This window comes from Aethalodelphis obliquidens, unplaced genomic scaffold (assembly GCF_003676395.1).
Source record: "Aethalodelphis obliquidens isolate GAN/ISIS:26980383/991018 unplaced genomic scaffold, ASM367639v1 scaffold8, whole genome shotgun sequence".
Lineage (NCBI taxonomy): Eukaryota > Metazoa > Chordata > Mammalia > Artiodactyla > Delphinidae > Aethalodelphis > Aethalodelphis obliquidens.
Genome location: NW_020837952.1, coordinates 54,488,389 through 54,555,172, shown reverse-complemented (window position 1 = coordinate 54,555,172; position 66,784 = coordinate 54,488,389). Strand labels below are relative to the sequence as shown.

The 66,784-nt window shown below is 56.8% G+C and overlaps 5 protein-coding genes and 1 long non-coding RNA gene across 19 annotated transcripts in view; 1 reads left to right on the top strand and 5 right to left on the bottom strand.

The window, feature by feature from the left end:
- The window catches only part of TRIOBP (TRIO and F-actin binding protein), a 58,303-nt gene extending 50,667 nt beyond the window's left edge, over positions 1-7,636 (bottom strand). For all 3 annotated transcript variants that reach the window (XM_027107593.1, XM_027107590.1, XM_027107591.1), the window contains exons 1-4: positions 7,488-7,636; positions 6,861-6,990; positions 5,751-5,911; positions 331-470 (exon numbers count right to left, since the gene is read on the bottom strand). In XM_027107593.1, the coding sequence (XP_026963394.1) occupies positions 331-470; positions 5,751-5,864 (254 nt within the window). In that variant the 5' untranslated portion in view covers positions 5,865-5,911; positions 6,861-6,990; positions 7,488-7,636. The remainder of the gene's footprint in view (positions 1-330; positions 471-5,750; positions 5,912-6,860; positions 6,991-7,487) is intronic.
- Positions 7,637-12,087: 4,451 nt separating this feature from the next.
- NOL12 (nucleolar protein 12) lies at positions 12,088-20,275 on the bottom strand. 2 transcript variants are annotated; one of them, XM_027107595.1, is made up of 7 exons: positions 20,133-20,275; positions 18,487-18,592; positions 18,156-18,204; positions 17,475-17,617; positions 16,420-16,517; positions 15,908-16,020; positions 12,088-14,144 (listed from the first exon to the last, which is right to left on the bottom strand). In XM_027107595.1, the coding sequence occupies exons 1-7, from the start codon at positions 20,213-20,215 to the stop codon at positions 14,128-14,130; spliced, it is 609 nt and encodes a 202-aa protein (XP_026963396.1). In that variant the 5' UTR covers positions 20,216-20,275; the 3' UTR covers positions 12,088-14,127. The 2 variants fall into 2 exon arrangements, with proteins under 2 accessions (XP_026963396.1, XP_026963395.1); XM_027107594.1 differs by lacking the exon at positions 12,088-14,144 and having other exon boundaries at positions 15,637-16,020; positions 20,133-20,273.
- A 4,670-nt stretch (positions 20,276-24,945) lies between these two features.
- On the bottom strand, positions 24,946-28,208 carry LGALS1 (galectin 1). The gene is made up of 4 exons (XM_027107588.1): positions 28,064-28,208; positions 26,756-26,835; positions 25,450-25,621; positions 24,946-25,145 (listed from the first exon to the last, which is right to left on the bottom strand). The coding sequence occupies exons 1-4, from the start codon at positions 28,070-28,072 to the stop codon at positions 24,999-25,001; spliced, it is 408 nt and encodes a 135-aa protein (XP_026963389.1). The 5' UTR covers positions 28,073-28,208; the 3' UTR covers positions 24,946-24,998.
- LOC113621006 (uncharacterized) lies at positions 28,081-32,076 on the top strand. The gene is made up of 2 exons (XR_003432999.1): positions 28,081-28,179; positions 29,626-32,076. It is a non-coding gene; the product is annotated as an uncharacterized LOC113621006 (long non-coding RNA).
- LOC113621003 (pyridoxal phosphate phosphatase) lies at positions 29,901-57,342 on the bottom strand. 9 transcript variants are annotated; one of them, XM_027107583.1, is made up of 18 exons: positions 56,940-57,342; positions 55,749-55,791; positions 55,412-55,516; positions 54,196-54,272; positions 53,757-53,868; positions 53,589-53,665; positions 52,949-53,087; positions 52,321-52,389; positions 52,079-52,169; positions 51,505-51,650; positions 50,417-50,528; positions 49,980-50,061; positions 49,809-49,889; positions 49,163-49,279; positions 48,514-48,611; positions 48,014-48,179; positions 46,895-46,989; positions 35,614-36,956 (listed from the first exon to the last, which is right to left on the bottom strand). In XM_027107583.1, exons 1-18 carry the CDS (start codon positions 56,996-56,998, stop codon positions 36,640-36,642), a joined length of 1,986 nt encoding a protein of 661 aa, XP_026963384.1. In that variant the 5' UTR covers positions 56,999-57,342; the 3' UTR covers positions 35,614-36,639. The 9 variants fall into 9 exon arrangements, 7 of the variants coding, with proteins under 7 accessions (XP_026963384.1, XP_026963382.1, XP_026963383.1 ...); XM_027107582.1 differs by lacking the exon at positions 35,614-36,956 and adding an exon at positions 44,612-44,807 and having other exon boundaries at positions 46,884-46,989; positions 56,940-57,340; XM_027107584.1 differs by lacking the exon at positions 35,614-36,956 and adding an exon at positions 44,612-44,807 and having other exon boundaries at positions 56,940-57,339.
- A 5,027-nt stretch (positions 57,343-62,369) lies between these two features.
- GGA1 (golgi associated, gamma adaptin ear containing, ARF binding protein 1) overlaps positions 62,370-66,784 on the bottom strand; it is a 21,459-nt gene continuing 17,044 nt past the window's right edge. For 2 of the 3 annotated variants that reach the window (XM_027107585.1, XM_027107587.1), the window contains 5 exons: positions 66,593-66,759; positions 65,933-66,126; positions 64,837-65,006; positions 64,511-64,621; positions 63,496-64,419 (listed from right to left, as the gene is read on the bottom strand). In XM_027107585.1, coding sequence (XP_026963386.1) covers positions 64,309-64,419; positions 64,511-64,621; positions 64,837-65,006; positions 65,933-66,126; positions 66,593-66,759 — 753 coding nt within the window. In that variant the 3' untranslated portion in view covers positions 63,496-64,308. Of the gene's footprint in view, positions 62,751-63,495; positions 64,420-64,510; positions 64,622-64,836; positions 65,007-65,932; positions 66,127-66,592; positions 66,760-66,784 lie in introns of those variants that run through there. The other variant, XM_027107586.1, reaches the window with a different exon arrangement.

The window sequence follows — 66,784 nt, the reverse complement described above, 5'->3', positions numbered from 1 at the left end:
GGGCAGTGCATGGTCAGGTAGGTGGGTGATAAAAAGCGCCCCTGGGTGCTGAGACTGTTTAATCTTTTAAAGCAGTGCAAAGGGAACCAGGAAATGTGAGTGGGCTGTGGGCCATGCCCACTTCAGGGTGGGTGCATGCGCTCCATCCCCTGAGCTAGGGCCCATGGAACATGCCCACTGCTGCCTGTACCCAGGCCGAGTGGACTGACCATGTGACCCACGACAGCAGCCATCACAGACGGAGGCTGCCAGCATGAAGGGGTGTGGGGTGGGATGGGTGAGGGCATCCAACCCCGGGAACCCCTCCTCAGGCCCCAGGGTTCTACCCACCTTTCAGGCCCTGGCCCAAGGCCCGAACCCACCACAGACTGGCAGTTGGAGGTCGAGGCACCGAGCGGGTCCTCAGGGGCGGCTGGGCGGCGCGGCAGGTCGCAGTAGGGCGCCTCAGCACTTGGAGGGCTCCCGGGCTCCTGAGACAGAGTCGGAGAGGAGGCAGCTCGTCGCCCACGTGGGGGCTCCCCTCCCCCTGTGCAGCCCCTCCCCCCACCAGGCGGTGTGGAAGAGTCTCCAGACAGCTCCTCCTGGGATCTCCACTTCTCAGGGTGAGCTGTCCATCAGACTGGAAGTGCTCCTTGGGACCCAAGCTGGGGGCTGGCAGAGGTACAGGTTATGTGCATGCGCACATGTCTACAGGTATGTGTTCGTATAAATTCCTGCGTGTGTGCAAGTATGCGCATGTGCACGCATGTGTATGCATGTCTGGTGGGTACACTGATGTGTCTGTTTGCGTAAGTGCATGGACGTTTGTTTATATGTGTTTATAAACACGCGCATTAGCATACCCACCTGACTTGTGTACACGAGCAAGCACGTGTGTGACGGCACATAGGTATGAGTCTGTGCCTGAGGATGTGAAGGGCACTAAAGGATCCAAAAGGGTCTTCTGTTGCCAGAACTCAAGGATGAGGAGGGAGAGGGAGGATTAAGCTAGTCCGGAGAATGAAGGAAAATGTCTGAGGCAGGAAGAGGTAGTCTGAGGGAGGAGGAGATGGGAAGGAAGACCTTGGAGAAAAGGAGAGATGTGCGCTCCTAAAGGAGGGCCAGGGGCCTCCAGGGCTGGAAGGTCAAGGCTCCAGGGGTTGGGGTCAGGGCCCCCGAGCTGGCTGAGGGTTTCTCTCTCCCTCCTGCCCTGAGCAGGGCCACACTTGCGAAGGCTGGTGCTGGGCTCACCCGGGGGAACGGCTGCTCGCCTCCGGGAAGGCCCCCCCATTCCTCCCCACCTCCCAGGGTGGCAGGGCCCTCCCCCCGGTGAGGGGGACAGCGGCCACGGCACCCTGCACCCCGCCTCCTCTCGGATTACCTGGGCGGCGGGCTCCGGCAGTGGCGGCTGGCGGCTGTCAGCACCCTCGTACCCGGGGGGCTCCAACTCAGGCCCCCACGCTGCTGCCCTCCCAGGCCCCGACTCTGGGCCGAGGTGGCGGCAGCCGAGGCAGTGGAAACCTTAGAGGGGCCGGCTGCGGGAGCAGGGGCCCCTCATTACTGTTTCATAAGCCGGGGCCCAGCCAAGAACAATGCAGGACATGAAACCGCAGGAACCCGATCCTCGCGGCTCACCTGAGAGCGGGGCCGGGCGGGGGCCTGGGCCCGGGCTCCCTGGGGACCTTGGAGCCCAGAACCGGGGCGGAGGCCACAGCCTGGCCGCAGCCCTGGGGTGGGCACAGAGTCTCCGGGTTCCAAGAAGGCCGCCACTCTGGGACCTGGGCAGTGCCAAGGAGTGGGGCTGGGGTGTCTGCCGCGCCATCCAAGCCAGAGAAGGAAGGCCCTTCTGGATTCAGTTTCGCCCCCTGCCCGGGAGCCAGATTCTGATCAGCGCTCCATAGCGGGAGGTGTCAGATCTGCAGCCCGGCCTGGCGCCTTGGCTACCCTGGGGACCTTGCCGCGTGAATAAGGAGGGAGCGGCACTCTGGGCATCACTGAGGGGTCCCAGCCCAGCTGGGCCCGGCAGGAGCCCCAGCCTGTCGTGGTACCTCCTCCCTGCCTTCACCTCCAGCCCCCGTCACTACCCACCATCCACATGAGTAGGCCTAGCAACTAATCCCCAGCTCTGATTTCCTGTCTGGCGGGTCAGCACGGGCTCTGGCCTCAGACAGTCATCAGGCCCAATCCTGGCGCCTCCACTTCCCAGCTGGGTGACCTCAGCCCAGTGACTTCCCTCTCTGAGCCTGGTTTCCTCATCTACAAAACAGAGGTGATTAATGGACCCACTCCCTAGGGGTGTTATGAGAATTAAATGAGTTAATATGAGTAAAAGGGCTTAGAACACCGCCAGGTCTGTACATCTTAAATATAATAAATAATGTAAAAACATTCAATAGAATTTTATTAGTGTTAAGTCAATAAAATGTTAAAGACACTTAAGAATAGATGCATTGAAAAGGAATGTGTGGGGCCTGGCATACAGCAAGACCCTCCCCTCTCCATCCAGAACCTGGCCATGACCTGGTCTAGGCTGTGTGATTTCCAGGGATAAGCCCTCCTCACACCTCCCAGCCTGGGAGACTCAGCTGACAGCAGAGCAGAGATGCATCCAGAGCCCAGGATCATGGGGAACTGGAGCAAGCTTCTGGGAAAGGTTTGCTCTGTGACCTGGGGCCCTTTCTGCATTTTCTTTTTCTTTCCTTTTTTTTCAAGTAAATTTATTTATTTTTGGCTGCATTGGGTCTTCGTTGCTGCGCGCGGGCTTTCTCTAGTTTCGGTGAGCAGGGGCTACTCTTCAATGCGGTGCGCAGGCTTCTCATTGCAGTGGCTTCTCTTGTGGAGCGTGGGCTCTAGGCGCGCAGGCTTCAGTAGTTGTGGCACATGGGCCCAGTAGTTGTGGCTCACGGGCTTAGTTGCTCCCCGGCATGTGGGATCTTCCCGGACCAGGGCTCGAACCCATGTCCCCTGCATTGGCAGGCAGATTCTTAACCACTGCGCCACCAGGGAAGTCCCTGCATTTTCTAACATAGGTGAAGATGTCAGAACTGGCTCTAGCCCCAGGTGATACCTTTATCAGGCCCCTCAGGGATGAGTGTGTGCTGGAGTGTAATTAAGGATCGGGCTGGGGGATGCTTTCTTAACACACAGATTTTGGGACTCTACGTGTTTGAAACTGTTCATCCATGAGCAGGACTTTCATCAGCGCCAGATCCTGATGACTTGAAAGCCTCTACCTCCTGCAGAGGTCTGGCTCCTGAGCTCCTCATATTAAGTAAACTCCTCTCATCTCCAGTGTGTCCCCCAGGCACCTCCCACTCACCACTCCAAACAACTCCAAACGGGCCTCCCATTCCAAGAACTCTGCCTCAGAAAATAACACAGCAGTCAGCCATGTTCCAGCCTCTCCACGTTACTCATTTACCAAATCCTTTAGATTCTCCTATTCAGTTAGTTCTGAAATGTGTCCATTCGTCTCCATCTCAAAACCTCCAGCATCAGGGACTTCCCTGGTACTCCAGTGGTTAAGACTCCATGCTCCCAATGCAGGGGGCCTGGGTTCAATCCCTGGCTGGGGAACTAAAATCCCACATACCGCAGCTAAGCCTGCGCGCCACAACTAGAGAAGCCCACGTGCCGCAATGAAGACCCAGTGCAGCCAAAATAAAATTAGTTAATTAAAAAAAAAAAAGTCTCTGGGCTTCCCTGGTGGCACAGTGGTTGAGAGTCTGCCTGCCGATGCAGGGGACACGGGTTTGTGCCCCGGTCCAGGAAGATCCCACATGCGGCGGAGCGGCTGGGCCCGTGAGCCATGGCCGCTGAGCCTGCGCGTCTGGAGCCTGTGCTCCGCAACGGGAGAGGCCACAACAGTGAGAGGCCCGCATACAGCAAAAAAAAAAAAAAAAAAAAAAAAAAAAAAGTCTCTGTCTCACCTCAGATGAGTAATTGCACTTTTTCCTCATTGGTCGCCTTGTTCACTCTCACTCCCTGCTGTCCATTCTCTGTCCTGCAGTCAGAGTGACTTCTGAAAATGCAAATCTGATCACATCACTCGTCTGTTTAAAATCTTTAGTGGCTGCCCATGCGTCTCAGGAAAAAGTCCAAGGTTCTCAGCATGTCCACAAGTCCCCACAGGCGGTGAGACCCAGCCCCCACCCCATTCTCCATCCTTGGCTTCTCTCCACCCTCCAGTGTGCCTCCTCCTTGCTGCCTCAGGGGCTTTGCACTTATTGTTCCTTTCCACTCCTCTTACCCCAGCTTCACTGGCGATGCCTTCCCAGCCCTTACCAAGCAGTTAAAGTATCATTTCCTTCGAGAAACATTCCCCGAATGCCCTATCATTTACCCTCATGCCACTTGCTGCTCCTTTCCAACATTTATCACAACCATGATTAAAAAATTATTTGCATGATTACTTTCTTAGTCTCCATTTCTCTTGCTAGACTACAAGCCCATGAACCAGGAACTGTGTCTGTTCTATTTGTCACTGTTTCCCCAATATCTAGCATAATGCCTGGCACATTTTAAGCACCGATTCAATATATGTGAACACATGAGCTGGCCCAACTGGTCTCAACTGGGAAGTGGTGGGACTGAGACTAGAACTCAGACCTGTCTGAATCCAAGCTTCTCCTCCTGTTCCAGGCTTGCCATTGGGAGAAGGTCATTTGCATGGGAGATGGACTCAAAGGGATTTCAGGCAACTGCTCCCTGAACTTGGGGGTGAGGGTAGGGGAGCTGTTTTTGGACGTATCAGGACAGGTAGAAAAGAATCTCCCAGGTTGACTCTTCTGGTCGGGAAGGAGGAAGAAAGGAAACGAATGTGTATCGAATTAGCCACATGTGACTTGGGCTAAGCAGGGCCGGATGCCCTGGGTGAGAAGACTTGTTGCCCCACTTTACCCATTAGGAGAGTGAAACCAGAGCAGTCAATGACCCAAGGTCACACAGCGGGTAAATGGCAAACCTAGGACTGGAACTCTGGTCTGCTTGGCTCCAAAGCTGAACAGCAACTCCCTTATAATGGCCACCTCTTAGAGGCTAATGCCTGCACGGAGATGGCGGCCAGGCTCAAGGGGAGCCTCGAGTCTCACTGAGAATGACACAGAGGCATGAGGGGGTCAAGGCTGTAGCGCCCTTGGAGATTCAGTCCCGTGCTTCTCATAGCTCTGGGTTTACTCGGACCAGGGCTTAGCCTGAAACCTCATCCTTCACAAAGTGAGAAAATGCCTCCCCTTTCACTCCTTCAGTACCTTCAAGGAGAAAGTCTCCAGTGGATGTGTGTATCTTTAATGGCTAACACCTACCCATCTCCCTTTTCAACAGAGAGACAGCAGGGCTCAGGCTCAGAACCCTTAGCTGACAACACTCTCTAGTTAGAATTTAGTGACATTTCTGGGTTGGTTTTTTTCCCTCTTTTATTCTTTCCTTTGAACCTTCTACATAAAGAATATGATTCTAGTTTTCTATTTGTGGTGGTGATGTAAAGTTTTATTTTAATATAAGTGAAAAAATGCGTATTGATTTAATGGACAGTACGGTAAGTAATAGGTTATATGAGGCTTGGCAGAAAAATCATAAGAGCAGGAGGAGAATAACTGGCATTTGAGAAGCATTAACATGGTCCCACCACCTCATTGTACAGACTGGGAAAACTGAGGCTCTGACCACAAGGAAGGTCAGCGTCTGAGTTCAGCTGCAAGTTAGTGGCCCAGCCAGGCACCCCCATCACAGACACCCCTGTCCCAAACCACCACTCAGGAAAGCCTGCCTACCTGATGCCTTGCTCTGTGGGCCTCCTCAGGGTGGAAGCAGTTTTGACAGCATCTCTGGGCAAGCACATTAGCTTCAAAGTGGTCACAGGGGGCATTCCCTGCCACCCCCTCCATATCAGTTGAATCAGGCCAGGGCAGCTCCTGCAATCCGATGGTGGGGCCTGGGAAGAATTAGGGGTCGGGGGGAGGCAAAGACCAGCTGACTGGCTGGCAGCCCACCCGGACTCCAGCCCCAGCTTGCCCCCAGACCGCCAAGGACCGAGGAAATGAGGTTATCCATCAATTCTTTCACCTGTTCACTTATTCACTCAACAAACACTCATTAAGCACCTCCTGAGCACCAGGCACTCTGCCAAACATTTGACACGTGATTTCTAGTCGTTACTGCAGTGTTGCTCAAAGTGTATTTTGAGGACCCTGCACTAGACTCAGCTGAGCTGCTCATAACATGCATATCCCCAGTTCCTTCCCTGATCCACCCAGCCAGAACCTCTGGAGGTGAGGCACTCATACAAGGCATTTATACAATGCATTTTATACATGTCTCCTAGGCGATTCCAATGCACCCCAAAGTTGGAGTACCCTTGCCTTACAGTTATCCTGCACTGTAGATAAAATTAATGCTAATTTCAGATGAGGCAACTAAGTCTCACAGAGATTCCATAAGTTGTTCAAAGGCCCAGTGGCTGAACTGGATTCAAACCCAGTCTTTGTGCCTCCCCATCCTCTCAGAGGTGGGCGTGAGGGACACTGGATCACACTGCCAACTCACACAGGTCCCTTGGGAAACCCTGAGAGTGAGGCAAGTGGCCAGCCAGGTATTTTCAGAACTGAGGACAAAATCATGGATGAAAGTGAACAACATAAGGTCACTCTGCAAGTCTGGCAGAGCTCAGCCAAAGAGAACCCCTGGTGTTGTGCTGAGCACAGGGCTCTTCCTCTGGGCGCCACTGAGGGCTCCAACCCCATGCCCTGGCGGGGCGGGGGAGCCCCGTCAGAAGAGTGACTTGAAGATGCTCTCCTCACCCCAGCAAGCGGGGTGGGGTGAGAGGAATCCATATCCTCAAACACACATGCACCTTACTGTGACCCCAGGTCGTCTGCTCATACCTGTCGAGTTTCCTCCAAAGCGTCGCAGGGGATCTGGCCTTAGTTGCCAATCTTGGCGGAGAGCTGGGGAATTTCACATCCTCCCCTGGGGCAACCAGGGAGAAGATTCCTGGCTCCTTCACCATCAAACCTGAGGAAGTGGCAGGGCACGGTGGAGGTTGGGGGCACCACTGGCACTTCAGTGGCCCCGGGGTCTCCAATTCTCCCCGAGCTGTTATCTCCCTGCGTCGTTCCCTGTTCCCAGTAGTGCAGAGAGTAGGCATCCGTCCTGCCCAGCCTGGGCGGTTCCTTCCCAATCCCGCCACATAAAGGAGCAACGCCTCGGACTGAGAAAGCAGCTTAATCCCCTGTGGGCGGGTGTGGGGTGCTCTTATACACATGCCCCTTACTGCTCCTGCTTCCCCCTCCCACCCCCAACCAATTGGCAGAATCCTTCTCTAAAATGCACTTTAGGTGTGGATATAACAATGAAAAACCTTCAGCGGACATGCATGCCCCACCCGGGGAATGGACCCCTGGACCTCCCTCCATCCAGCTAGTCAGACAGTCCCTCCTCGTGTCCCTCAGCCCTCTACCTTTTCCCACTAGCCTTTCCTCCCTCTCAACCTTTCCGCTCGCGGTACTAACCTCGGCTCGGGTTTCCACACACAAGGGGGTGCTGGGGTGAGGTGCCAGGGGTCACAGCCTTTCTATTTTAACAATGAATCAGAACGTTGCCTTGAAGGTGGACGAAGACCACGCCCCTGCCGCTCGCATAGGCTCTTTCTAGGTGCTTCATTTACATGAAGACCTTGAGATTGGACAAGCCGAGGGCAAGGGGCGGGGCGGAGGCGGGCGGCGCCCAGATGCCTCGGAGTGCCAGACCCGCTGCACGCTCAGCCCGAGCAGCAGTGGCAGGGTTCCCAGGGGGTTCTTGAGAGGGCTGGCACTGGCGGTTCTGGCTCTTTTTAATCTCTTTCCCTTCGGTTCGTTCCCGCCACAGTCTCCTAGGCTGGCTTTGGCTCTGCGTCTCAATTTTCTTATCTGTAAAATGGAGGTGGCAGTAGTACCTGTGAGGTTGAAATGAAATGCCCAGGGGTTTTCGACCATTGCACATCCATTTGCACACTTCCACTGATGTGGAGCTCACTCACAAAATGCAAAGCTCCTCCTTTTTAAAAAATATGCCTTCTTTTCTAACATTCTGCACTATGCCAGCTTCTATTCCAAAATCTTTACATCTATGAGGACGTAGTAACCTGAAGGATTAAGTACCAAGATCCTCATTTCACAGCAACTAGGATCAGAGAAATGAACTAATTCGCCAGTGTCACCCAGCTAGTAAGTGGCAGAGCCAAGACTAAAACCCTGGTGTGTCTGGACTCCACTGGCCAATACAGAGCATCTTCATTCACTAGTTCACTCAGACATTCACAGGTACCTGGAACATGCCAGGCCTATGCTGGGCACCAGGGATATGGTAACATGAATAAAACGTGGCTTCTTCTGAGAGGGGGAGCCCACTGACCAGGGGGAGAGACAGACCCCTGAACAGGTCATCCTGGCACAGGACGGAGTGGGTGAAAGCACACCTTCATAACAAGGACAATGATCTTTCTGCTTAGTCCCAATGACTGTAAGCAAAACAGGGAGCAGCGAGACTCTAGCTCTTGTAGTGAGGCCATGGGATCCTGAGAGTTACTTGACCTGACTCAGGGGGTGGGTGGGTGCTTGGTTTGAGTTTGAAACTCTGGGTATGGCCCCAGCTCTCTAGCCCCCACCAACCAGTAAAATCTGGGGCCAACTCAGCGTGGCACTCCTGACACTTCAATTCATTCAATACTTACAGAGCCCCTCCTTTGTCTGTTGTGCGTGCTGAGGACACATCAGTGAACAAAAGAGCGAAACTCCTATTTTTGTGGCACTTACATTCTAGTGGAGACAAACAGATCAGATCCCAAACAAGATAAAGAAGCAATACATGGAGTATGTCGGCTGGTGATAGGTGCTAAGGAGAAAAATGAAGGGGTCGGGGGGTTGGAAGTGGCTGGTGTGGGGAGAGCATTTTTTTTTTTTTTTTGCGGTACGTGGGCCTCTCACCATTGTGGCCTCTCCCCTTGCGGAGCACAGGCTCCGGACTCTCAGGCTCAGCGGCCATGGCTCACGGACCCAGCCGCTCCGCGGCATGCGGGATCTTCCCGGACTGGGGCACAAACCCATGTGCCCTACATCGGCAGGCGGACTCTCAACCACTGCACCACCAGGGAAGCCCAAGAGCATTACTTTTTAAATAAGGTGGTCAGGAAGTATTTACAGCTGGATCTCATATATATACACATATATTTAGTCAATAAAACAATTCCAATGGCTCTATTTCTTAACATTACAAAAAGCCAAAAATAAATTATTTAGAAAATGTTAAACATTAAAAAATAAATAAGGTGGTCGGCGATGGCCTCTCTGAGATGGCGACCTTTGAGTAAAGACCTGGAGAAGACGTGGCAGTGAGCCTGCAGGTCCTGGGAAAAGCATTTCAGGCTGAGGGGAAGGAAGCAGTGAGGCTGGAGGGGAAAGAATAAGGAGGTGAGGGGGAGAGTCAGTGGGTGGGACTGGTGGGCTGTCCTGAGTGCTCTCCGCAGCTCTGGAGCTACCTGGTTGCATTCCTCCAGGGCAGGGAAAACAGTTGTGGTGGGGGGATCGGGGTTGGGCAGCAGCCAGGGTCCTGAAGGGGGCCGGTGAGCCAAGGGTGTGTTGGGATGAGTGAAGGGGTCTGTTGGAGGGAGCCCCTTCCTGTGGGGGACAGTGGTACTTTCATCCCTGTGATGGGAAGGGCAGCTACAACCCCATTGTACAGATGGGAAACTCAAGACTCAAGCAAGTTGCCCAAAGCCACCCAGACCCTCGATGACAGTGCCTGGTCTGAAAACACACTCAAGTTCTGTGGGATGGCTCAGGGCATAATGGTGGCAGCCAGGGCAGCGTCCCACTTGTCACCATTTAGCCCCAGCCTCCCATTCCCCTTTCTGCTCCCTGAAGAGTCTGTGCCTGCTCACCTCCACCCCTTGGCTCACATCCTTCCCCTCGGCGCAGACATACCTCTTCAGAGATTTGGGGAAGCAGAACAGTAAGTGACAGTTCTAATCCCACTCTACCCTCCTGAGCCTCAGTTTCCTCACTGATCAAGCGGGAAGGGTCATCCCAGGCCTCCGGGCTCACAGGCCTATTGGAGTGTCACATGGTCTGGGCAGACAAGGTAGCAATGCAGGGGGCTGTGACCCAGTGGAGCAGGGGCTGGAAGGTATGAGTCTCTAAAACGGTCATCAGGGCTGGCTCCAGCCCAAAGCTACCTACCCTGTAAAGTGGTGATCCAAAGCCTGCAGAAGCTGAAGCTGGAAATCTGAACTTTTATATAAAGCCTCAAAAAATTTTAAATATGGCTAAATCAAATTGTTTTCAAACATTATGTGAGTCAAATCAAACTAACCCTCAGGACTTCTCTTTTATGCAGTGTCTCTGAAATGGTAAATCACAGATTTTCATCCTTTAGTTATGGCTTAAATGCCCACCCCCTCCAGGAAGCCCTCCCTGGCTTCCCCAGCCTTAAGTGTGGGCTCACTCTGCCGGGCTACTGTGCAAGACTCCCGTTGTTCCTGGGGTGTCTTTCACATTGTCGACCATGTGAGTGGCGCCCCCTGGAGGTAAGATCCTGGATCTCCGCCTCCCGTTTCTTTGGGTTTGTTCAGCTAGTCCGGCAGTGTTAACCAGTGTTAACGTAGGTATCTAGGGTGTGACTTATTTCTTTGCGGAAGGACCCATGGCTTGGGTATATCTACCTTCTTGATCCTTCCCTGGAGATGTACATGTGCCCAGCCAGAGATGACCCTCAGCTTAAATCCCAGCTCCAACTGAGAGACAGTGAGCAGTTAGAACTCAGCTGAAACAGTGTCCTGGAGGACATCAGGGTAGGGTTGGGGGGCATCTCAATGTGCCTCACCTGCAAAATGGGCTTAATGGAATTCCCTACCCTGTGGGGTTATGGTGAGAACTCAGTGAGTTGAACCAGGTAAAGAGTGACTGGTATACAGTGAGTGCTCAATAAGTGTTATCATCTCTCTTCCTCTCTGTCCCTATAGAAACAGCTCAGGCAATCTAAGTCCCTGGAGGGCACGGACCACCCTGTCTTGCTCACCAGTGTATCCCCAGTGCTAACCACCCAATACTGGTGCTTTACTAAGCACTTCCCTACCGGTGCTCAGTAAACACTTGCTGAGAGAGCAAGTGGTACCTGCATGAGAGGAGGGTCTACCCACCCCTCCCCCGGATTATTGCTGGAGGGTCTTGGAGCTTCCAGTCCCCCTGGTGCACCCTGACGCTGCCACCAAGGAGATTTCTCTCAAATGAATCCCTGACTGACTCTCCCCAGGCTCAACCCCCACTCCCAGATCGGAGGCTCCCGCTGCCCCAAGATAAGGGTCCAGATCCTTAGCTCAGTATCTGAGGCCCTTAAGGGTCTGGTCCCCGCCGGCCTCTGCAGCTTTCTCCTCTCCTCTGACCACCCCTCCCCCACCTTTGCTCACCAAGGGCTCTCGGCCTGCCCATCCCCTCTCCCATCCACCTGGCCAAGCCATCTTCCAAGACTCCTTTCAATGTCGCCTCCTCTCTGTTCTGTGCCCCCCGGGCCTATACTTTATTGAACCGACCTCCAGGGTGATCTCTATGTGTCTGTCTCCCTCATGAGACGTGAGGATCATGTCTTATTATCTATAACGGGGTAACTTTTGATATAACTTAACCTGAGACTCAGTTTTCTCAACTGTCGAATGGAGCTAGTACCCACTTCACAGTGCTGCTGTTGAGTTAATGTCATCACTGGCACATTGGAGGTGCTTGGTAAATTTGTTTTCCGTCCTCCTTCTTTTGGTTATTTGCCAATCATGATGGCTAAGGGGGAAGGGAGAGGGCAAAGCTCACTGGACAGGGAAGGTTTCAGCAAGGGCCCACGGGAGATGGTTGTGGCGATGAGGAGAAAAAACTAGATTCGGGGAAGGGTGAGCTGTGACAGGGCGAGAGAGTCATGGACATATACACACTAACAAACGTAGTAAGGTAGATAGCTAGTGGGAAGCAGCCGCATGGCACAGGGATATTGGCTCGGTGCTTTGTGACTGCCTGGAGGGGTGGGATAGGGAGGGTGGGAGGGAGGGAGACGCAAGAGGGAAGACATATGGGAACATATGCATATGTATAACTGATTCACTTTGTTATAAAGCAGAAACTAACACACCATTGTAAAGCAATTATACCCCAATAAAGATGTTAAAAAAAAAAAAAAAAACTAGATTCGGAAACTTGCAGACAGGAAAGAATGGCACTAGGGCCAAGAAAATCTCAAAAAGATTATTTCAAGAGTTACGTGGGAACACCTGTGAGGAGGGGGAATGGGTCCAGTGTAATCCAGCCAGAACTGGCCAAAAACCTACAGCGATTCAGGTCTTGTTTCAACAGCAGAAACACAGAAATGACCGACACAACTTCCCATTCAGAAAGCTCAGGGCCTGGCTGGGGGGAAAGAGGTAACCAGGTTATAATACGTTCAGTGTTTAAAAGAAAGAAACGCAAAGTATCCCGGGAGCCCAGATGGAGAAATGACTGATTGCCAGGTGTCAGGGAAGGCTTCCCGGAGGAGGCAGCTCAGAGCCGAGGTGAGAAAGGTGGAGGGCAGGGTGCAAACACCTAAAGGGCTTCTCTGGCATCTGGAGGAGGCAGATGTTTGCTCGGAACAGGACGGCTTTTCTTTTTTCTTTTTCTTTAATAACTATTTATTTGGCTGCGCCGGGTCTTAGTTGCAGCAAGTGGGATCTGTTAGTTTTGTTGCAGCGTTCAGGATCTATTTCCCCGACCAGGGATCGAACCGGGCCTCCTGCATTGGGAGCACGGAGTCCTAACCACCACTGGACCACCAACGAAGTCCCAGGAGGGCTTTTCTAAGATGGACCTGCTCACAAAAGAGCAGGCAGTAAGCCCTCCAAGCTCAGGATGAATTGGGAACCCCTCCCCAGAGTCCTCCACACAGCTAAAGGGAGGGCAACAGCTCAAGTCCAGGGAACATCAAGGTCAAGGGGTTTTTGGAGAGGAAGGAAGCTGAGGCTTAACATCAGATCCCTCCCCTCCTCAGTTTCAGGCGCTGGCGGGCAGCTCCACCCAGCCTGCTCACCTCAGCCCCCAGGGGAGAATCAGGCCACCCCAAAACGGATCCTACTAGGAGAGTTCTTTCCTCTACTGAGCTGAGGCCTGGCTCCCAGTAACCATGGCCATTGCTCCTTGTTTTACTAGCACAGGCCTGACCCATCTGGGAAGTTCACTGCGGTAACAGGAACATCTGGATGAGCGTCTGCTATGGCTTTAGTTCCACAGTTGGATCCCCTCTGGACAGCCCTTTACATATTTGGCTCCTGTGTGAGAATCTGCTGCTTGCACCCCAACACCAATTCTCCCATTAGTAACGCAATCCCCAATTCTTAGTGGGTACATGGTTTTCCAGAACAGACCACGGACCCCAGCCTTCCCTGCAACTGGGAGCTCCCTCTTCCTCCTGCCCTAAGCCTTTGCCGCCTACCTAATAGCACAAGCATCAAGTGTTCCTAAAAGGAGGGCCCCGACCTTCGTCCCTTTCTCCTTCCTGCAGCTGAGGGGCAGATATGATGGCTGAAGCTCAGGCAGCCATCTTGGACCACCACGAGGTGGAACCCATATGTTGAAAATGGCACAAAACAAAAAGCTAAAAGCCTGCCATCTCCACTCCAGGCTAGCTACCTTCCATCTTTGTTAACCTGAGAATTCCTCTCTTACATAAGCCAGTTATTTTAAAATCTTGTTTCATATTATATGTAGCTAAATCTAATGTTTCCTGATTAACCTCCTAGAGGTCCCAAACCACAGGGCCCACAGGATGGGGAGCGACAGGAAGAATCCAGGTAGAACATGGAGAGAAAAGACAAGTTCTCCAGAGAGTTCTGACTCTATCACTTTCAATCTTAGGATTGGCAAAAATTACCATGATTCAATTTCCTTGGTCTGCTGGTTTCCGAGGGCACACGTGGGAGAAAGTGGATGAGAACTTAATACTAGTAAACATTACAAATATAGGTTTAAGTTGTAAAACATCCTATGTCATTGGGGGTGGAGAATAGAGCCCGGCATGGTGTCTCAGCAGCAGCCACGCACACACGGAAGACACACCTGGGAAAGTCAGGAGCCGTGGGAAGAGGTTCATGCACGTGGTCTCCCTTCAGCCTCCAGGCAGGCCTGCGAGATAGGTGTCTTATGACATCTCACACGTGGGGAAACAGTCCCAGTGAAGTCAGCAGTGAGGAGCTCACACAGTGGGCCAGCGGCTGAGCCAGGACTCAAACCCCAGCCCGGCTGTGTGTGCGAATTCCCCAGGCTCATCTCTGCTCCTGATCACAAGGGGCTGTGAGGGAGAGACTCACTGCCCCGGGCCAAGTACCAGAACCACCTAGACAGCTTGTACAAGCTCTGCCCTCTGCCCTGGATAGAGGCAGCCGAACGGAGCAAGTCGCCCCACCCCAAGCACGGGCAGGACAACAGGAAGGCAGCAGGGAGAGCAGGTGGAAGGAGCCAAGAAGCCAGGTGACCGGGCCTCCCAGCCACAAGCCCTGAGCTTCACACTCGCACGGCCAGGTGTGGCCTTCAGCCCCGCAGCAGCCAGCACCAGACGGCGGGCTGATGGTGACAGGGGAGAACGCCTGCCCAGTGCAGGGCCACGGCTGCTCCTGGCAGCCCTGCCACGGGGTGAGTGGAGGGGAAGGCCGGCTCTGCGGACCCCCGATCCCTGCTCCCCTCCTCCAGGAGCCCCCGCGCCCCACGGCTGAGCAGAACCTGCACTCCCCTCACACACACTCACTAGTGCATCAGCTGCACAGGGGCCTAGAGCTCATGTGTCTCGCCTTTGCAGTCCTAGTGTCAGGGCCCGACACAGCTCCACTAATCAGGGTGCAACCTGAAATTCCTGTGCCCTGGCCCAGAGTCACAGGAACCAGTCAGTGCAAGTGGGGTCTGACAGTCTCCAGAACAGATGCTCCGGCTGTCCTCACCGGCACCACATCCACCTGAGGCAGCTGGACCTGGATTCTGCCACCAGCCCAGCTCGGTCCAGAGAAGAGCAGGGAGTGTGAGTGACGTGGGTCACTAACAGGCTGGCTTCCATCAGCTCTGAAGCCGCACCTGAAGGTCTCCCTGGAAGAAGTGTGAGAAAGCAGCAGGCCTCACTGAGCACCAGCTGGCCTCACGAGGGGCTGCTCTGAAAGGGCCAGGCCTTCAGGCGAGTGGAGGTGGATTTTCTTTACAAGGGACTAATCGCTCCTTCTTTGTGGGGCTTTGTCTGGGAGCTGCTGGAAGCCTGGGGCAGCTGCCCAAGTTTGCAGGGGTGAGGAATACTCCGGGACTTCCCCGTCTCCACCCCTTCAACGTCAGCTAAGGAGGCCAACAAGGCCAAGGAGAAGGAAGAGGCAAAAGGTCCCAGCCAGGAAAAGGCAGAGCCCAGCTCTGCTCAGCCACCGGCCCAGGTCCCAGAGCTGCAGGGAGGCCCTGGCCTCTACCAGTGGTGGCGCCGGCCTTCACCCGGGTTGGGGGCCCGGGCCTAGCGCTAGCGTTTCGTGCCCACAGGGAGGACTGCTGGACAGTGAGGATGACCCACACTCCAGCAGCTCCCTCCACCCCAAACGCCTACCCTCGGCATGCGGCACGGGGGCCAGGGACAAACCGTCCACACGTGCGCTTACTTTCACAAATGTAATCAAGGTTCGGTGGGGTATACATTTGGGAAGATGCCCCAAACGTGGCCCTGGAGGCTCCCCCTGGCGGATGCCAGCTCTCAGCCGCCTGCGTCGGCTGGAGTCTAAGCCCCAGGCCGGAGAGGTGCTGGCCTCCCAAGTTTGGGCTGGGACAGGACAGGTCCTTGCAGCCGAGGCTGGGGCGCGGCCTGGGTCTCAGGGCTCACTCCCCGCTGTGCCGGGCTTGGCCTGTTAGCCGGCGGCGCTGGGTCTTACTGGTACGAGTGGCGCTTGGGGGCTTCTTGGTGGAGTCCTGGGCCCGGCTGGGATGTTTCCTCCTGACCTTCTTGCGCCTGTGCGCGTGCAGTGAGGCCGTGAGAGAGGAGATCCTGTGGGAGGGCGGAAGGCTGGTGAGGCTCGGGCCTCAGTCTACCCTGGGGAACAAGGTGCGGGTGGAAGTTTGGGCAGGGGGGTGACTGATGGCCCAGCTCATGGAGGGGAAATCAGGACGGGCCATGGACGCCATTCCAAAGGCAGCACGCTCTGTCCCCCGAGGGCCTGCCAGCTCCTCAGCTCACAGCAAGAAAGGCCCTTACCCCAGGCACTAGGGGTACCCAGGGTCAGACATTCTCAGGGGGTGGAGATGGGGGGCAGTGAGGGAGACCACTTGACAAGCAGAGCAGAGGGCTGCCCAGGGCCCCACACGTGCCCCACACCACCCACCACAGGCGCCCTCACAACGCCAGCCATAGCAGCAGGCTCACAGGGGAGGACAGGCCAGGGCTCACCGCTGGGACAGCAGAGGGTCTCTGGACTTCCTGCGTAAGGCTCTGGTCGGCTTCTCCGCGGATGATGCCCCCTCCTCAGACCTGTGCCCGGCCCCTTGCTAAAGAAGCACAGGAGAAGGACTGTCAGGGAGCGGTGGATCGAGGGGCCTGGGCACCCTGAGTAGTTGCGGCTCTGTCGCGTGGGGGCATGACCTGCCGCCTCCCTCACCTGGGTCGGGGCTCAGAGAAGGCCGTGGGCAGAAAGGCCACGTGTGCCCCAAAGCAGGGATGACACGGGCAGAGCTGGATTCCAAAGTTCTGCACCACCACAGCCTACAGCGGACACACTCAAACACTCACAAAGGAACGAACTCTAAGACGGAGACGAGCCTGGTCTTTGCATCAGAACTTACAGAAGAATGAGCACCAAATACAAGGTGAGTGTGAGCTCAGAAAGGATGTAATAAAGGGGTGGCCCTCGAACTTAAGGACACCGTAACCCATGCTCGGGGCTGTGGTTTACCTGGTGACTGTACGTGCACACGCATATAAACCCCTACGCGACCCAAACACAACTTTAACTGAAACAAACGTTTCATAAGACAGCACTTGCTGTGATGCTTTCTGATATTTTCAATGGTATTGTGTTCCTTTTCTTTAAAAAAAAAATGCTGGTTGGAACTTGCTATGACTCCCACCCCACAGATCAGGGCACAGAGACATACCGTGCAGTGAGTGATCACAATCAACGGCTCTCTCGCTTGCTTCTAGTGGATCCACCACTTTTATCCTCCACAGCGACCCCACGAGGCAGCTGCTATCATCAGCAACCCCAAGGTAGTGGTGAAGAGAAGCAGACAAGGCAGAGAGACCTGCCCAGGTTCCCACAGCCACTAGTGGTAGAGCCGGCCCCTGAAGCCCCAGGCTCAGGGCTTTTGTCCAGGCCCTGGAGGGTGCCCCAGAGGAAAGAGCCCCTCACACTGGAATCCCATGACATGGACCCGCACTTAGTGAGCCCCTGGCCAGCTAGGTTGCCCCTGTGTCCCCTCTTCCCTGGGGCCGCGAGGGAGACCCACCTCAGGCGGGGGCAGTCCGAGCAGCCGGGCCGCTGAGAAGTCCAGGTTGCTGATGGTGGTCACGGTGACCGTGTGGTTGAGGTGGTCGTACTGCACCGGCTCTGTCTTTGCTGTCACCAGCCGGTCCAGTTCGTCTGCCTCCTCTGTGCGAGTGGGCACAGAGCCAGGCCTCAGCCCCAGGGCACAAGTGAGCAGGCTCCAGCCACTGCCCCCTGCCCCCAGCCCTGGAGTGCAGTGGCCTCCCCTGCTCTATTGGAGGGCATCCAGGAAGCCCCCAGCTCCAGAGCCTGGCCTGCAAATGCTGTAAATGACCCCCAACTCTTCCCTTCACACTCCAGGGAGACCTCAGACCCCCTGGTCCCCACCAGGACAAAGCTGGAGCCACACCAGGAGCTGCTGCTTCCGCTACCCCTCCACCCCCAGTCCCTCCAGGCCTCAGAAGCTGGCCTTTCTGCTCATGATCAGTTTACCAAGAGGTTTGGATCTCCTCCTGGTCTCTGATCCGCTGACGTTTAGAGACAGCTGAGGACTACCCCTGGCTGCCAGGTCACCACCAAAATCCCTAAAGCAAGGGACGTCAGCTTCTGTGCAGCCCTCACACCCCTCCCCCCCCCCCCCACCAAGGCATAAATAAACTCAGCCCGTTGGCTATTCTCCAGGACAGGCCAAGGATGGGATTACCCAGCGCCTCCTCTCTCTCTGCCAGCATCTTCAAGTATTCCCGGTGGCGCTGAAACCAAAGGGAAGGGAACATGGTGAGTATGGCCTCTCAGCCCAACCTCAGGCAGAGGCGCTGCTCACCTCCAGGGTAAGACCATGGCTTGAACAGAAAGGCCAGGAGGTCTCACCGTAAACCTTCCCCAGACCTGGGCCCACGGTGTCTCTATCTGTATAAACTGCTCCCCAGGCCTGCCCACACCTCCCCTCATCCCTGCAGGTGCCCCTTTTCGGGCCATCAAGGCTGCAAGTCCCCTGGAAGTCAGAGACACTCTCCTGCCCTCTCCCTCTGCACCTCCTCCCGGAGCTTCTTCTGCTCCTCCTTGAGCCGCTTCTTGATCTCCTCAATGGCTGCCTTCTTCCGCTCCACCTTCCGCTTGTGGAAGCCTGTCAGGTACTCCCTACAGCAGAGGGGCAAGAAAGAAAGTCAGGATACAAGGAAAGAAGAGCTTGCTCTAGAAAGAGAAAAAAAAAAAAAAGAAAACCTAATACTGCACTCACCACGTGCCAAGCACCATTCCAAAAATGTACGTTCACTCATATAATCCTCACAGCAACCTGCGTAGTAGGTACACATCCCCATTTTACAGATGGGAGACACTGAGGGGCAAGGTTACTTGCCCAAGGTCACAGAGAGCGTAAGATAGGGAAAGAGAGGGAGATGCTGCCTCTCTCCACTCACTACCCTCCAGGACTCTCAGCTGCCAGCAACAGGGCCAGGTGGTGGGCACAGGCTGAGGGCCTCTGAACCTAGAACAGGTGAGGGTCCCTTCTTCTCTGGCAAACTCCATTACTCAGTGAATTAAGCCACTTCCAGTGGGGCTTTTAAGGCCACCCTCACCCAGACCTCCACGAACTCTCCATTGGACCAACCCCCCATTTGCCCAGGACCCCGCCCCTGGACTCATCTGTAAGTTGTGCTGATGCCACCCTGAGTTTCTTTTTATTATTTATTTATTTAATAAATAAATAATATTTATGTATTATTTTTGGCTGCTTCGTTGCTGCGCGCGGGCTTTCTCTAGTTGCGGCGAGTGGGGGCTACTTTGTTGCGGTGCATGGGCTTCTCATTGCAGTGGCTTCTCTTGTTGTGCAGCATAGGCTCTAGGCGCATGGGCTTCAGTAGTTGTGGCACGCAGGCTCAGTAGTTGTGGCTCGCGGGCTCTAGAGCGCAGGCTCAGTGGTTGTGGCTCACGGGCTTAGTTGCTCCACAGTATGTGGGATCTTCCCGGACCAGGGCTCGAACCCATGTCCTCTGTATTGGCAGGCGGATTCTTAACCGCTGCGCCACCAGGGAAGTCCCACCCTGAGTTTCTTGATGCTTCTTCAGCATCTCCCTCCCTCCCCCTATCTGATCTCAGCCCCTCTCATCTCTCTAGAGCCTGCTGCACCATTGCCATCTGTTCCGGGGCCCAACGCTAGGCTTTTCGCTGACCCACTACCATATACCCAGGTGGCACTCTGAGTGGGGGACATGTGATGGGCCGGACGCTAAGGTTTAAGGGTCCGACTCAGGAATTCCGAGGCCTGGCGCGCACACCCCGAAGGAGCTTAGTAATCGCCTGGCGAATAAATGAATTTAAGCTACTCGTTTCATTCACTCATCGTTCATCAAAAGCAGCTGAGTCTGCTGCGTGCGGGGCCGCCGGGCTGGGCTAGGGAGGTCGAAGCCACCGCTCGGAGACCCGAGCTCCCCGCTCTCGGGCGGCGCGCACAGCAGCGCTAGGCGGGTTGGGGAGCCGAAAAGAGAAGTAAGGGCGGGGCGGACGATTCCATTCCTCTGGGCTGGGGGCCCAGTGCGCCCGCTTCCTTCCCCGGGAGCCTCGCACCACGCCCAGAGGGCGGGACCGGAAGGGCCCTCCGCGTGAGCGTGTGCCGGCGGACCTAGCCTTAGTCTTGCCCGGCGGTCCGAAGAGGTTACGGTCCAGCCTTCACACTCACCGCCGCTTCTCCTCGTCGAAGCTCAAAATGAGCCGCGGCCGCCGGCCGTCGCCATCTCGCCTCTTCTTCTTGTTGCGGCCCATAGCGGTGAGGCCTCGGCGGCGCCGCTCCCTCTCACCTGATACTTCCGGTGTAGCGTTTCCAGCCTCCCGGAAGTGCCCGCAGAGACGCCCCGCAGTTCCGCTCGCCAGGCCCCGCCTTTTAAAGGGGCCGCCCAGCCCGTCTCCCTGTTCCTCTCTTCTGCCTGTAACAGGCAAGATTCCTGCCCTTCCCCAACCCACCCCCGCAACTCCCAGCCCCACTCCCTCTCTTAGACTAACAACGGTGAGAGCGAGACCCAGAGGTCCCAGCGCCTAGCACGGTGCCTTGCACACAGTAGGTCCTCAATACAGAGTTATTAGTGAATGGCCGAAGATTGCTGATCTTTCTTTTGATTTGGATGTCAACTCCGTGGTGGTCTCCAAGAGCACGTTTCTGGAGCCAAACTACCTGGATTAGAATCCTGGTACCCCAGTTACAGCTGTATGGTCCTGGACCAGTTGCCTTCGCTGTGCCTCAATCACCCTGTTTGTAAAAGAGGACTAATCATAGTGACTTGGTAGGTATTGTAAGGCAGTGGTTTCCAAACGTTGGCGCGCATCAGAATCCCCTGGAGGGTTTGCTGAACCCCAGATCGCTCGGGCCCACCCCAGAGTTTCTGATTCAGCAGTTCTGGAGTGAGCCCCAGAATTTGCACTTCAGGCAGTTCTCAGGTGATGCTGTTGTTGCTGATCCACAGACCAAATGTTGAGAACCCTGATTGTGAGGGATAAGTGTGTTATGTAGCGTGTATGTATAACATAATACATGCCACACATGTGTTTGCTACACAAGCCATCACCCCTCTCTGTGCCTCAGTTCCCCAAGTATGGAGTTGGGATGTAGTAACACATCCTCTACTAAAAATGAGGGCATGAATGTGAAGGCAGTAAGTAAAACACCTGAAGGGGAATTTTAGTAGCTGGGATTGTATGCCTGAATCCCCCATTCTCAACTCATCTGTGCTGTGTACTGCAGACAAGCTGCGGCCCTTGCCCTTAAGGACTCACGGGTTCACAGGGTCAATGATCATTACAGTCCAGGGGATGACACCTCTGCTGTGAGATTCACGGGAGGCCGGAGGAGCTCAGGGTTGGCTCTTCCAGTGTGGAGGGCTTCCCAGAGGAGGTGACCACAGAACAATCTGGGAGTGCGGATAACAGACTCTTAGGACCCAATGCTCTTCTTTGACAAGTGACTGGAGCCCAGAGAGCAAGTAAGCACACACATATTGAGTGCCTACTGTGTGCCAGGCACACAGGGAAGGCAACTGTTATCTCAACTTGTCCAGGGTTACACTGCTGTTCTTTGGTAAAGCTGAGACTTGACCTGAGTCACTGGCCTCATGGCCCAGCATCCTGGGGCGCTGGCCTGAGGGATCACTCTCCAGTAGCAGCACACCCGCTCCGGGGGCAAGACGCAGACCCTGACCATGAGTTTTGAAAGGAGCTAGGCACACAGTAGGTGCATCTCTCCACGAATGTTGAACCCATTCCACAAGGGTCCTCCGCCTGAGGGATTCCACGTTGGGCACTGAGAGGAAGTTATCCTCAAATACAGGGCACAGCGGGGGGCTTCAGGGTGATGCACAACTGCCCCTCTGCCCCTCTGCCACCCTATAGTGGCCATGCCCCATGCCACCCTTGGCACCCTCCTCCTGGGAGAAAGCATTGCCTTGGATGCAGTGATGCCCCCCAAAAAGATGCCCAGCGAGCCGCCTTATGTGGAGGTTCAGAGATAAGTGACTTAAGCAAAGTCACCCCATTATTAAGTGGTGTGCAGCGTCATCCTCAATTGCTGCCCTGTGTGTGGAGTGGTTCTGCCCTCCCGGAGCTTCCGGTCAGGCGCAGAGACTGGGGACCGAGTAAGGAGACACCTGCTTATGCAGGACCTCGTGTGGGGAGCTCTGTACAGTCCGCCCTCGCAGCCCACCGGGCCCGAACTGCCAGCCCACGAGTGGTTCAGGAAGGTCACAACTGCGAAAGCTCCTAGTGCAGAGTGAAGCTCGCCACTTCAGGCAGGTGCTGTTGCTCCAAACTCTTCCCTGGGAGTTCCAGGTCCCCTTTACTCCAGGAAAAGAGATGCAGGACTGGCAACCCCACCCAGATTCCAAAAGCCTGAGAGCCATTTACTGCAACTCACAGTCTAAAACACTTCCCTTTTTAAGTCAGCTTCTCCTTGACATTATTTTTATGTTTATTGAGCCCCTGCCGTGTGCCAGGCACAGCAAGAGGTGGTACGTTCTCCGTAATAGAAATGATGATGAAGATGATGAGCCAAAAGAATTACGGCAGCTGCCATTAATTTAGCTCTTTACACGATTATCTATTTTGAGGTATGAGTTCCATTTTAATGAGGCCCAGAGATGTGTAGTCACTTACCCAAGGTCACACAGACAAGAAGAGCAAGTGCTGAGGGTGAAGCTTGGGTGGTCTAAGGGCAGAACTCTGCTTAGTTTCTCTGGACCCAGTTTCACAGGCTCTTGAGACACACCGAGTCTTAAAAGAGGTGAAGGGAACCAACAGTTACGGAGCTCCTACTCTGTGCCAGGCACAGTGTAGTTCTCTACGTTATCTCAGCTGATCCTTGCAACGGCCGCACAGGGTGGATACTAGTACTAATGCAATTTGATAGATGAGGAAACATGTTCAGAGAGGTTGATTAACTGGCCCAAGGGCACACAGTGATAGAGCTGGGGTTTGGACACAAGTCTGTCTGACTCCGAGCCCAGTTCCTTTCCTCCACTGCCAGTGGTCTCTCTCCTTATCTGCCCCAGGGCTTTCCTCTGTCTGGTTGTAGTCCCAGTCCTGGAGTATCGTTGAGTTCCGCCAGTGTAGAGAGAATAAGTGGGATCAGAGAAAGGCAGTCAAGAAGACACTTTCTCTGATGTCCAGCAGAGGGCGCCCCATCCACAGCCAGACTGCCAAAGCTGTTTCTCTCTGGGTGGCCAGTTGGGTGCCCCAGGAGAGCCTGGAGATTGGGTGTGGCTCATGGCAGCTCCCAGCCTTTGCGCTCCATCCTTCTTGGCCCTCTTATAGAGATGTGCCCTCCAGCAGACCCACTGAGATGGGAATCACCCACCCAAAAGGGCCAAGGTGAAAATAATGACCCCCATTTTATGGATGAGGAAACTCAGACTGGGGGGTGGAAGAGACCTACCCAGGGTTCCACAGCTAGTGCTGGCTGTCCTGGCGTGAGATTTGCCAGGTTCCCACCCAACACATACCTCAGGAGACTGCCTTGGGGGTTGGGGGTGCCAACTGAGGTCCTGATTCCAAGCCTTCTTGGAACATTGGCTCAGTTCCCAGGGGCTGTTTCACAGGGAGGTAGGGGGCCCTACAGCAGGGAGCAGAAAGGAAAAGGTGCAGGGGAGTGGTCGGTCTGCAGAGTTGCCCAGCTATCAGCTCATGTCCCATCACTTGCAACAAGTGAGTATGACTGCCCTCCAAGGTAACGGAGCCTGGCCGGTCTTGGAAAACACGTCCTCTGGAAACCAGCAGAGGAAAGGCTCATGGAGGCCTCAGCTCAGGGAGGGTGAGTCTCCCGCACTCTGCGGTGCAGGGAACAGGCTGTGTGCAGCAGGAGGCCTCTGAGAACCTGAAGGCGGGGCTTCAAGTCGGCCCACGGGCCTCTACTTGTAGGTTCTCTGCAGGGGCTGGCGTATCCTGCCACCGACCCCAATTCCTCCTATACAGAAACGGGCCAGCAGGTGGTGCCAGGGCTATCGCCCAAGCCCATCTTCCCTATGTTGGGTTGAGGGTCCTGAGGAGGGCCACAGAACCCGAGTTTCCAGACTAGCACCCTGGTTGCCCTTACACTGTAGCATTGAGGTGTGTGGCCTGGCGCCACAAAGCTGGGATGCCTGGGGAGCCCCAGAAGGCTCAGCTGGGCCTGGTAGAGACCAGGGAGTCATCACTCAGAGCCTGTTTACTCCCCTTCAGATTCGGGGATAAGATCTCAAGAGGTAGTGCGGCAGCGACGGGAAACACTATCCACTGCGTGTGTACGTTGTGCCAGGCCCTACACTCATCCTCCATCACACACCTCATTTCATCCTCACAACAGTCCCACGGTAGTCTCCGTGCTATCATCCCCCTCATATAAATGAATAAACCAAGGCTCAGAGAGGTCAGTTAAGGCCCACAGGGGCACACAGCTGCTTTCCCTGCACTGTCTGAACCATATCTCTTTCTAGTTCATGAAAACAAATGACAGGGGCCCCGGGTATTCCTTCCACTTCCCCCTGTGTTGCCCCAGATACCATGGCATGAATCAGTCTGTCCTTGCCTCTCTTCCCGTTTTCGTTTATTTCAACATCTTTTGTGCATCTACTGTGTGCTCGGGCCCAGTGAGTTGGGAGCTGTTTGAGGGCAGTGACTGGGTCTTATTTAGTACTGAGCCCCTCGCTGTGTATCGAGCTCTCTGTTCAGCCCAGGGGACCCAGGGGAACAAGATGTCACTAGCACTTAAGAGGTATGCATCGAGGGAATTCCCTGCCGGTCCAGTGGTTAGGATTCGGCGCTTTCACTGCCACGGGCCCGGGTTCGATCCCTGGTCAGGGAACTAAGATCCCACAAGCCGCACAGCGCAGCCAAAAACAAAGGTATGCGTGCCCCGAGGCCGTGAATGGAAGTGTATGCGTGCACCGAGGCAGTGAATGGAAGTGAAGAAGGGGCGGAGCCTGGGGGAGTCGGCGGAACCCTCCTCTTCCACACCCACACACACAGGAGGCCGGTTCAGGGGGAGCAGAGGCAGCTGCCTTTATTGGGGGCCGTGGGCCGGCTGGCTTCACTCAAAGGCCACGCACTTGATCTTGAAGTCGCCATCGGCTGCCAGGTAGTTGATGGCCTCCAGGTTGAGGCGGTTGGGGAACTTGAAATCGTATCCACCAGGCAGCTGGATGGTTAGGTCCGCCTGGTCGAAGGAGACGCACACCTGGGGGTGGAGAGGAGCAGTGAGCGTGTGGACCCCACAGCGGGAGCCTCGGCCCTGCAGCCACGGCCTGCAGGTCCTAGGCCCCCCCAGAGCCCTTTCCTCACGTAGCCCCGCTTCATGGTGAGGCCCTGAGGTTGGGAGAGGGGATGATGCTTACCGAGGATCACACAGCAGGTGACTGAAGGGAGGGGAGATGGGGAGGGAGGGAAGGGGGCACAGGGTGGGACCCAGGTCTCTAGCCACTCAACCCAGCTCTGCCCCAGCCCACCCAGAGCCCTGACCCCACCCCCAGACCCCAGCCCACCTCCACAACACTTCCAGGCTGGAAGGGGAAGACGGACTCCCGCTGCTCAGCCCCCCAGGCCCCGCCATCCTTGCTGTTACACACGATGGTGTTGGTGTCCCCGTGCGCGTCGAAGCGGGGGTTGAAGTGCAGGCACAGGTTGTTGCCATCTTTGCCCATGTTCAGCACGAAGCTAGGGGATAGCGGGTGGGCTTGAGGCTGCCCCCTCCCGCTGCAACCCGCTCAGGCCGACCAGTCTGTGCCACTCAGTCCACGTTAATGGACCTCACCGGGGCAACGCATGGAGCCAAGGCAGGAAACCTGGATTCTAGCTGTGCCCTGCCACCTCCTTGCTGTGTGACCTTGAGCAAGTCCCTGCTCCATCTGGGTCTCAGTTTCCATATCTGCACAGTAGGGGCTCCACAGGAAGTATCTCTTAAGGGCCTTGCTATGCTGACAGCCAGGACTCTTGTAGACATGAATTTGTGTCCCTGCCCGTTTGGTCAAGGTCAGAGACTCCCTCCAGATGGTGACCTCTGGGAGGGCAAGTGTCCTGTCTGTCTTGTCTATCTCTGTATCCCTGGTGCCCAGCATGATGCATGACACACAGTAGGTGCTCTGTAACCGTGGGGCGAATGAACGAATAACAATAATGTATTTGCTGAGTGGAGGTAACAGCAAGGCCTCCCTCGGAGGATTTAGAAAGAATTACATGAGCAGTGCATATGAAGCGTGCGGCTCTATACTGTCAGCTGGTCATCAACGTGTGAGATGACCCAGCATTTATTTCACCTCCACACAACCTCCCCCCTCCATTAACTGATTAACAAACGAGGCTCAAGGCGGTTGGTTGACTGGTCCAAGCTCACAAGGCTGCGGTGAAACTAGGCCAGCTGGCCGAATGAATGATGAGCTAAGGAAGGACGGAAGGAGTGAAAAGTCGAGAGTCCAGAGCGCAGGATACACAGACCTCAGAGGGCGGGCAGCGAGGGTGACACCCTTTCACTCCCTCTCCCCGCCCCGCTCAGCCTCTGGTCCCGCCCACAGCAGTAGGGAGGGGAAGGCCAGCCGAGGCAGCTGACGAGGCCGCAGCTGGTTTAGTTTAAGGGGGCGACATCGGTGGGAGCGTCCAGACTCCGCGGAGGAAGTGACTCACCCATCACCCAGAAGACGTAGCCTCAGCAGCCGCCGACATTAACCCCGCCCCGCCGGAGGGAGGAGCCGGGCCCGGCCGGCCACGCCCCTGCCAGACGCGGGGCGGGACCCTCGAGCTCCAGCCCCCGCCCCTGCCGCCTGGCGCCCGCCGCCCCCGCCGTCGTTCCCTCACCTCTTGGCGTCCGGGGGCACCTCGCCCCGCACTCTGAGGCACTCCCCAGGTTTGAGATTCAGGTTGCTGGCGACCAGACCCTGCGCAGACAAGACCCCGCCCAGCCGGGTTAGAGGACGCAGGGTGGGAGGTCGTGCCCCGCGCCGGGAAGACCAGGCCTGCTCTGACCAGGCCGACCCGAAGGCTGAGGAACCCGGCTGCAAGTTCTAGACTCTCCTTCTTTGTGTGGTCCTGGGCAAGTTTCTTGTCTGTAACATGACTGAGGTTCTAGAAGACAGGATCTAGAAGTTTCTGCGCTTTAGCCCGGGGATTTTAGATGCAGAGTAGCCTGGGTGGTGGAGTGCTGTGCTCCATAGCCTCATTGAATAGATGGAGAGAACCAGGCTCCAAATGCGTCACACTGCGAGTTGGGGGCAAAGGAAGGTGAGTGAGGCGCCTGCCCCTCTGCTGGCGAGGAAGAGGCCTGGGGCTGGGCCATCCCCCACCATCCCCTTCAAGCTCCTCTGTGCAGAGAGGGGCAGGGGCTGGAGAGGAGACCCCTAAGGGGCACAGCTAGACCCCTCTAAGAAGGGAGAGCAGCCCAGGGCGGGAGCCTGCAACCTGGCTGGCTCGGGGTTAACAAGAGCCAGCGCAGAGCTTCACTGGTGTGAGTGGTTCCTCCTGCCAGAAACTTGAATCCTTTCCCTAGGGGCCTGCAGAAGATTCTTGCTGCTTTCTTGCTCCTTTATCACAGCCCCCACCCCCCAGCTTGGAGGAATGGTTGAGCGGGAATTGCCCCAGCCCCCACCTGACCAGCCTGGACAGAATCACCCGCCCCGGGCTAACCCAGGCAGGCTCCCTCCCGGCAGCCTGTTTCAGATCCTGGCGACTTTTACAGCTCGGGAGCAGAGGGTGACTCTGCCCTGGCCCAGTGACGGGGACAGCTGCAGGGGGGAGGGGACAGGAGGCTCTTTGGGGGGAAGGGGGAAGGGATAGTGGCCCGGGCACCCTCAAAATGCCCCACTCCACCTCCAGTCGGCCACACCCTTCCCACTCCCACTTCTCAGAGAGCTGCAGAATGTAAGCCCTTGGCAGAAATAACTGCTGTCAGACCCTGGAGGAATCCAGAAAATTCTTAAGCCAGAGAAGGCCTTGGGGAAGCATGGAGCCCACCCCCATTTTACAGACACGGCCACTGAGGCCCAGAAAAGACACTTGTTCAAGGCCACACCACAAGAACTAGAACCCAGATCGTGATCTGCCCTCACTATGCCTGGCTGTCTGCCCCCACGCCATCTCTGGGCCTTGGAGTGGGGTCCCCATACTCACACAAGCCATGATTGAGGAGAGGAGGATGTTCCTGGGACTTCGGGACCAGCTGTCTGAAGACTACCCGAGAGATGGGCCACAGCCCGCTCCCACCCTTTTAACTGGACCAGACCCGGGTGAGTCCCGCCCCCTGGATGCTGAGCCAATTGTAACTCAGAAAGGAGATGGGGGCCACGGGAGGCGGAGTCAATGGAATTTTGAAGCCAGTTCTGGAGCAGAGATGACCAATCAGAGTGGAGACCCCCCCCATTCCTTCTTAGCCACTCCCCCACGGTCCAGGCTCCACCTCCCATTCTCTTACCCCTTCCCAAAATTATGCTGTGGCAAGGATTGGGGGAAGCCAGTGGAAAATAGTTTGAGGATGAGCTAGGCCCAAGAGTTGGCTGGAAGAGGGCCAGGGCCAGCTAGCTGAGCTCAGGGGGTCCCCCATAGAAGGCGGCTGAGGAGGTGCAGTGTCCTTCAAGAATTAGATCTGGGGTTCGTGAGGCTGCTCCCTGGCAGGGGCCAGGGCGTGGCCCGCTCTGGGCGCCTCTGCAGAGGACCCAGGACCCATTAACCACAAAGCCCTGCCCCTGCCTGGGCCTCCCTCTGAAGCAGAGATTGCGGCTGCTGCTCTCGTGCTCCTCACTAGCGCTAAAGAAAGGCTGGGCCGGTGCCAGGCTTGAGGCCGCCGCCCAGGCTCAGGGCTCAGGCCTCAGGCTTCGTTCTGCCCTCCCGAGGGGTCTGCCGGGGATCCTCCAAGAGCCCCTGCCTGACAGCCTCTGTCCTGTCCGAGAGGCTCAGGCCTGGGAGAGGGCCCGGGGTGAGCCAGACCATGAGGGGATGGGGTCCCCGGTCTGTGCACCCCCATCCACTCTCCTCACATTTCTCCCTCTGACACCCGGCACAGCTTTCCCTTTCCCCATCTGTTTATTTTACTGAGTACCTACTATGTGCCTGGCCCTGAGCTAGCCTCAGAGGATTCAAAGATGAAGCCCTCAGTCCCTGTTCTCAAGTAGTCCACTGTTGGGGCAGAATCTGGCCATGAATCTAATTAAGAAGTAGCACGATGCAGGCTCTGAGGGAAGTCATGAGCGAGCACCTTGGTGGGATGGTCCAGAATGGGAAGAAGGTGGGTCTTGAAGGATGGGTGAAGAAGCAGGGACTGGCATTCCAGCGTGGGCAAAGGCTCGGAAATGAGAAGGCACAAGTCTGGGGAACAGTGAGCGTCTGGGCATGGCTGGAGTTTAGGGTGTGCTGGGGAAAGACAGGGCATGAGGGTGGGAAGCCAGCGGTACCTGGATCGTGAAGGGCCTCACTGAGGGGTTTGGGCATTGTTTTATCGGAGGTTGCTGGGGAGCCACCAAAGGTTATAGGAAGAGTGAGTATTGAGGCCAGATTTAGGCTGCAGGGAAAATCACTGCAGCAACAGAGTTGAAGGTGGGGTGGAGGGGTGCTCACCTCACACTCAGAAACCAGGTAGAGGAAGGAGCGCGGGGAGCACTGGGTGAGGTGGGGGGCTTGCTAAGAGAGTTATCAACAGGACCGCCTTCACGTCACTGTCCCCCTTCTGAAATCACCAGCACTGAAGAGGGAAGTAGATGTGGACCGGGGGTGACTCACATCTGGAGCAAACCTGCCCTGCCCTGCATTGCCTCCCCAGACCCCACCTTCCTCCAGATGACTGAAACCCACGCTGGCACAGGAGGAGAGAGGCTGCCCGGGGCTGAGAGGCAGGCCCAGAGAGGTTGGGTCGCACCCCTTGCGAGCCCCTCATCCCTCCTCCTAGAGCAAGCCAGCTGCCACGGAAACCAACAACAGAGCTTCACTTTTTCCTCCAGGGCCTCCCCCAAACCTCAGCATTAGGGCGGGGTGGGGGGGTGCCTAGCTCCACTGCCTTTCCTCTGTGCTTCCCCTCCGAGGCCCACAGACACTCTCTCTGCCTGGTCAAGGAATGGGGGCATTTCAGGAGGAGTCCAGGCAGTCATTGCTGTGACTGCCATCAGGTGGGACTGGCTGGCTGTTCCAACCCAGTAGTTGGGCTCTCAGGGCCTCAGGAGCTGCTCCTCCATTCTTCCCCCAACCTGGAAGACGGGTCCAGCACCAGGAAGCGTTTGCTGTTGGATGAGGGGCTGCTTTACTCCTCTCCGGCATCTGGCCTGTCGAGAGATGGAGTGGCAGGGTGACAGGGTGTATAGGCTCCCGGAAAGGCCCCTTTGGGAGTCTGGAGACTTGGGTTCTGGTTCTAGCTCTGCCACGCCCTCCCCAGGGTATCCTGGCAAGCTGCTTCTCCCTGCTTGCCTCAGTCTCCCCGTCTGTGAATTGGGGATGTGCAGCCCTGCTCTCCTGCATAAGGTTAGTACAAGGTGGAGTTCAGGTCTGTTGTACTTAATAGATGATTATTTTTTTCAGAGAGTCTCAGAAGGTTTTAGCCTTCCTCTTGTCTCTTCTCCCAGGCTGAGTTCACCTTCCTGGGTCGGCATTTCTGGGAGGCCTCCCCCTCACCACCACCCCCCATCCCTTGGCAGTCTCCTCCTGCCTAGGCTGCGGTGGGGAGTCTCCCCAGAGTCCAGTGACCCCTATAACAGGGGCCGCAGTTTTCCTGAGGCAGGGACCAGGGACAAGGTGCATTGTGTGCCCCCCGCCCCCATCTTGGGGCCTCCTATTGGTGGCGCCTACTTATCTGTCAGGCCCTGTGCCCGGCGCCTCACTTTCATACATTATCTCATTTCGTCTTCACCTCCCTCCTGAAGCAGGCCACGTGGGTGAAACTTCTGCACAGGGAAGCTGCTCTGGGGCCCTGAAATGAAGCCGACGTTAGAATCAGAGAAGACGGACAAGTCCTGATTTGGGGGCTACCTCGCTGTGACTCTAGCCTTGGTCCTTGTCCTCCCTGAACCTGTATCCAGGCCCGGAAGGTGGGAATGTTACCCATCTTGGAGGGTAGCAGGATTGCAGGAGTGATGTGAGAGGGGCTGCACGTCAGCTCTCTCTCCTGCACCCCCGAAGGCCAAGGGCACCCACCCCAGGGACTCTCCTCCCCCTCACTGGCCTGCCGCAGAGGCAGCGAGCTCTCTGGAATTCCTCCATCCTACAGGCTGGTGCTATGGGCTGGACCTTGGCTGCTGCCATGAGAAATGAGCTGAACTTGTCCAGACAGGGGATCCAGGCCAGCACGGCCCTTCCCAGCCTGCCCACTCCTGCCCTGCCCCCCGTGAAGGCCGCGCCTCCTCCAGCTGGCCATGGTGGAGAGGGCTGCCAGGCCCACTGAGACACCATCCACACCCCCAGGCAACCTGGCTGGCTCAGCTGGGGAAAGTGTGGGTGGTCAGAGCCTCCAGAGCTCCTTCACTGAATGATGCAGAGACCACCCAGAGAGCGTGGCCACGTGGCCAGGGTCACACACGGAGCTAGCGCTGCAGCCCTCTCATCTGCCGAGCCAAGGAAAGAACACTGTGGTCTGGGGATACCTGGACCTCAAAATGATCTTTTCCTCCTGCTCCATGAAGGAAGGACTAGTTGGGGGCTGCCCCCAACTTCAGATACTTTTCCAACCAGTTTGTGCTGGAGCCCGCCTCCCCACTTACCCACTCATCCAGTCCCACCTCCCTGCCTTTGCTTATGCTGTTCCACCTGCCCCAGCCAGCCACCTCCCCAAACACAGTACACTCTGTCACTTTTGCCTTCCCACCTGGTGTTTGTCGCCCTCTGAACACATGCCCCAGCTCGCCTTTGGGGAACACTCCTCCTCTCATAGGAGGGCTGGGTGGGGTCCAGACCCTGTCATTCATTAGCCCTCCAGGGCTCAGGCATGAGTCTTTTTTATTTTTTTAAACGTTTGGGGGTGTGTGTGTGTGACAATTATAGACTCAGAGGAAGCTAAGAGTTTTTTAAAAGCTTAGAAAATATTTGAGACTTGAAGAAAAAAATGTGTTTGCCCCAAAATTCTAAGACTGAAGAGCTGAAATTAATGAACGTTTACTGTGCTCAAACCTAACACTCGGTAGTCATAAAAATTGTATTACCTTGAAAACCATTTTGTGGGTTGAATTTTCTTCGAAAGTGTGCCCAGTTCTCTCTAGAGGTTGGTCACTCCTAAATTAGATCCCCATAGCCAAATCATGTCTAAAACAAAAGCATAAAAATATTTGGAAAAATGTATAGCAAAAACACCCCATAAATATATTTAATGGGGCCTGTGGGTACATTTTAATGTTTTCTATAATGTGCCTGGGACCTGTGTATCAGGAGAGTTTGGGGCTGCAGATAACAGAAATCTCAACGAAAACTGCTTGAAAATTAAGGAAAATTCACATACCAAGCAGTCTGGAGCTAGGAGGTTTCCATGGTAGGTTAATGCAGTGGCTCAATGAAATCGAAGATCTGGGTTCCTGCACGATCATGGATTGTGGCCATGTAGACAGTCCTTGCTCTGCTGCACAACCACAATCCACAATTCATCCTTGCTCTTAGGACAGACAGGCTAAAGGATTTGGGATGAACTGTCTTCACATCTGCAACAGACTCTCGAATAAGTCAGTTAAAAAATGTGAAGATATTGGATGGGCCAAAACGTGAACGGTCTTTTTGGCCAACCCAATATATACAGAGCAGTTAAGCAAATCAGACAAATTGGGAATCTAGGTGAAGGGCACGTGAGTGTTCATTGTGCTGTTCTTGCACCTTTTCTGTTGGTTTGAAACATTTCTAAATTAAAATTTGGGGAGTGTGACATAATAAGAAATGTATATTTGGTCCATGACCCTAGTTCCTGACACAGAGTTCCTAAATCCTTTGGAATTTCCTAAGTGATATGGGTGCCCGAAAGAGCATCTTTTGTTCTAACATTTTGGTCTCTGACCCCAGTTCCTGACACAGAGCTCCTAACTCCCTTGGAATTTCCTGGGTGATAGGATCTTCTTTTGTTCTAATGAGGTGACTCTTGGTGGGTACCTGGATGGCTTCAGGAGGGGGGCTGGTCACCAGAAAGACCAAGCAGTGATCAGAAGCTTGTAACTTTCAGCCCCGCCCCCCATCCTCCAGGGAGGGGTGAGGGACTAGAGACTAACAATCAGTCATGCCTATGTGATGAACCCCTCCATGAGAATCCCCAAACCACAAAGTCTGGAGAGCTTCTGGTTTGGTGAACAAATCCACATGCTGGGAGGATGGCACACCCTAACCCCACGGGAACAGAAGCCCCTCACTTTGTACCCTCCAGGACCTCATGCTATGTATATGTCTTCATCTAGCTGTTCATCCGTAAGCTTTATCATATCCTTTATCATATAATAAAACCGTATTCGTAGTGTTTCCCGAGTTTTGTGAGCCGTTGTAACAAATGATCAGACCCGAGAGGGGAGCTGTGGGAGCCTCAGTTGGTCAGAGTGCCAGGTGATGACCTGACACTTGTGACTGGCATTGAAGTGAGAGAAAGTCTTGGGGGACTGAGCACTTAACCTGTGGGGTCTGCACGATCTCCAGGTAGTGTCGGAATTGAATTATTGATAGATTGTAGGATACCCAGTTGGTGTCTGCAGAAAACTGGTGAGTTGCTTGATGTAGAAAGCCCACACATTTGGTGTCAGAGTGCTGTACTCTGTGGGCAGAGGAAACAGTTTTCCCTTTCAGTTGGTGTCAGAGAAGTGGGATTTGCTACAAAGGCCCTGGCTCATGGGAACGTGTGGTTTGGGAAGAGAAAGTGTGAAACGGCGCGGGATGAGGAACCTTTGATTGCTATGTGGTCACGTGGTCACCCATGGCATGAGCAGCAGCTGTGCTGCATTGTCTACAGGTAAACGTGGGGGAATCCTCTGGTGGTCCAGTGGTTAGGACTCCATGCTTCCACTGCCGAGGGCCTGGATTCAATCCCTGGTCGGGGAACTAAGATCCCACAAGCGATGCATTGCAGTCAAAAAAAAAAAAAAAAGTCCCAAGATTATGTGCTTTATTTATTTTACTTTTTGCGGTACGCGGGCCTCTCACTGTTGTGGCCTCTCCCATTGCGGAGCACAGGCTCCAGACGCGCAGGCTCAGCGGCCATGGCTCACGGGCCCAGCCGCTCCGCGGCATATGGGATCTTCCCGGACCAGGGCACGAACCTGTGTCCCTGAATCGGCAGGCGGACTCTCAACTACTGCGCCACCAGGGAAGCCCTATGTGCTTTCTTAACTAACTAAATAATTTTTTTTAAAAAAGGTTAACGTTACCAATGGAATTTAGACATGGCTCCAAGTCCTGGGGAGCTGGCTTACTGATGCATAAGGAATTGCGAAAAAAGTAAAACTTACAGTCCTGTGGTTATGCTTATCTGTAATAGCTAAGGTGAAATAAAAAGAGTGCTGGGTGGGACTCTGATGCTAGACCAAGCTCAGATTTCAGCGAGTCTGAGCTTCGGCCACTGTTTCAGAGCCACCCCTAGAGGAAAAAATTATGGCAGGGACAACAGAAAGTACCCCTAAGGCCTCTGGTCACCAAGAAAGTAGTCAACATGCAGGGGTGGGGGAGGAGGGAGGCAAAACTAGGTAACTATTGAAACCAGGGGCTATAATGTGAAGGAGTTGTTTCATTTTGTGGATTGGTGTCATCAGCTTCCTGAAATATTAGCTGGGAGTCCAGTGAAGGCCATATGGTATTCACCGTGCTGTTCTTAGACTTTTTCTGTTGGTTTGTAACTTTTAGAGGTCTGGAGGAAACAACCCCAACAAGCTCTTCCCATCTTTCTGAAGCAGAGTCACAAGCAGAGAAATACACTGGGCCATGCTTTGCGATCACATAATAGCTGCAACCGCTTCCACGCCCAAAGCCCAGAAGAGTGAGAGGATGAGAGGGATGCACCTGGAGGGTGTTGGGGCAGCCAATAAACTCTCTTACGCCTTAGCCAGGTTGAGCCAAGTCCGTCACAACCAGAAGTCTCCACAAGAGCACATTTGCTCCCACTTCCTGATGCAGCCAGGCTCAGTCAAGTACTCCCTCTTCCCCAGAAGAATCATAGTGAAGAGAATTTTCCAGACCTCGAAGTCCTACCCTCAGCCAGCTCACAGATGGCCACCTGCTCTGCAGAAGGCACTGAGGATGCTCGAGGCCAGCAGGGTACACGTTCACAGCAGCAGCCCAGGTGTGAAGGATGCCTGAAATGGAGGGGGGTGCGCGGCACCTCACCTGAGCCTCCTGGAGGGTGAGGACCGGTCTCGCACCTGTCTCCACAGAGAGGGGCCGCAGCCTCCCGGAGTCAGCCCACACAAGTCCAGATCCTGCCTCAGGTGATCACACTTTCCAGGGGTGTGCCGTCGTGTTTAACTTAACATCACCTTTATGATGCTCATTCCCCAAGGAGTAAAGTGGGATGAGTAATGCAAGCTTGCTGGATTTTCTGAAGGACTGAGACAGATTGGTATATAACGACTCAGTGAGGCACAAAGTGCTATTGTGCTAAGGTACCACTGCACACAGAGAATACTCTGCAACTGGGGTAAATCATTTCACGAAGCGGGTGGGCCAGTTCCGGGGAGAGCAGGCTCAGGCAGGGGCTCCTCCCCCCGCCCCACCCTGGACACAGACTTCAACCCACAGACACTCCCACTCGCACTTTATTAAGTACGGGAGGACTGGTTACAACAGGGGTGGAGGTGGCAGGGAAGGCCCAGCCCCCATCCCCACCATCACTGGCACGCAATAATAAATAAATAGCTGGGGGTGGGCGCGGGGGAGAGGTGGCACAGCAAACACTGACAGCACGGGGGGCGGGCCACAAAAGCCCCCCTCCCAAGCTGTGACCACCGTCAACACTGGTCTGGTACCGTGATCAGGGAGGGTGGGGCTCTCAGCTACAGAAGCCCCCAGAGCCACCAAGTGGCCCCCTTTGGGGAGGAGGGGTGTCTTCAGCACTTGGACCCGTATTTATGAACAGAAATCTGGACCCCTGGCTGGTCCAGTCAGACCCAGATTGTCAAGAGGCCAGTCTCTCAGACTTCTGGATTGTTCTATTCAGGATCCAAGAGACTAATGGGTCATTATTACCTAGGGTCCTGATTGGTCTACCAAGGACCTAGGACAAGAAAGGGTCATGGTCGCTTAGGCTCCCAACTGGTCCGCTCAAGTCCCAACAGCAACGAGTCACTATCACTTAGCCTTCTGATCGGTCCATTCAGGGCTCAGGACAATAATGATTCATGGCTACCTAGACCTCTGATCGGTCAATAGGAACCCAGGGCCAGGACCCAGGAGCAGGCAGAGCCCTAGAGGCCCCAGGGAGGAGGTAGGGGATTAAGTGCTCAGGGTTGGGGGAAGTCCTCACAAGGCAGCAGGGCCCAGATTTAAACAAGCGGAGGTCACAGGGCAGGATATAAGGCCACCTGGCTGGGTCAGGCCAGGGTAAACCAGTGGCAGGGAGGGAGCAGCTTCTGGGACAGGAGAGTGCCCAGCCACTGCTGGAAGGGGGTCCGAGGGCCCTGACATCTTCCCTGGGTTCCAGCCCCACCAGGGTAGAAACTGGGGCCAGGGAGCTGGTAGCCCTTAATGCAGCTCTTGGCCCATCACCTCCATCTACAGGAACAGGGTGAGCAAGGGTTGCAGCCGCAGTTGCTGGTCAGGTGGGCTCAGTCCTCCAACCCCTCCATCATGTCCGCGATGCTCTCCACATAGTAATGGGGCACGAGGTCGTGCTGGCCAGCTGCCAGGTAGGTCTGGGCCTCCTCCAGACGGGAGACGCCTGTGAGCGTGAGCACGGTGGTCATGCCACAGCGGTGGCCGAAGAGGATGTCGGTCTCCAGGCGGTCGCCCACCATAAGTATGCGGCTGGGGTCCACGCTGAAGTGCTCTGTGATGCACTCAAACATGTAGGGGCTGGGCTTGCCCACCACCAGGGCCTGGCGGCCTGAGGCTGTCTCTACGGCAGCAGCCAGGCTCCCGGTGCCTGCAGGGACATGGAGACTCGGTTAATGCGGGTGGCAGCGGGGAAAGCATCCAGGCCCGGAAACTGGAATTCCCATCGAGGCAGCTTGGCATGGGGGTCAAATTAGGCACTGAAATGAGTTAAAAGGCCACCTGCTTCCAAGTCTTAGTGTAGGGGTTAAGGGCACAGACTCTGCAACCAGATGCCTGCATTCACACCCCATCTCCACCTTTCTTGGGCAGGCTACTTAACCTCCCTGTGCCTCAGTTTTCCCATCTCTTGTATGGGGATATCAATGGCAGTATCTCACGTGGGTATTGTAAGGCCTGACTGAGCCACTGCATTAACCGGGCCTGGCTCAGTCAGCCCTGCGTGCTGTTCACAAGTTTACCCAGGCAGCCACACGCCTTTGGGCAAGCCAACCTCTCTGAGTTTCCCTAGACCCACTGGAAAGGGGGATCCAAGTAATGCCTACCTTCAAAGAGGTGCTGTGAGCACCACAGGGGCAAATGCTTTGGAAACAGAAAAGCCCTTAACAAACAGCAGTTGTGGTCATTGCTACAAGAATGTGTGCTCCTGGCATCAGAAACTGGCACAGCCCTTTTGGAACACAGCAGGGCACAGAAATGTTCGCACCTCTGACCCAGTCAGCCTCCACTGGGAAAGTGATCACAAGGCGAGAATTCAAACTGGAGACAAACAGCTACATGGTTGAAGATGTCCGTGGCCTCAGTAACTATAATAAGCAAAATTGTGGAACACACCCAAGTGTTTAACAATAGGAGGACTGTCTAGAAAAGGCTAATTCCCAGCCCAGTACCATCCTGTCCCACACAATGAGTCCACTGTGCCCGTCTCAGGGGTATATCTTTGTGCCAGAATGTTCTACCTTCACACTAATGATGAGCACATTCTAAAGTGCCAGGGGCTGTGTGGGAGCTCATGAACGCCCATTTTACAGATGAGAAAGCTGATGTTCAGTGTCGTTAAGTAACTTGTCCAGGGTTGCACAGCTTAATAAGTGGCAGATAAAGGATATGCATTCAGGTAGGTCTGACCCAGACACATGCAGGGCCAGCCTGTATGGGCTTGGGAGTGCTGAATGTTTCATTTTCAGGAATTCTGAAATGAATTGGTGGTTAAACAAAGCCACTATTAAAAGTCAACTTATATAAACTTAACAATCAAGTGAAATATGTTTAAAACAAAGGTAATAAATTCTCAAAACTCATCACTTCCTAATTATTTTACCATCTTCTATGCTCTTGAGGTTACCTGCATCCTAATGATGGAAATATTACAGAATGGCGTGTACATATCTTCCCAACCCCATGATAAGTGACTTCATGTTGGTAGGCTGAAATCAGCCACAGTGGGGGGAGTACTTACACCACAGAAACTGGCAAAAGGCATAAATCAAGATTCTTCCAGTTACTAGACATCAGTACTCCACTGGTCTGACCCCAAATGCTCTGGTCCTCCTGTCTCCCTTCTCATAGGGGATGACACTCAACTTGATTAAGCCCAAGACACAGAAGGTACACAAACAGGAAGAATCCTCAGCCCTGCGGCCCCCAGATGAGGAGGAACTTCCTTAGGATCAAGGCAGAGCTGGCCCAGAGCAACCCTGTTGGGAAGGTCTCCCTGACCTCCGACCTAGAACTCGCCTGCTTGTTTTCCTGAGAACTGGGTAGGGAAGAAAAGCCATTTGCCCTGTTAGTTAGAAATTCCTTCCAGGATGGGAAGGGCTCAACTGCGTCACCCCAAAGTGATTTTCTCAGCTCAAGAATGGTAGCTCTTTGGGCTTCCCTGGTGGCGCAGTGGTTGAGAGTCCGCCTGCCGATGCAGGGGATACGGGTCCGGGAAGGTCCCACATGCTGTGGAGCGGCTGGGCCCGTGAGCCATGGCCGCTGAGGCCTGCGTGCTGCCAAAGAAAAAAAAAAAAAAAAAGAAGAATGGTAGCTCTGGGGACTTCCCTGGTGGTCCAGTGGGTAAGACTCCGTGCTCCCAATACAGGGGGCCTGGGTTCGATCCCTAGTCGGGGAACTAGATCCTGCATGCATGCCGCAACTAAAGATCTTGCATGCCACAACTAAGACCTGGCACAGCCAAAATAAATAAATAAATGAATAATAAATATTAAAAAAAAAAGAATGGTAGCTCTGTTAGCATATTCCTTTCCTTTTTAAAATAAATTTACTTATTTATTTTTGGCTGTGTTGGGTCTTCGTTGCTGCATGGGGCCTTTCTCTAGTTGCAGCGAGCAGGGGCTACTCTTCGGTGCTGTGTGCAGGCCTCTTGTTGCGGTGGCCTCTCCCGTTGCAGAGCATGGGCTCCAGGTGCGTGGGCCTCAGCAGTTGTGGCACCCGGGCTCCACAGTGCAGGCTCAGCAGTTGTGGTGCACGGGCTTAGTTGCTCCGCAGCATGTGGGATCTTCCCGCACCGGGGCTTGAACCCGTGTCCCCTGCATTGGCAGGCAGATTCTTAACCACTGAGCCACCAGGGAAGTCCCAGCATCTTCCTTTCCTACCAGGTCGGAGCCGATCCCTCTTGGCCCCCCATGTCCCACCTCACTCACTCAGCCAATATTACTGAGGCCCAACTATATGCCAGGCACTGTGTGAGGCACTGGGAATAGAGCAGTGAATGAAGCTAAGATCCGTACCCTGGGTGAGCGAGCATCCAAGCAGGGGAGTCTATGAACGTAACTGTGTCCTCAGACCACTAAATCCCACTCTTCTCAACAACCTGTCATCCAAGGCTGGCGTATGTTTTGCTGGTGATGTATTCCTAAGACAACAGGCATTTCTATTTGCCATCTCAAGTGGCTGCCACATGGTAGATAGGTAAACACACAATTTAGGAGACCCATAGGGACTGGGGAGGGGGAACTGGGGTGATATTAGCATTATTTCAGATTTTATGCATATTGGGGTCTTTATTAGTGTTTTTATTCCACTTTCAAAGCTGCATGATTCAGTTGTGCCCAAACAGGACACCAGCGCTGTGTTTGTTAAGCTCTGTCTCCCCCTCTTGGCTGTGGGAATGACCAGCAGAGCTGGCGGGCAAAGCCAGATGGGTGGTGAGACCCAAGGGGCACGCGTGGGCAGGGCCTGGTCTCTCCCCAGCTCCTCCACACCATCCTTCCTGAGCCCCTGGGGGAGCTTCTGAACCCAAAACCTTAACCTGAGCTTTGAGGCCTCAAAGAAACTCACTTTTCATAGCATGGCCTAGGGCAGGCAGGAGCTAGTGCAGCTGGGAGCCCTGACCAGCGCCCTCACCTTGGATTTATGGGGAAACTGAGACTGAAGTGGTCATGTAGCAAAGCTAAGACGGGCCTAGAACTATAAGATTCTCAGCCTGGAACTGGTTCTGCCATGGCTCAAGCCCTGTTCCATTCCCTAGTGCCCTGTCCTGCAAGATGCCTCCTCCAGGAAGCTTTCCCAGATCTCCTCAGCTCTAGGACCTCCCTACCACCCATCTTAATACTGTGTCTACTCCTCAATCGATCCCACCCTGCCCTCCTAGGGTTCGGTATCAATCGAGTCAGCGGCCAGCAGGGAGTGAGTCATGGAGATCTCACCCTGCCCTCAGCTTACTGACTGGTTGTCCACACACACACTCACTACTGTCAGTTAGCCTCTGCTACCACCTGCTCTTGTCTAACTTGAACCCTCCAAGATGTAGGAGGCTCACTTGCTCCTGCTTTCTCTGCAGATCTGAATTCCCAAATGACAGCAGTGAAGAGTGCCTTGGATGGAGGGGGTGGGGTTTACAGGCTGGGGGTAAGGTGGCCTCAAGAGCCAAGTTCAGATCCTCTTGCTCTTTCTTGGGTGGCTCACTTCCCTTCTCTTAGCCTCAGTTTAACTGGGAAATGGGACAATAACTTCCATCTCCAGAGTAATTCTGAAACTAAATAAGACACCAAGGTGCTTCATAAAGCTCTGTAATAGGAGAGGTCTTGGATACAATTTACATCATCTGAGCACCTACTGTGTAGCAGGCACTCATCCTGATCACTCTCTCCTCAGCGAAACTGTCATGGTTACTATTCCCATTTTACACCCAGGGCAGAGATGCTCAAAGGTTATGTAACTTAACAAGATTACAGAGCCCTGGAGCTGGAACTGGAACTCAGGTCAAACTCCATCCACTTTCTGTGCTCCCCGCACACCTGCCTTCACCCTGCCGCTAGAAACTCCTGTTCCAAACCTCCAATGGTGGCGGGGGGAATCCTTCCAGGCTTTGTCCCCAATTCTCCGACCTCACCCCGATGGCGGGTGGGGAAAATGACAGGAGCCCTTGAGGCTGGTTCAGAAAGGCTAGGATTGGGAGTCGGGGCCCTGGATTCCGCCTGCAACTCCTTGAGCCACAATGGGCCTCAGTTTCCTCATCTGTCAAACCGGGACCCCACTGCTGCCCCTCACAGGGTGACGGTTGCAAGAATTACCACATGTGGACATGAAAGCATCCTGGGCTCTTGCTGGGTGGGGACCGCCCTCACATCCCTCCTGTTCCCCACCTGGCACCTGGATACGCCCCTTCCCCACCCCACTCGCAGGAGTGGAGGCATAAGCGCCCTAGCTCAGTTTCCCCGCCAGCCCCGCGCTCACCGGGAGTCCGGCTGCCGTCGCTGAGCGGGTGCCACGGGTCGCGGTCGGTGGCCACCAGCAGGCAGTCGGGGTCGCGCAAGTGCGCGCAGGCCTCGCTCAGCTTAGCGAAAGAGAAGTGCTCGTCGTAGCCCACCAGCACGGCGCGCACGCGCGGGGCCGAGCCCGGGTCCTCGTCGGGGTCCCCCGCCAGGCGCAGCCCCGCGGCGCGCAGCTCGGCCCGCAGCCCCTCGCCGCCCAACACGAACACCGCGCCCTGCGCGTTCGGCGGCCCGAGCTGGCGCTGGCGCAGGAAGCGCGCAGCGCACAGCGCGGAGCTGAAGAGCTGCTCGGCGCGCAGCCCCCCGAAGCCAAGGCGCGCGAAGCGGAGGGCCAGCTCGGGCCGCGCGCGCCGGCTGTTGTTGCTCACGAACAGCGTCGCCTTGCCAGCCCGCGCCAGCCGCTCCAGCAGCTCCGGGGCGCCCGGCACGGCGCGCTCGCCGTTCCACAGCACCCCGTCGCAATCGAAAAGGACCCCCTGCGCCCGGCCCAGCACGTCGCGCAGGGTCGCGCCGCGCAGCCGTTCGCAGCGCGCCATGCAGCCGGCTGGCTGCCCGCACGCTCGCGCCGCGCCGCTCTGTTCCCGCGGGCACGGCGCGCTCGTCCGCAGCTGGCTGGTTTCCGGCACCTGCCAATCGGCGCGCCGCAAGGGCCAGGGGGCGGGGTCACGGCCTGGCCCGCGGCCAATGGGGGCTAGAGTCTCGGGGAGGAGCTGGGCTGCGAGCTAAGGGAACCTGGAGAAAAGGGCGGAATCGCGGCCGCCACCGAGGGAAAGAGACCAACGACGGCCTAGCCTGGTCCTTCGTCACTCCCCTTAGTTCCGCTGGGCCAGTAGTCGCTGAGCTTCAGCCCTAACTAGCTTCTTGCAGGGATGGGAGGCTGAGAGACTGACGCTCCTTTTGACCAATAAGGAGTTACAAGTAGAAAATATGGCCCGCTCCGCGTTCCCCAGCCAATCAGAAGCTTAAGACGGCTGGTTGCTAGGAGGAAAACAGATGCTAGAGGCGATGTTATCTTTGGGTCAAATCTCATTGCTCTCTGAACCGTGATCACACCAGTTACGAGCGAAGTCTTGAGAAGAGTGTGGGTGTGTTGAGGAGAGAGGCATACGGTGTCCTCTCGGACGCTGGAGCCCTTGGTCTAGACCAGTGGTTCTCCAATCTGGCTGTGCGGTGGAGTCCCCAGGGGAACGAATTTTTTTTTTTTTGAGATATAATTTACATACAGTAAGATGTGTAGATCTTAAATGTACAGTTCCATGACTTAAAAAATATATATTTATTTATTTAATTTATTTATTTTTGGCTGCTTTGGGTCTTCGTTGCTGTGCGTGGGCTTTCTCTAGTTGCGGCAAGTGGGGGCTACTCTTCCTTGCGGGCACGGGCTTCTCATTGAGGTGGCTTCTCTTTGTTGGGGAGCACGGGTTCTAGGCGCGCAGGCTTCAGTAGCTGTGGCACACGGGCTCAGTAGTTGTGGCTTGCGGGATCTAGAGTGCAGGCTCAGTAGTTGTGGCGCACAGGCTCAGTTGCTCCGCAGCATGTGGGATCTTCCCGGACCAGGGCTCAAACCCGTGTCCCCCATGTTGACAAGTGGATTCTTAACCACTGCGCCACCAGGGAAATCCAGTTCCATGACTTTTGAGAAACGTTTTTTAAAAATACCAATGTGTTGCAGGATCCCAGAAATTCTAGTTTAATTGTTTTGGGCATTTCAAATTTTCTTTGCTTTTTTAATTACCCAGGGATTCTACTGTGAGGCCAGAGTGGAGAGGCACTGGGCTAGAGGCAGTCTGTCACCCGAGGACCCTGGAGCGGGAAGGAGACAGAGCAGCAGTAGCCAGTTGCTCAGGGCAGTGATGGGACCCAGCTGCCTAGGTCCCCACTTGGGGAGGAATGTGTCACAATTCTGAGGTGGTCTGCCAACCTCTGAGAAGGTTCTGAAGACGTGTCTGACCCCCAGGAGCAACTGGAGCTTCAAAGACCTGGGAAAAGCCACACCCTGTCACTCAGGCTTTGAGGCTGATATTTTCTGTGCCTCAGTGCCCTGGGCATTTGCTCCTGGCCTTTGCATAGGTGGTCTCCTTTGCTTGGAATGTTCTTCCTTCTTCCCTTTTTTAGCTGGCCAGCTCCTGAAAGACTCCCCCTCAATATCACCTCCTCCAGGAAGCCTTCTTGGCCTTCACCCTACACACACACACACACACACACACACACACACACACCAGTCTGGGTTAATTGGCTTGCCCCTAAGTGTGCTAACATGGGTTCCCAGTGCTATGACACTTGATTCTTTTTCTTTTTTTTGGCCTTGCCACGCGGCTTACGGGATCTCAGTTCTCCAACCAGGGACTGAACCTGCGCGCTCGGCAGTGAAAGCGTGGAGTCCTAACCACTGGACCATCAGGGAACCCCCATGACACTTGATTGTAATTGTCAGTTCTCCTGCCCGTCCGTTCCCAGGAGCTCCTAGGGCGTAGGGCTGAGCTGGGACCTAGCCCAGAGTCTGGCACAGAGCGGCCTCAGGGAATATTTGAGGACAGATCCATCCCTGCTCCACAGGGGAGCCTTCCCTGGCTTCTCCAGAAACAGAGAACACCACAGGTTGGGGGAAACAGCAAGCAGTCATCACTTATAGGGCACTTCTGTGTGCAAGGGCGGTACCTTGGTCTTTACAAGTGTGTCTCTTTTAATCCTCAAACCAACATTTCTGTGGTGGAAGTTGTTAAATGTTTTCACAGATGAAGGAGACTCCAAGAAGTTAAATAAATTGCTCAGGATGTGAGGGACTGATCCAGGCTCTGGAATCAGGCAGACCTGCGCCAGGTCCATGCCTCACTTGCCATGTGGCCTTGGTCATTTTCTGAGCTTCAGTCTCCTCACCTGTGAGAGGTAATGGGATTTACTTCCCTGGAAGAGGATTAAATGGAAATCATGCATAGAAAAGCACAATGGGTAGCACAGAGTAAGTGCTAAAAATGTTGGCTGTTATTATTTCAGACAGGGAAAAAGAAAGGAGGCAAAGAATAGGTAATTTTTTCCCCTTTATCAAAGTGGCTTCTTTATTTCAAGAACAGAAAATAAAACTATCATTTGGGCAGCTGCTCCAGTTTTGTCCAAAATAATTTATTTACCAGCCTTACAAAAAAATATGTTGGCAAGAGAAAAATAAAAGTCCCGTAGGAGCAGGCAAGCGTCTCCTTCCTTCCGGCGGCTCCCCTGGGACCCTGCCAGAGAGTGGGGAGTTGGCTGAGGGGCGCCCCCAAGCCCAGGGTGGAGCCAAGAGTAAGAGGTCTGGAAGTGGAGGACTGTCCTGAGTCCTCCTTGCCGTGGGGGCCGACCCAGCGGACACCGAGGCACTTGTAGGCAAAGGCTGGAGGCCCTCACCCCCTTGGGAGGGGTGAGGGCTGTGTCCTGGGAGGACAAGGTGGGGAGGAGGGGATGCTGAGGGCTGTCGGGGAGAAGCCGCCAGCTCAGTCGGTCTCTGAGGCGAGGCTCCTGGGCCGGGGCTGAGGGGGGATAACCGGGGGAGTGGGGGCCCTGCCTGCAGCCTCAGGGGCCCCTCCCTCCTCTGCGGCCGCCCCCAGGTCCACATCGGCAGGTGCGCTCAGAGAGACTGGGAAGAGGGAGGCTGGCCCCGGGGAGGCAGGGCTGGGGGAGGCTGGTGGGGGCCGGCTCTGGCGCCGGGCAGGCTGGGGGGCAGTGGGGGGCAACGGGGGTGGCACCGTGGGGGCCCGGAGGCTGCTGCTAACCAGACGGCGGGGCAGAGCCCGGGGGGGCGCAGGGCTGCCAGAGCCAGGGGGCGGGGGTGGGGCTGGAGGGGAGCCGCGGGTGCTGGAGACCTGGGGGGGCGGCATGGTGGGTCTGGCCGGCGCTGGGCGCTTGGCTGTGGAGGAAGGAGAGGGGTGGTTAGGCGTTCACACTGCCTGCGGCAAATCCCCAAGCTCGACGCCACCTTGGGATCTTCGAATCGGCTGTATCTGCCGTTCGCTCTGCCGGGAACAGTTTCCACGCTGGCTGCTCACCATTCGGGCCTCGGTCCACGTCTGTCCTCAGCTAGAGGGCCCCTCCCCCGCCCTGCCCCAGTCACTGGCATATTTTCCAGTCGTATTTTCTTCACGGGACTCCTTGCCCTCTGAAATGATCTCGTCAGTTTTAATTCTGCTCGATTATTGCTTGTCTCCCTGACTAGAATGTAAACTGAGTGAGGCCAGCTGATGTCCAGCTGGCTAGCGCAGTGTGCGTGTTCAGTACAGAGCTTCTGAATAAAGAACTGCTGCCTGTTCCACCTGCCACCTGGGTCCGCCTCACTTCCTCTCAGAAGCCCACCAGAACTGCCCCACCCCAGCGCTCAGATGCCCCTGCACAGTCCAACCTCACAAGGCAGCCGAGGGGCTAGGTGGGGCAGGACATCTGGCCCCTGGTCCTAGCTCTGTCTCCACCCACTGGAGGGCCTGGGCAAATCACTTGCCCCCGGGAGCCTCAGTTTCTTCATCGGTGAGATAAGATGACAGCCTTGACCTCCCAGGGCTGACGTGAGGACCAGTGCAGGTGATGCTGTGACCGTCCTTTGACTTGTGCTCCAGTGAGCAAACATCCTGCGTGCACCCCATCCAGGAAAGGTGGCTAGAAGCCCCCTCCTGTAAGAAGGTCCCTGTGCGACCTGCCAGCTCCTGCTGGTCCAGAGGCTCCTGACGCTGCTCCACCTACTCCCATCCAGGTGGAAAACTCTAGAGCCTCCTGGGCTGGGTGTCCCAAGCGTCCTAGTTACCCTGGCAGACTCTGCACCTGAACCCTCGGCCTCCTCACCTGCCTGGCTTTAGGCCACCTGAACAGGTGAACGCACCAAAGGGGCTCAGAAGGAGGCTACCAAACCACCACCACCACCACCACCACCCTCCTTCGCTGTCTTTTGAAGACCCCATCCGCCCTCTTCACTCTGTGATCCCTGGTCTTCTTGAGGGACTGAACTCCACCGCCCCCAACACTCAATCGCTGACCTTTATCGAGCATTTACTGTGTGCTGGGTATGGGCCAGGCAGCACCATTTAATTCTCCAAACAGCCCTACAAGGCAGGTGCAGTTATTGTCCCATTACACAGAGGAGGAAGCTGAGGCACAGACAGGTGAAGTCACCTGCCCAAGGTCACAGAGCTGGAATCTGAACCCAGAGTGTCCGGCAGCAAACCTGGGCCCTTAGCCACCCGGATTCCTGGTCTCCCCTGGCTGTCTGAAAACATGGGACAGTCTGGGATTGCCCGGCCCCTTTCCCTGCCCACCCTCTGCCCCCCTTCTCCTCCCACAGCCAACTCACTCCTCCGAGCCATGTCCTCTGTTGGGGTCGCTGCCTCCAGGGAGCTCCTACTGACCTTGGGGGAGGCTGGTCTGGGGGGTGCCTCAGACTCTGCCCTGCGAGGGAAGGAGAGGGTCAGGGTCAGCCTTGGCCATCACCCAGAGGACTCCTGGAATCCTGGGGAGATTCCCAGCCAACAGGCTGAGTTTGGGTCCTCCCAGGAGTTGTTCTCCACCACTTTGTGGCTGGGCCTGGGATCTGATAAGATGCTTCTGGCATGGGCCAGAGTTTGTATCCACTGAGCCCTGGCTGCTGTGTGACACTGCGACAGTGTCTGAGGTCCCTCATGTGACCAAGATGTGGGGTAGAAAGCAGGGCCTCCCCTGTATCTCAGCTCTCAGCCTCCATGTGACCTTTACGGGATGTTCTGGCCACTAGAAGCCAGAGAACGGACGAGAAGCAGGGGAGGAGGCCAGGGCTCATTCCTGGCTCTGCTCCGTTGGCTACTCCTTGGGGAGGCCTTTCCTGAGCCCCCCTTGCCTGACTCCTGTTCCCTACTCGACCCCCTGACCCTGCTCTACTGTCCTTTGTAGCACACATCACTGCCTGACATTATACTGTGCCTTTATCAGTGTTCTGGTTGATTCTCTCTCCCCACTCCCTGGAATGCGAGCTCTAAGGGCAGCATTTGTCTGTCTTGCTCATCTGAGGAAATTCATGGTTTGGGCCCCAGCAGTCTGTGATAACTGATCAATACCCGCTGGGTACGGAGACAACGTGGCACCGTGTTAAACCTCCCGATTTAAAGGATCAAAGAGAAGACTGGAAGGTACAGAATTTACACATTCCAAAATGATCAGTTCCCTAGTTCCCTAAATCTCCAGGGTCTGAAACAGCGCCTGGCACACAGTAGGTGCTCAGTAAAGAACCATATAACACAGAAGGGAACACATCAGAGGTTGAGAAGAATATGCCTCTCAGGTCTCTATCCTACCCACTCCAAACTGGGAAACCTGGTATTTGGGATGAAAATATAATAATTATATTTCCTAAAATGCTACTGGACACCCTGAGAGATGGTGTCTCAGGCTAGGCATCTCAAGGCCAGGACAGGGGCCATTCATACCCATCAGTCCTTACCTTTCCTTGAGAGCCACTGAGGCTGGGGCAGGGGCCGGAGCCGGAGCTGGTACAGGGGCCGGGGTGGGTGTGGCAATCGATGGAAGCTCCTCGGAAGCCGGCCTGTCGCTGACCTTGTCCTGGGGTGCAGGCGCTGAGAACAGGCCTGACACGTTGAAGTTGATATCTGCAGACAGAAGGGAGCAGATCTGAACTTACAGAGCTTCCGCAGGCCTCCCCTCCTCAGCCGGTGTTGGGACCACTTTCCCTTTCTCCGGATGTTGTCTGGACCATGTTTCGCCTTCCCACTCCCAGGTGGGCCTCACAAGAATCCCACGAAGCAGGCATCATCATCCCCATTTTACAGATGAGAAACGGAGGCTCAGAGTGGAGGAGCCATTTCCTCCAGGCCTCGTGGTGAGTTTGCAGGGTTGCCAGGGACTGAAGCTGAGTCTGGAGGGCACCAAGCTGGGCAGATGAAGGCACAAAAAGGGACACGTTCACAAAGGCGGGAGCTTTACCTCCAGGGAAGAGGGTGTCTGCATTCTGTATCAGAGCCTCGACCATGCCCACCACCTGGATGGATGAGACGGAGGCTGCGTCCAGCTGGGCCAGGTCCCTGGGACGAAAAGAAAGTGAAAGTGAGTCATCATTTAGCAAAGTCTAGTGACCCCAACTCTCTGGCCCTGTGCTGGGCACTGGGGACACAAGGACCAGGTGAATAACAACCCCTCACACATCACAGCTCTTTACAGTTTACAAAACAGTTCTCCGTTTATTATCTCATCTAACTCCCAAAGCAAACATCCTCAATGTCTGTCTAGTTTCTCTCCCATTTACAGATGAGGAAATGAAGGTCCAGAGTGACTTCCTAAGGCCCATCTCTGGAAGGTGGGGGGCGGGGGGGGCGCGCTAGAATCAGATCTCGGGGCGCCCAGCTCCCCGTAACAGGCCACCAAGCACCCCATTACTGCCTTTACCCAGAATGCCTATCTCCAAAGCCCCATGGGATCCATGATCCCTTTGGCTGCTCGTCACAGCAGCTTTGACAATTGCAGCTGCTCAACCTACTCCAAGGATGGGGAAACTGAGGCCCAGGGGAAAAGTAAGCAGCAGATGTGGGGGGGGGGGAGGGGACTGCCGCCTTCCCCCCAACCTGTGGCCACTCACCCTTCTTTCTCAGGGGGCCACAGCAGGTTGGGCCCCAGGACAATGGCGATGTTGCTGGGTGTCATCTTGTTCACCTCCTGCGCCTCGGCCAGCAGTGCCAGGAACTTCATCAGGTACCTGGGGCGTGGGAGGGGCACTTGGACCAGGGGCAGGGCATCTTGGGCCATGAACACCCATGGAGGCCCCCCAGGACCTGAGACTTCTCCAGCCTGGGATTGCCAAAGAGTGGCAGACACCGCACAGGACATTGAGGAACATTTTTACTAGTTACATTAGCTGACCTACTGAACACCGCCTACGTGTCAGGCACTAAGTTGAGAACCTCCAGCCACCCTAGAGTAGGGACTGTTATGCTCCAAGTCTTCCACATGAGGGTGCTGAGAGTTAACTCTGTGCTGAGAGGCACAGAGAGTTAAATGGCTAGCCTAGGACCACATAGTGGCAGAGGTGGGATTTAAAGCCGGGTGCTGTGGCTTCAAGGTTCAAGGTATGTGTTCAGTTCGATGTCTAGCATAAAAAAAATACAGTTAATACATCAAAGTGGTATTTTCAGAAATATTGCTTAGGACAAGGATACCAGCCCACGGCCCTGAAGTGGCAGCTGGGCCTTGGCTGGGGGAGGCCTGGGTGTGGGCTGGGGGCTCACCTGAGGTTGCTGAGGTTCTCACGGGGCAGGCGGCTGCACACCTCCTGGAGGGCCTCCAGCCGGGCTCCTGGCTCCTTCAGGCTGTGGACGGGGGAGAGACCTGGTGAGCCTGCCCTGGGTGGCCCCTCTGCAGCCTCGTCCTCCTCAGCACCTGCCCCCCGCCATCCTCACCTGGCTGCCCTCATCCAGTCATCATAGAGGTCAAAGGTCATCAGGGGCTCCGGCAGCTCCCGCAGGTAGGACTTGAGGGCACCTGGAGTGGTGGCGGGGGCTCAGATGCAGCCCTCCAAGCCCCCAACTTTACCCCCAGGCCTCAGCTCTCTCCATGTTAGGAACCTTTAGCTCTTGTTCACACTAACGTGTCTAGGTCTGATCATTTCTTTGGGCCACGGGCCCTTCTGAGAAAATGATGAAGCCTAGTGATGTTGTCCGCAGAAAAACATACACACGTTTCAGGGGGCTCACCATGGACCTCAACATTAAGGACTCCTGTGTCTCCTCAGATGTCTATCAGGCCTTAAGCCAACTATCATGGGATCATTTCAGGCAGCTTCAGGGAAGGGATTTGGGGGGAAGGCTCTCCACCCAGGGCTCCTCAGAGCAGGTACCTGCCACAGCGTGGGGGTCAGAGCAGAACTCCTGCAGGCTGCAGGGGTCCGAGGCCATTGTCTGCTTGAGGCGCTTCAGCACCGAGGCCCCGGCGGCCAGACGGAAGAGGCCCTGAGGTGCGAGAGGGGGAAGGTGGGGATCACAGAGGGGTGGGCGGGGCAGGACACCCCGGTTGGGAGGCCCTGGCCCACTCATGGCCTGGAGTAGGCCTTGGGGGCCCACTGGGCTGATGGGCAGAGTGAACACCACCGTATTCGTGGTTCCTCTCGACTCTTAAGGTCTAAGATTCTGAGCAAAAGGGGAAGTCTAGGGGCTTCCCTGGTGGCGCAGTGGTTGGGAGTCCGCCTGCCGATGCAGGGGACGTGGGTTTGTGCCCCGGTCCGGAAAGATCCCACATGCCACGGAGCGGCTGGGCCCGTGAGCCATGGCCGCTGAGCCTGCGCGTCCGGAGCCTGTGCTCCGCAACGGGAGAGGCCACAACAGTGAGAGGCCCGTGTACCACAAAAAAAAAACCAAAACAAAACCGGGAAGTCTGGGAGGAGCTCAGAAAAGTCGTGGGGAGACAGGAGTCTGGTTAGGAGTGAAAGGGAGATAGGAGGCCCAGCAGGACTGTCCTGAAGCCTAGGTCTGCCTTTGGGTGTGGTCCACCTCCTAAGGGTGTGTCCTTAGGAAAGCAGCCGATACACTAGCACGACCGAGGTGCAAAGGACGGATGAGGGCAGCGTGTGGCTGTGACTCACGTGGAGTCTCCGGCTTCACCGCCACTTTCTCACCTGCTGGGCACGTCTACCCACTGGCCTCTGCCTCCCCCTTGCAAAATGGAGCCAATGAGGGCTCCCACCAAGGGTTATTGGGATAATCCAATGGAACAAGGAGCGCAAAGGGCTGATGGCACAGTGCCCGGCCCACGTGAGCATCGTTAAGTGGGAGGTGGTATCACTTCAGCAGCAGGAGGCCACGCCTTCTCCCGGCACCTGTACGCTAATGGTGGTGAGATTACAGGTCCCAGCGACGGGCAGCATGTGGGAGGTGTGGGACCGAGTGAGGGCCCTGGTGTTCCTTCCCCACCCACTCCAGTGAGCCCCACCTCTTCCTTCATGCCCTCAGAAAGCAGCATCATGACGCAGGCCTCGATGGGCAGGGCGATGTCTCGGCCCAGCTCTCGCAGGTGGGTTCCCAGAGGCACCCCATACACCCTGGAGAAGGGGGCGGCCATCATCGAGGGGGAGGGGTCTGCAGGGACGAGACAGATCAGCGGCCCAGGGTCCTCCCACCTCTGAGCATCGAGGTCAGGGCAGACAGGGGCATCCCCAGACGTTCTCAAGGGGCTACCACCTCCCTCCTGACCACCCATGCCACACATCCTGAAATTATCCAACACATCTCTTGAATCCGCCCACCTCCACTGCCCCCACCCCAGTCCGGGACACAGTCACCTCCCTCCTGCCTCCTAACAGGGTTCCAGTCCTGCCCCTTCATTCCATCCTCCACGCAGCCGCAGCCGGAGCAATCTCTTCATCGCAAATCTAACTGAGCGCTCCCCTGCTCAGAACGCATCTCTGGCTCCCTGCTGCCTTTCGTGATGGAGTGCAAGCTTCTTAACGTGCCCCAAGCAGGGTGGGGGGTCAGGGGTGGGGGTCGGGGCCTGCCTGTGTCCCCACCTGTTTGGCTGTGGTTCTCCCTCAACTCAGCCAGGGCCGTGTCCAGCGAGCTCAGAGACTTGCGATGGTAATCGGCCTGAATCTCCATGAGCTATGGGGACAAGGGGGCACCCCCGGGGGGAAGTGAGGGAAGCTGAGCCTCCCCCAGGGGCCACAAACGCAGACCCCTCCCTCCCACCATCTCGCAGGGGGTCTCAGTGGCCCCGGAGCTCCGGGTGGCAGGAGCCTGGTCTTGGACTCACGTGGATAAAGTGGTTGGCATAGGTGTCCTCCTTGGTGGCAAAGTGGTACAGATCGGCTAAGTACTCGTCCTTGGGGACAGAGAGGGGAGGGCTTATACCAGCGAGGCTGGGGCCCAGCGGGGAAGCTTGGAGAGGATAGCAACTTGCCCAAGCTGTACGGGGAGGGTCACAACCAGCTCTCCTCTCTCTGCTTACAGTTTGCTCCTGGGGCCAGCCCGCAGGGACCCCTTTGAACTCTTGGGGGGCTTTTACAGCTTCTAGTCCTCTTCTCTGTGTCCCTATATCCTCAGCACAGTGCCTTGTGTTACTCACCCCTCATTTGTTCACCCGCCCTTCATTCATTCATTCACTCACTTAGCAAACGCACTGAGACTCCGGTGAACAGGCGTCTCTCCCTCCCAGGTGTTATGCGTATGGTATAGACAGAAGTGGCTACAAGGTGATGGCTAAGTACACAGACCTTGGAGCCTGACAGCCTGGGTTCAAATCCCGGCTCTGCTGCTTCCTAGCTATGTGGCCTGGGGCAAGTCACGTCACCTCTCTGAGCCTCAGTTTTGCCATCTGAGAAATGGGGACAGCACCCACCCGTGCCACCACCACACATGCAGGAAGCCCAAGTGCCCCTCACCTTGCACTGCTCCACCTTCCTCTTCAGCTCCTCCTCCTCCTCCTTCAGCATCTCCACCTTGTTGGCTGTGGTGGTGTAACTGCCCGGGCCGCCGCCCAGGCCCTGGCCACTGCCTGAGTTCTTAGCTGCCTGACTGAGCCTGGGGATGATACCAAGGTGGGGTGGTTACGTCCCCATCGCATGTCCAGAGCCAAGGGCCCCTCCACAGGCCTGACCACATAGGATTCCGGAATTTATAGATGCAAATCCCAGAGCTGAACTGGCCTTGGGTCTCTGCCCACGCTGGGCAGAGTGCTCTGGCGCACCCCCTGGTGGTGGGCTTGGTGATCATGGCCACGCACCTCCACAGTGGAGGGTGGGGCCCCTCCCGCCATCCAGGGATCTTGGAGGATTGTTTATGGCTATCCCGGGCTTTTGGGTACCCCAGCTGGCACAAGCACATGCACATACGCGCACAGAGGCACCCTCACATGCACCGTCCCCATATGTCTTCTTAAGGACCAGGCGTGTGCACAAGGACACACACTGTACTCAGTGGGCCCTGCAGCGTCCTCCTGGTGGGGGAAGGGCCTCGAAGCTCTGTGGCCACATCCGTAGGCTGAAGCAGGCGTGAACCTCACCTAGAGGCTGTGGCTCCCACCTGCTCTTGAGTGTGTTCCAGTCAGACACCAGCTTCTGCAGGCTCTTCTTGTGCTTGAGGATGGCTGGCAGCTCCTCCTGGGGGCGGGCACAGGAAGGGTTCAGCGGGCTGCGGAGGTGGGAGCTGGAGGCTGGGGACGCTGGGGGCAGAGGGAGGGGGCAGGGTCACCTCACTCAGCCTGTTGAGCGGCTGCAGGACGTCCCGCTCCAGGGTCATCTCAAACTCAGCCAGGATGCGAGCAAGCTGGTTCTGAATGGCACAGCTCATCTCCAAGGCCTTCCTGTGGACACAGCACCCAGTGGGCCCGGGCTCCCACAGCCCCTCACCCCCCTCTGGAGAGACTGGGCAGGGGGGCCTCCTCCCTCCCCATCACCCCCTGTCTCTTCTATCTCTCCTTCGTCTTCACTGAGCCCAACGCCCTTGCAGGCCTGGCCACCCTCACTGACCTGGACACTGTTCCCAGCCCGGACACTGTTCCCAGCCCAGACACTCTTCCCAGCCTGGTCATCCTTCCACCGTGGATGCCCTCCCTGACTGGGACCCTCTCCTGACCCAGATCCCTCCTTGGCATCTCCAGGTGAGGGCCAAGGTCCCTGTCCGTGCTCACCCCATGCTGGAATCAGGGTCCAGCTCCTTGAAGCTCTCGGCCATCGTGGTGGACAGAGCCATGAGGGGAAGCTTCTTCTGCAGGGAAGGGCAGGGCCGGCTGTGAGCGTGAGCGCGTGTGCTCGCCCACTGGGTTGCTTCCACGCCCCTGCCTGAGCACATGGCGAGTCTCCTAGGGGCAGAATCCCCAGCAAGGCCCTGGGCGTGGACAGGGGAGGCGGGAACCCAGGAGGGCCACGGACACAGGTGACAGTAGAAGCAGGAAGATGACAAGGCACGGTGGAGGTGACAGCTCCCCGTAACCATGTACAGAGCCCCCACCCATCTGAGGCCCCCCTGCCCCCTCCCAGAAGCCACACGATTGGGCAGGAAGGAGTCATGGACCAAGTCCCATCACTGAATGGAAAACTAAAAACAGAGGGCATGGAGCTTGTCCCAGTTCAGTTAGAGGGAGGGCGGAGGAGCCAGGAACACAACCTCAGAGTGGGCCCTCTCCCCGCCGCAGGGCATCTGTGGCTGACCTAGCCCCTGCGGAGCTCAAAACCCTCCACGGTTCCCTATTGCTCTGGCCACACGGAACTGTTGCCCAGTTACAAGTTTGCCCCCCACATTCCTACCTAGCGTTGTACAGAGCACCAGCTTAGGTCAGGGAGACCAGAATTCGAATCTCAGTTTTGCCACTTACTAGCTGTGTGACCTTGAGTGGGTCACTTTACCTCTCTGTCTCTGTTTCCTCCTCGGTACACAGTGCTAGTAAGGGCAGCCTCCTCCTAAGGTTGTTTTCACATTAAGTGAGGCAATGCATGGAGATATCCTAGTAACAGACTAGCAGTAATCAGTCCATAAATACTGGCTACTGGTTAACACCAGTGAGTAACACTCAAAATCCAGCTCAAATGCCACTTCTTTCAGGAAGCCCTCACAGACTGCCCAGTTGTGAGCACCTGCTCTGGGTGCTGATTGGACAGGGAGGTTCAGGTGCTGTCAGAAGCCTGGCTGTGGCTCAGAAGATTGGTGCAGGCGGGCGGCGTCAAGAAGGGGATGGGGAAGAAATAGGACCTCATGAGTGGGGTGCCGGAGGAGCCTTGGGACAGAGCAGTCTCCACCCCCTTGGTGCCAGAGACTCAGACTAGTGGGGAGACCCCAGCCCCGACCCCGCTGCCCCACTGGACAGAGGTGTCCTGCCCAGGCCCCTCCTCCCTGGGACCCCCACTCACCACCCGCTTGTCCATGTCCGCCCCGCTCTGGCCCTGCAGACAGGCCTGCAGCCGTTTGTGGACATTGTGGGCTGCTCGCTTGGCCGGCTCCAGTCGCTGCTCCACCTGGGAGGGGGTCCAGGGGTTATGGATCGTGGGGGGCTGTTGTCCCCCATGCCCCACTGTCCTGTTCTCCCCCAGAGCAGGAACTGCCTTTCTCTTCCCTCCTCCTGGGGACCCCATTGCCAACAGCATTGGAATGACTCAACTCGGGCCCCCAACTGGCATCCCTGCCTGGCCCTCTGCTGACAGCCTGCATGGGCCTGCCCTGCCACCCGCTGCCGGCCCAGGCACATACCTGCTGCAGGTCCTCCCCCAGGAACTCGGCAGTCTCCGGGGTGCTGCAGGGGGAGACAGCTTCTGCTGAGCTGGCCCAGGTTAGGAAACCCCCGCCTCCTCCTGCCCCCCCCACTGCAAACAGGGCACCTGAACCCCAGATGCTTCCAGTGCCCCTCCCAGTCAGGCCGCCCTGGGTGGCCCGCCTGCCTCATCCCCGTCGGAACACATTCCATGGGGGCGGGAATAGGATACCGGGCTTTTTCCTCCTCCACCCAGGGCTGTGTCCCCAGAGAGGGCGGACGAAACCGAAGCGGGGACTGGGGGCGCCTCTCTCTTCTGCTGACCTGGGGAAAGGAGGCCCGGGCTGCCCCAAGAACAGGAAGTGTGCGAGCTCAGACTCCTGGGCTGTTGGTTACAAAGGGCTCTGGACTGTGGTGGTGGGCAGGTCCTGGGCCCCTGCCCGGGGACACGTGGGGACAGGCTCCGAGCAAGTCGGCCTGACTGCCCACGCTCATATAGGCATCTGTGCCAGTGTGTGACTACAGCAGGTCTGTGGACACCCAGTCCGCTCCCCTGAGCCCAGAGAATGAGAAACTCCCAGCGCAGGGGGAAGAGGAGAGAAGACAGGCCCTGGGAGCTCCCCAAATTTCCGCCCTCCACACCACCAGCTCAGGGACTGTGGTGGGAATGTGGGGATGTTTCCACCTGAGGCTGAGAAAAGCAGAAGCAAGACAGAGAAGCAAGGACGCTTCTGGGCTGGAGGACGGCGGGAAGAGGCGCAGGGCAGGGCAGGGGGGCCCCTCCTCCCATCACTGCCAGGACCCTATCTCTGCTGCTCCCCCAAGGTCTGGGGCCCTGACCATCCCTCCCCCGCAGGCAACCAGAGATGGTTAACAGTCCCCCCTTGTACAGAGGGGACAAGTGAGGCCAGGGAGGACCGTCCACTCAGGGGCTCATGGAGACAGAGAAGACCCAGCATCCTTGATCCTCCACCCACCCTCCAGTCAGGGGTAGGGGTGCCCTTCCCCCAAAGGCCAGCGCCTGCCTCTCCTGCTCTGGCTAGGAGAGGGGATGGCATTCAGAGGGAAGAAAAGAGGTGGCCAGTCAGAAGGTGGCTGTCCAGCTGTCCTCAGTCTCCCCCCGACCTCCCACCTCCTCTAGGGTCCTGCCGGGTGAGAATGGGACTGGAAGGGAAGGGGTTGACACTCACCGTCCCAAGCTGCCCGTGTGGGCCAGCTGCCGCATGCGATGCAGCTGCCTCTTCATCATCTTGGGGGCGGGCTGGGGGCTGCGGGGTCACGGTGGGGGTCGAGGGCCCGGCAGCCCCCGGCCCAGCCTGCCTCTGCCCGCGGCGCCTCTCTCGCCCCGGGTGGGTGGGCGGCGCTCTCCGCTTCCTGGGCCAGCCGCGCTCTCGCTGCAGCTCACTCTCTCCTCCCCCGCTGGCGACTCCGCCCCCGGCCCCCAGGTCACTCCTCTCTCCAAGTTTGTTTTCTCGCTCTTTCGCGTCTTCCGGGCCCCCCAAGGGCGCCCCCCCTACGGTCCCGGCGAGTGTGGGTCCGCCGGCCGCCTGGAGATCCACAGGTTGTGCGCGCGGCCCCTCCTCCCCGCTCCTCCCCGCCCAGCCCCGGTGGCGGGAAGCAGGTAAGCCCGTTCCTGCCACCGCGCCTGCCCGGCTTCCTGGGTTCCTGCCCCACCCTCCGGCCTGCAAGCCCTGGGTATAAATAACCTTGGCACCCTCTTAAAGGGAAAACAGCGTTCCATGTTTAGGAGGCAGCGGCCAAGGACAGGCCCATCTAGGCCTCCCAAAGGATGCTGTCCTAGACTCCCTTCCGGAAGGACCTCCTGGCCACCTTGAGCTAAAGGTCAACCCCTGCTCCTCTGCTGGAAGATGGGCTGGAGGCTTTGGCTTCCTGGGGCCACGCTGCTGCAGCGTGCCCTTGGACAAGTCCCTGGAACTCTGGACTCACTGTCTCTAATGGCCTGTGGGTCAGCTGTCCTGACGCTGCCCACCTGGAAGAGTGGATAAGACACTCCTGCCTGCTCCTCCAGTGCTCCCATCGCCCTTTTCACGGGGGTCCCCACCACCCTCCAGCCACAGCGAAACCTCCCAGAGCAGTTCCCTGACACCCTGCCGTCTTCTAGCCCCAGCCACGAGTTTCCGCTGTCTGTGAAATCCCTTCCCCGGCAGACTTCCTCAGTCCCTGCACTAACTTCTTGTAAGGCAAGGACGTGGATACTGCTCTGACCTCCCCAAACTCGGTACTGTAGTAATTTCTTCGGCTTTCCACCCAGAACACACTGGGACATACAGCAGATGCTCTATAACTGCCAGTTAATACAAGATGAGAGCCTTTGGCAAGCAGTAGGCTCTTCTTAGTCTGAACCCCTGCACCCCTTGGGCATCAGGAGCTCGGGGTGGGGGGGGAGAGGGAGGGGCCTGGGGTAGGGTCCTAGCACGCCTACTGCACTTTGCCTTGTTGGAGTTTCAGTTCAGTTTGAGGGTTACTTGAGCACCTACTGTGTGTGGGTGGGCAGACTGGGCACTTCTGAGGGCAGGACCTCCACCTCAGACATCTCAGTGTGCCCCGGGCCCAACATGGGCCTGGCACACAATGGGCACGTACTGGACACTGGCCACCCCTCCAACTCTCCAAAGGGAGAGCCAGGCAGACCCTGGTGGGATGGGGAGGGGCTGCAAAGGGAACCCGAGTGTGGAATCCTGGCCGGAAGTTGGGAGGCTCCTGGATCAAAGGCTCAGGCCAGGATGAGGGGATTGATCCCAGGCTAGGTTTCCTTGCCCACTTCCCCTTCTCCCAGCTGGAAGGCCCCTGGAGGGGGGATTCTAGGGTGGGCAGGGCTTGAGGAATGCCTCGATGGAGGGAGACATTAGAGTCCAGTATAGACTTGGCTTCTGTTTTTTATTTTTTTTTGGCTGTGTTGGGTCTTCGATGCTGTGCGTGGGCTTTCTCTAGGTGCGGTGAGCGGGGGCTACTCTTCATTGCGGTGTGTGGGCTTCTCATTGCGGTGGCTTCTCTTGTTGCGGAGCGCGGACTCTAGGCTCACGGGCTCAGTAGTTGCAGCGCGCGGGCCTAGTTGCTTCACAGCATGTGGGATCTTCCTGGACCAGGGATCGAACCTGTGTCCCCTGCGTTGACAGGCGGATTCTTAACCACTGCGCCACCAGGGAAGTCCCGACTTGGCTTCTTAAAATGTGGCGCTGCGCTTTGCAATGTCTGGGTTCTAGTCCTGGCCTCTCCACCTCCCTCACTGGACAGATCCCAGAACTTGGTGGTGACTCAGTTTCCCCTGTCTCCGTAATGCGCACAACCTACTGTGTGCAGAATTAGGAAACTGAAGACTCCCAAGGCAGCAACTTGACACCAGGTGCCACTGTCCTGCCGTTTGGGAAATCTCCAGGCTACATGGCATCCCCATCCTGCTCCAGCCCTGCCTCTGGCCCAGACCACACTGGTCTGGGCTCGTCCACTTCCCCAGCTGTTCTAAAGGTCCTTGAGGGCAAGGCCTGGCTTCTACCCCTGTCCCTCCTAGTCTTGCCCGGGCCTGAGCCCCCAGCTGCAGCCTGGGGAGGGGTCAACCTATGTGGGCTGTAGCAGCAGCTGCTGTGGAAACAACTGAGCCGTATAATCAGGCCACGTGAGCTCTGGGCCTCCCATCTGGGCTCCAGACTCCCCTCCAGCCAGACCCAAGAGCCTTTGCAGGAAGGGCACCTGGCTCCTCCATGTCCAGCCTGGATGGGGCTGCTGGGTAAGGGGTATGTTTTAGGGTATATTTAGGCTCGAGCACACTCAGATGTTGAATCGTGAAAAGGTTGGAAGCCCTGAAGTTTGGGTCATTGGCTGTTCTTTCGAAGGATGTTGTCATCAGAGACTTCTGGACTCAGAGGTTTCAATCAGTGGATATTGAGATCATAGTTTTAGAACTGCAGATGCGGAAGGGGACCTCAGAGGTCACCAGCCAACCCCTTCTCTAATGACTTGCTGCGTCTCCTCCTGAGGAGGGCCTGGGCCTTGTCTGGCTTAGGCTGAAACCAGGGGCCTAGCAATATGCCACAGTCACAGGAGCTCAATAAACACAGCCGACTTGAATGGCAAGCGAAGACATCGCATCGATGGACGTTTATTTCCAACCCAAGAGACAGAGCTTACTGGTGTGGATGGAGCTGGCTGGCTGGGCTCAGCCTCTCACCAGCTGGGTGACCTGGGCTGAGGTAGTTCACCTTTTTGAGCCTGTGTCCTCCTCGGTAGCTTGAGAATAATAGCATCTACCTGATGGGTTGTGAGGATTAAATAAATTCATTTGTAAACTACTTAGGACAGTGCCTGGCCCTGTTTATTATTCAGCCTGCGATGTCAGTAACGGAAAGACCTTTTAACCCCCATTCCTGCCTCAGTTTCCCCCTAAATGTGTCCTGCAGCCTGGGGTCAATGGCATTTATTGTCATGTACTTCAGCACATCCTCCAGTGAGGTTGGTATCATGTGGTTTTATTTATTTATCTTAAAATTAATTAATTAATTTTGGGCTGTGTTGGGTCTTCCTTGCTGTAGGAGGGCTTTCTCTAGTTGCAGCGAGCGGGGGCTACTCTTCGTGGCGGTGCACGGGCCTCTCATTGCGGTGACTTCTCTTGTTGCGGAGCACGGGCTCTAGGTGCGCCAGCTTCAGCAGTTGTGGCACGTGGGCTCAGTAGTTGTGGTACACGGGCTTAGTTGCTCTGCAGCATGTGGGCTCTTCCTGGACCAGGGCTCGAACCCGTGTGCCCTGCATTGGCAGGCGGATTCTTAACCACTGCGCCACGAGGGAAGCCCTCGTGTGGTTTTATAGGTGAGCAGACCCAGGCTCCTGGCCCAGGTCCCTAACTGGCTGAGTGGTAGAGGCCAAGTTAGAAAGCAGATCTGACAGGCCCCAAAGCATCCGCGTGCTCTCCTGCTGTACCAGATGGCACTGCCTGAAGACTCTAGAAATGCTCGTCCCTGCCCGCCCCCCCCCGCCCCCGCCCGCCTTAATCCCTGCGGCTGCTTCGGGGGGTCCAGAGGCTTCATTGCAGATTGTCTGCCAAAACCCGCAACGGTCTGGGAAACGTCTGCTGCTGAAGCTCCAGCAGGATGTGGGCAGGGAGGCCAGTGGCTGGCGCTGAGGCGGTGGTAGCAGGGGTCAGCTGTGGGGCCGCGGGACTGAACAGGAACATCCCACTTCAGACACTTGAGAAATTGTTTGTGGCCGTATCACCGCTGCCCTCCAAGGGGAGGCTTCTGCCCAGAGCAGTTAGGCATTTGCTGTCACTTCTGGGGCTCCGAAAACTTCCTTGCCTCCTCCTCCAGCCAAAAGGACTTACTGGGGAACCCCAAGTGGGGCTGAGGCACGGGGACTCCACCGCAATCCTGACAGCCCCGGAGGGCGTGTGCCCTTAACCCGGGCCCCAGAGGACGGCAGCGGATGGGGGTGGGGTGGGGGGGTGCGATGTGCAGTAGGGTGGCCACCTCATAGGACTCCTGGTCACATCTGGCCCCTAACATATGCCCTCAAGCACTTTATAAGCTCCCTGAGCCTCGGTTTCCCATTTTCACAGGGCAGCTGGAGGGAGGGGCTGCGTGCTGCCGGCCTAGCGCGGCGCTGGGCTAGAGCCGGCTCCCCTCTTATCTGCCTTGCTGGGCCCGTGTCCCCGCCAGGAGGCCCGCGGAGAATGGGGGCAGGGGCATCAAGAGGACTGCAGGGACAGCTTCCCCAGGCGAGCGGTGGCTTCTGTTTCTCTTGGCTGCTATGAACAGACGAGCCCAGTGTGCTGTGGTTATTTAAAAAAAAAAAAAAAAAAAAAAAAAGCGCTGCTGCTTCCAGCCGCACAGATAGAAGTGGAAGTGTGCCTTCAAGGCCTGGGAAGTCCCACGGCTCCTGGCGTGGGCGGGGGTGGGGGTGACCCTTGCAGAGACAGAGAACACTCCTGCGAGTACCCCCTTCCAGCCTGAGGTCTCCAGGGGCTCTGGACCTGTGTCTGGATTGACATGCAGTATTTGGGGGATGCCTCCTCCAGGTGGTGAAAGCAAAGGGTCCCCTCCTCTGATCAGACACCCCCTCTAGCCCCTCAGACAGGTGCGGGCTCCTGCGGCAGCTCCCCTGTGCATCTCCCTCCCAGCTCTCGGTGGTCGTGCTCCTGGCTTAAGGGTCCCGTGCCAGGCTGTGAGCTCTGAGGACAGGGCTGTGCCTGGCACAGGTGCTGCTCAAGAGGCACTTGCAGGACAGACAGGCAGACAGCTGGATGGGTGGCCTAGGAACAGGGAAAGGTGGTCAGAAAGACTGAAGGGATCTCCCTGTCCCTGTGACATCTGGGTCACTCCAAGCCGACTGGGGGACCCTTTTGCCCAAGGACTCTTCAGAAGGCCTCTGAGGGGCCTTACAGCTCACTGGGTCCCTCCCACCTTTTCAAATAAGGAACCTAAAGGCCAGAGAAGGAAGCACCTTGTTCAAAGTCTCACAGCAAGCTAGAGACCCCACTGGAAGAGGCCCAGGCTCCCAGCCGGCAGTCACAGGCTCACGCAACCTGTAGAGTGCGTGCTCCTGAGGGTGCTTCTGGGACCCCAGGGGTACGCCACAGGGAATAGGGTTTTGTTTCATTTAAAGGAAGAAGCTTCCAACAAGAGATTATCTTTCGGAGACATCACAAGGGTTTAGGCAGAGTCCTGCCTGGCGGGCAGGGAGGGGAACAGGAAGGAGGCCACGTGGCTGAGAGGTCAGGGTGTCTGGGGGCCTGGATGCAGGATGGTGGTCACACTGTTGGGGCAGTGGGGAACTGGATATGCTGGCTCTGAGGCCTTGCTCCCTCTCCTGTGCCCTTGACAGCACGGCCCACGTCGAGGAGCTCTTGCCGTGCACTTCCAAGGGTCGGCCTGGCACAGAGAAGGGCCCTCATTTGCAGAACTGAAAAGAGCGCGCAGGCCCGGCTGGCCTCCAGCACTTCTCAATAGCATCTATGTAAAGGTGTTCAGCGCCCAAGTTCACACTGCGAAAAACTAGATTAGACAAAGGGAAATTGATGTCTTAAATGCAGAACTTCCACCGTCTGCTAGAAGAGAGGGCGGGCAGCCTTCCCCAGATGTCTGTGAGCAGGAACCCTCCCCAGCAGAGCGCAGAGGGCACGGAGGGCGGGCTCCCCACCACAGAGCAAGCCCTGGACTAGCTCCTTCTGGCTCTGCTCCGTGCTGGTTGGCTCCCTCACCTGCTAGCCTCTAAGCCACTCCCCAGCCTCCCAGTTAGAGAAACGCTGATAACCCAGTGGGGACATGCAGGGGACGTGCAGGGTCCGTGGGCCTCTCCGGAAACAAGCTGCAGCTGGCACCCTGCTCCCTGGGAGTAGCCTCTGGGGAGAGGGAGCAGCTGAGGCGCGGGCCTCGGGTGGTGCTGCACCGCAGCTGTGTTTTGAGGGCTGAGTGCAGCAAGAGGAAGTTGTGAGTGGCCAGGGGCCTCCCCCTCAGCGTCTGCAGCAGCTGGGGCTCCTGGCAGGCCCGAGCAGCCGCTCGCTTCCAGCCGGGACGGCTCTGCGCCCACCACAGCCCTGGGTCCTCTCTGGTGACTCAGCAGTGGCCACAGGCCCCTGAGCTGGGCCTCTTCCGGTACAGGGACTGGGAGTGGTGAGCAGAGGAACCGTGGCCTGATCTCCAAGGAGAGGCAGAGGGGTCTGCAGGGCAGCCCGGGGTCCTCCCACTCTTGGACCCCTCCTGACTCCCTCTACCTCAGAAGGACCACGAGAGCTGCTGGTCCAGGAAAAAGGACGTTTTATTTCCATAAATACTCCTGCTCTCACTCACACACTGACCCCACTTCTGCCCATGGACAGACGGATGGACAAAACCCAATGAATGAAAGAGACACACTGAGAACTCCAGTGCAGGACCTCCCTTGGCCAGGGGCCTGGGAGCCCCCAGCTGGGGCCACCTGTCTCTCCCACAGTCCCCCTGGAGGCCTGACAGCAAAGGGGCCAGGAGAGTGGAGTGAGACCCCCAGGAGGAGTGGGGGAGAGGTGGGGCTCCCCTCACTGGGCCCCCTGAGACGGTGACCACAGGGCCACGCAGAGAGAAAAGCTAAGAGAGTCAAACCACACACCCCAGAGTGCAAAGAGCTGGGGGTGCAGGCGCCACGCCCCCAGTCGCCCGGGTCCTATGGAGGCCTGAGCTGGTCCCGGCTCCAGCACGGCCCCAAGTTATGGCTGGGCCTTCCCATAAGGCATAAGAGACAGGCAGGGATGACCCCTCCCCAGGCTGGGGTCGGGGCTGGGCCTGAGGTCCTGGCCCTTGCCCGACAGCCATGCTTCTCCCCCACGACCCCAAGTCCTTCCGGGGCCCGTGTGCAGCACTTCCCTGCTCCAGCCTCCCACCTGTGACGAAGGTCCCCACCAGTGCAAACCCAGGCCTAGCCTCCTGCTGGGTTTGGCTCAGCAGGGGAGAGGGCAAGGAAGGAGGGGGCCGCAGGGGGGAGGGGAGAAGCACCAGACCCAGGGGAATACGGCCGTGGGAACCCAGGCTCAGTGGTGGCCAGTCCCGTCGCCCCTCCTCTCCCCAGCCCCTCTCTGGTCTAGAGGCTCCCCCAGGTCTCCGGTGGGGGGAACTGATCCACGTCCCCCATCTCGTTGTAGGTCTGGTCGCCCATGGTGAACAGCAGCTTGTAGCGGAGACGAACCTTCTCCTGGGGCAGACATGGTGAAGGCAGAGGGTCGGACGGGGAAGAGAGGCTGCCCCACCCCACAGCGGTGCCCTGGCACAGCTGGGCCCCTCACCTTCTGGGGGTTGGCAAGGAGCAGGACCTGGGTGATGGCTGAGGGGTGGACGATGGGGTTAAATGCTGGCAGCTCTGTGCCTGAGGGCGGCTGCAGCTTCACCTTCATGATCTGCGGACAGGAGGGCAGGATGGGGCACAGCTAGCCCTGGGGAACAAGGCCCAGCCTCCTGCCAGCTCCTCCTCTGGGGGCCCTTCTACCCCCAACTCCCCAAGAAGAGAGAGACAGAGACACGGAGACAGAGACCCTACCCCCGCCCTGGAGAGCTGGCCCCCCATCCAGCCCCAAGTCACCCTGCCTTGAGGGGGGGGTCTGCCCATTGTCACCTTGGGGACAGCTGACTGGAAAACAATGTTGCGGATGGGCTGGGGGGCGGTGCTCAGCATGGAAACCACCACCACCAGCACATCGGAGCGCCCGGGCAGTGGGTCTCGGGCGAAGTGGAAGAGGACCCGGAAGCCATGTTGGTCATACACGGTCACCGGCAAGATGCTGCCTGGCAGAGGAGAAGGGGAGAGGGCGATGGCGGGGGCGGGGGGTGGGTGCCAGGCCTGAGCCCAAGCACATCCGACCAGCTCCCCACACCCGGCCGACCCCGGGCACTCGCTGCTCTGCTGGGGATGAATGAACAGACCCAGACCCAGGCTGTCGCCTTGACCCTGGGCAGCAGTGCAGTCAGGGGTGCAGTCCGGGGCTCAGACAGGCAGGTGGACTTCTAGTGTGATGGTGAAGGCAGAATGCCCACCCTGGAACCGCGTCCCAACCAGGCTCCCGGAGTGCCGGGCGGCTGCTCCCGGAGCGCGCGAGTGAAGGGCTGTGCCTGAGCTTCACGCATGCTCTGTGTGGCCCCGGTACAGCCACTCTGCTTCTGTGCGCTCAGGGTCCTCCATGCTGCTAAGACGGTGGTACCACTGCCTAGCTCCTGGGGACCCCAAGGGGGCGACACCCTCGTCACAGCGAGCTCACAAATGGACAGCGCCGAGAAGACTAGCCCGGCTTCATCAGTCTGCTCACAGCCTGGTGCCGCGAGCGGCCCTTTTGCTCCCAGGCAGAAGCCTAGGCTTGGACCTCAATCTTTATCCTGTTTTGGTTTTATGATCTTGGGGAGTCCCACAGACCTCCCCTGTCCTGGCCCTGCCTTCCCGGGGAGGGGCGCAGGGGCCATCCATGAGAAGTCCTCTTGCCTGGGTCACCCTGGAGTTTAGAACGCAGTTTTGTGACGCTCTGGGACCAGTGAGAAAACTGAGTCCTGGCAAGAGGAAGGGTCTTGCCCAGAGGCCCCGCTGAGCCGGGCAGGGCTGGGAGGGGAGCCCTGCCTTCCCACTGGCTGCCCCAGATCCAGCTCCTGACAGCAGGCAAGGCGGGTGGGGCCGCGAGCTGACCCAGCCCAGCCAGTACCCGCCGTGCCCTCGCCCTACTCACTGGGTTTGATGGACTCCAGAGGCACAGTGATGTTGGCCAGCGAGAGCTCCGTTGGTGTGGGCTGCTGCAGGGGCCCAGGGGCCTCGGGGGACACGGCGTGGAGGAGGCTGGTGGCGCCGGAGCTGGACACGCTGCAGCTGCTTTTATTCTGCAGGTCCCGGAGTGTGAGGCGGGGGGCTGGCTGCTGCTTCTCCCTTATTGGGGCATGGTGCATTGAGAGGTGAAGCTTTGGTGGCTAAGAGCCGAGGGGCACAGGGAACGCTGGGCTTCCCGGCTGTCCCTGACGGCTGCTCAGACGCCCCCCGTCTCTCTGGCCTCGGTCTCCTCACCTTGGAGCGGGCAGCTCTTGCTCACCCCACCCACTCGGGGTCAATGCCCTCGTCCCTGGCAGCCCTCTGGGCCTTCAGTCTTTGTCAGGTGCTGGCAGGCCAGGCCTAGGGGAGGGCGTGAGTGGGGCACGGTCCCCTATCTCTCATACCCTCCACGCCCTGTTGGATGGGCCCTGCACCTGCTGTGGTCACTGCTGTGTCCCTCGAGCCCAGGACAGCACTTGGCACACGGTGGTGCTCCGGCAGTGCTGCTCACGGGGACAAAGCAGCACCGGGCCTCTCCCTGATGGGCCTGGGGCAGGGGCAGGGTCCGGGCAGGGCGTGCCCTCACCACCGCACTTGCTGGGACTCTGGGGGCAGCGACTGCTGCAGAAGGGTCTTCCCCAGGAGGTCCAAGTCATCCAGACCACTGCTCGTGGGCAGGGACGTCTGCGCCGGGGGCCGACTGTCCACGTTGGGGGCCGGAGCGGGGTGGGGGGGCTCCGTGCCATCAGACGACTGTTGGGCATACAAAGGATGCGGG

What these genes read in the sequence shown, in the direction of transcription:
- NOL12 (XM_027107594.1), bottom strand. Translation starts at nt 20,215, where the DNA reads ATGGGCCGCAACAAGAAGAAGAGGCGAGATGGCGACGGCCGGCGGCCG. An exon ending in TCGGACTGCCCCCGCCTGAG is followed by an intron (nt 16,518 to 17,474) that starts GTGGGTCTCCCT and finishes GTGCTTCTTTAG; the next exon opens with CAAGGGGCCGGGCACAGGTC. An exon ending in GACCCTCTGCTGTCCCAGCG is followed by an intron (nt 16,021 to 16,419) that starts GTGAGCCCTGGC and finishes GCCCTCCCACAG; the next exon opens with GATCTCCTCTCTCACGGCCT.
- LGALS1 (XM_027107588.1), bottom strand. An exon ending in GTGCCCCCGGACGCCAAGAG is followed by an intron (nt 25,622 to 26,755) that starts GTGAGGGAACGA and finishes GCTATCCCCTAG; the next exon opens with CTTCGTGCTGAACATGGGCA. An exon ending in AGCCTGGAAGTGTTGTGGAG is followed by an intron (nt 25,146 to 25,449) that starts GTGGGCTGGGGT and finishes CTCCACCCCCAG; the next exon opens with GTGTGCGTCTCCTTCGACCA.
- LOC113621003 (XM_027107577.1), bottom strand. Translation starts at nt 56,998, where the DNA reads ATGATGAAGAGGCAGCTGCATCGCATGCGGCAGCTGGCCCACACGGGC. An exon ending in CGGACATGGACAAGCGGGTG is followed by an intron (nt 54,273 to 55,411) that starts GTGAGTGGGGGT and finishes CCTTCCCTGCAG; the next exon opens with AAGAAGCTTCCCCTCATGGC. An exon ending in AGACACCCTCTTCCCTGGAG is followed by an intron (nt 48,180 to 48,513) that starts GTAAAGCTCCCG and finishes TTCTGTCTGCAG; the next exon opens with ATATCAACTTCAACGTGTCA.